This window comes from Pseudorca crassidens, chromosome 11 (genome assembly GCF_039906515.1).
Source record: "Pseudorca crassidens isolate mPseCra1 chromosome 11, mPseCra1.hap1, whole genome shotgun sequence".
Taxonomy (NCBI): domain Eukaryota; kingdom Metazoa; phylum Chordata; class Mammalia; order Artiodactyla; family Delphinidae; genus Pseudorca; species Pseudorca crassidens.
Window position 1 is genome coordinate 51,719,525 of NC_090306.1, and position 72,089 is coordinate 51,791,613.

The 72,089-nt window shown below is 35.3% G+C and overlaps 1 pseudogene; it reads left to right on the top strand.

Moving 5' to 3' along the window:
* The first annotated feature begins 45,776 nt into the window (after positions 1–45,776).
* LOC137202919 (adenylosuccinate synthetase isozyme 2-like) lies at positions 45,777–49,791 on the top strand (annotated as a pseudogene).
* The last annotated feature ends 22,298 nt before the right edge of the window (positions 49,792–72,089 follow it).

Here is a 72,089-nt window from a genome sequence, read left to right on the forward strand (position 1 = left end):
GTCATTTTAAATTATGCACCCATGGAGAGATGTTCTTTTAATGAAAGCTTTATAATTAAATACCTGAGAAAATGCTACTATATGGTATAACCAATGCTTAATATTTTGGTAAACAGAAACACCTCACAGGCTTCATGTGATTTAAAAACAATCAAATCAGGGAGAGCAATTAAATTTTCACATAGTGCTCTCCTCGTATGTTTCAGGATTCCATACTTACTACTTGTTCACTTGAAGTAAAGAATACACCTCTTCTAAGTTCATCAATATACTTATTTTTGGTAATAAAAACTGGAGCTAAGTGAAGTGCAACTAACAAAATATGACAATGTTTAAGGCCTTAATATATACTCTAAAGCTCTTTGTGTTTGCTACTTGTAAGTTAATAAATATTTTATAATCAGCTCTGTTGTATATTCAGTGAAGTCTATACTCCCATTTAGGGAAAATGTTCACTTTTTTCCTTTATTTCCTCAGATTCAGATATTCTTTGTTTTCTTTTCTTTTTTTTTTTTTTTTTATTGGCCTCAGATAAGTATCCTACAATGTCTTTTTGGTTTCTTTAGCAGATAGCCACATGGTTGTCAAATACTGGCTACCCAAACATCCCAACATAACCTGTTGATAATACATGGCCGAGCTTATCACTCACCGTGGTAAGGGAGAATGTCATCTCTAGAGAGCTGTGGCAGTGTCTGGGAGGGGTAGGAGAAAGACAAGGTGTGAATTTATTCAAAGTGGGAAGTTTGGCTTAAGGAAGGTCTTTCAATGGTAGGAAGAGAGTGGATTTGATTAGGATTGTGCAATCAATCCTGATCAACAATGGGATTGGTGGAAACTGCAAAGAGAGGATTTTGAAGTGAAATATTCAAATGATGTTAGGGCATGATGGTATCTGTTGATACTTTCCATTGATGGAGTTGATGGAGCATTCTGTAAGCTCCTGTAATGAACAATTAAGCCATTTCATGGACAAGAACCTCATGTAAAACTAAAGTAATGCTAATGAATACATAGCTGAATGGCAAAATCATGCATTCTCAGTGTCCATGCTGAGCAGTGGGGGGAAAATTATAAATGATGATGGCCCTATTGCTATCAGCACATGCATGCACACATACATACACGTATGCATATATAAATGAAGTGCCCAAATGAGTCATTCCTGTGTCTATCAATTATAGCTACTATAATCTCAAAAACAACTAAACAACATGGTCCATATACATTAATGATGAAGCTCTGTTTCCCCAGAAGATGCATTAGGTAAAATTTTGTTATGTTCATTTTTACTATAATTGTTTTGTTCCCTCTTAGCAATAGGAGACCTGTTAGCTTTTTAACCTCATGAGAGCACCCATTTCTATGCTGTTCTGAAAAGGATTGCTAAGTGAATCAAAGGTACCAGGAATTATTTTAATTTTTAATCCCACCCTGCCTTTTAGTTTTACATCCCCAGCTGCCTTTTGTATATGGAGTTGTCTTCAGTCTCTCTTCCCTATTACAATAGTTTTGATCCCTGTTTCAGTAGCACTGAATAAGGTCTTCCTTGCCTGTTTAACTCTGTCCTATGCAATTTTTCTTTGGCATATAAACATTTTTTTTGACATCTTGAAATTGAGGAGGACCCTGTGGGGCCCTCCTGGGTACAAATCCTTTCTCAGTTCCATTTGTTTGTAGGAAACAGGCTTCATTCAGCCTCCTTGACATTTCCCTGAGTTCCAAAGTGCAGATTCAAACCTGATAGCCATGAGCATGTAGCCCCCAAACCTACTAGAGCCTGAGGATTAACAATGTGATACCACCCTATTAGCTCACCATCAATAAATCTGAGAATTGTGCATGAGCTGTGACATACCGTGTGACTCCCCTCCTTCACCTGGCCCTTGAAAATGCTTTCCTGAAACCCACCCAGGAATTCAGGTGTTTTGAGGACTAGCCTACCTGGACTCCTTGCTTGGTGTCGTGCAAAAAAATGTTCCGCTTTCCTTCACCACAACGCAGTGTCAGTAGGTTGGCTTTATTGCATGTGGGCAAGTGGACTCAAGTTTGGTTAGGTAACATGTATAATATATTGTACATAATTTCATAGAATATACTGAAGGATACTGGATAAGTTTAGCAGATATACCTTTTAAATTTTAATTGGTTTTGCCAGGTTATTTTCCCAGAAAACGATACCATTTTACATTCATAGTTGCATTTTTTGAAAATAATATTTGTCCACATTAACACATTAATATTTAATCCACATTGGATTTTTATCACTGAAACAACAACAACAAACTGAAATTCCCTAAATGGTCACTTAAAATTAAATCTCAATTTTGCCAATTTACATTTTGCTGAATACTTATGAAAAGGATTTCTTTTTTTCTGTTATTTATATTAAAATATCATTTCAAAAGGTAAAAATCTTAATTCTCAGAGAAATCTTATCAGTTTCTAGAATTTCTGCACTTACAGACACTAACTCTATTTCTGTCATTAATTATGAAATTCAACTTTGACTTTTGTATGTCTTCTGAATTTTTGTCATAAAAATGTTTTTTATACATTCAAATACATTTATGTTTCTTTATAGTTTTAATGTCTTCTTTAAAACCATTTTGCTCACTTCAGTTATAATTTAATGTCCAACTTTTTAAAATTTACTTTATATTTCAAACTTTATTTCAACTGGGATTTAATTTTGAATTCCATGTGTGATAAAGCTCTGAATTTGCTATCTTTTAGGTGGAAAGTCAACTGTGCCAAGACTATTTACTGATTAAATCCCATTTAACTCTTTTTTGATTAGGTAGTCTTTCTTCTAATTCTCATTTAGTTATACTATTTCTTCCATTTATTTCTTTTTTCTTCTGGAATTTCTATAATATGCATGTTTTATCTCTGGAAATGTCTTTCAATCTTTTCCAGTATGATTGTCTACTTCAACTTTGCTCTGGGTTCTTAAACATTCCTTTCATTTTATCTTCTGGGAAAAAATTAGTTTTTCAACAACCATCATCAAGTTATTCACTATCTCTATTGAACATTGTATTACTCCAAAACCATACATTTTAGTTATTACCCTTTCAACAGTTTTATTTCTGTGGAAATGCACCTACTTAAACTATAATCTATAATTCTCTTCCTCTCTTTCTAATAGGTCTCTCCTTAAGTCAATCATTACTAGTAGGCTTCCCTAGCATTACTTTTTACCATCAATACTCAAGTCAATCTGTTAAGGCTCTTTCAAATAGCTTCAAACTAGCCAGTGATGATTAGTAAAGTTACTTCCTTTTAATACAACAAACAGACTAAAAATCACTGGACCCTTTGCTGTGCCTTGGGAAGAACCTTTTTTTGCCCTCAAAATCTCTCCATGTACTACAGTTAATTTCTTCCAACACTAAGGACCAGAAATAATTTAGTCCACCAGTACTGTCCTTGTATACATATCCTGATTCCTCACATATCCGTTATTATTAATTTGTTTTTATATTTTTAAACTGAAATGGGGTGAGTTTTTATCTAATATATGAAATACCAAGATTATTTCTGTTCATAAAGTGGTGAAATATATCCACATGATAAAATCACAATAAGGCCAAATGGGACCAAAATGGAATAATACTTAAAATTGTGCAAAATATATCCAAATACATTATCAAGTATAACCTCAGAATTATTCATGAAAGATCACTTATTATTCTCATTTTAAAGGTGAAGGAGAGGACACTCAGAGAAGCAGAGACCATACTTTTGTTCAAACAGCGATTAAGCAGAAAAATTAGGACACAAATTCAGATTTTATTTTTTTTACTCTAAATCCTATTAATTTACATTTTGTAATGCTGATAAGAGCTTGGGCTCCTGAAATTCACTTTATTATATAAATTGGAGGTAAACAAATAATTGTATCCTACTCTTTATTTTTCAGAGAAAGAAAGTGAGGCCCAAAGGTCTAAGATGATGTGAATAAGGCTCAAAAAACATTACTAAAACTGGGTGTTCACTAAATTAACCTACTCAATCGTAAAACTAAACCTAACTCTAAACTTAAACCTATCCTTGACTATTTCCCTAACCCTTAGCTAAAATTGCATCTTTACACAACAATCTTAAAAATCGTTCCCTAAAAGAATCAAGTTTTCTACATCAAATCAATTTTGGTGACATTCCTAATGGAAAACTGACTCAGCACTGAAGATTGCTTAAGCTATTTCAACTTAGGGTAAAAGTTAGTATTAAAATATTTAAGTATTTTGAAATAAAATATCCAAATAACATTAGAAATGAGTTTCCATTTTGTTTACCCAGATTTCAAATAAATCAATACTACACAACACAATTTTAAGCAAAAAAAACCCAATATGTAGTACCAAGCAGTATGTGCAAGTGATATCACCTAAAACTAATATTAATCAACTTTTTCTTTTTGTGAAAATAAAGCTGAGGGATATATATCTAGAGAATTTGCATTATAAATGTAGGTCCTAACCAAAAGCACAGAATTTGAATAAAGCACTATTTTTAAAACTTCAAAAAATCTGCATGCATTATAAACTATTTTTTTTACAGCTCTCATTTCCAAATGTGAAATAATAATACTTGGTTTTTATTCCAATGCCAGAAATAATGTGGCCCATGATACTGTCATCCAAAAAATAATTTGAGGCTCAGTCCAAAAACTTATTAATAGAAACCTGACCTTTATCAGAGTTGTTGTTGTCATTTTCCTCCCAAACTTTTAAATTGTGTTTCAGGCACTGATTACTTTAAAGTTAACCAATTACTTTTCCCTGAGTAGAGACTCATTTTGTTATTGGGACTAAGACTCAGCCTTTTAAATATTGACATCAATATTTCTTACAATAAAACTGAGCTGTATTTAAGTACTAATATCCCTCTTGTCGATAATTTTAATCTTAGCCCCAATTTTAATGCATAAGACTATAGCGGTAAAGGATACCAGTAGCACAAATCTATCTAGATTCTTCCACTTGATCATACATAACTGGAATATAACTGTAGCCATGGAAACTGAAAACAATATGATTTTAATTATCAAAGGCTTACAATGAAATATCACTCCTATCATCTTGGTTTATTTCCTAATACTTAGTTAGGTTGAAAAGAATAAAGAGACTTTGTTACTCCCTTAGTCCACCTAAAGGGAATCCCTTTGTGCCCAAACCAAATGGCATTAGATGAAACCAAGCAGAGAAAGTGGATGAACTGTGGCTGAGTCAGCAGCTACCTTTCACTGCTGCAAGAACTCTGTTTTGACCTTCTGCCTCCCAACTTCTGAATCTAATCATGGCTCTCAGACACTAAATCCATCTCCTGCAATTTTAAAGATGGAGAACCACATATATAATTGATAGCTTAACAACAAATGCAGGCCTCACAAACAGGTCCATGAGATGAAGGGACACTCCTGAGATTCAGTCAACAAGCAATCTATTGCATTCAGATGCCTCTGCTTGCTGATGTATTTCTGAGAACTCAGGGACTGTTTAAGATTCAAAATTTAATCTCTTTAAGTGATGAAATAAGAAAACAGAATACAGAGGGCTAAAAATTCTCTGAGTTATTCAGTGAAAGCTAAGAGTTATATTCAGAAGACAACTACTATAATTAAACATAGTATTATAGAAACTTGCAAATTTTAGATATGTGGATTTTTTAAAAAAACTGACAAACAGCTAATAAAATGGAAGTATGCCCAACTCATAAGCTTAGAACTTCAGCAGTCATCTCAACTAATAACAAAAGAAAAGGAGAATACAGAAACCTAAATATATTGAATTTGGACAAATAAAAACACTTTTCATAAATAATATCATTTTTAAAGTAAAAATAAATTTAGGAAAATTGGTCCTTGTATGTAGCACTTGGAAAAAAGTTATATTCTTAAAGAGATCATTATTCCTAATTAAATGAGAAAAAATGTCTAAGTATTGTATAATAAGCAAATGATTCAAATGGTAACCAATATCTTAAAATTGAGTAATTATTTTCTTTTTTTGCATGTGAATATATATAACTCTTCTATTAGTAAAGGTTTATTAAAATGCTACTTATAAACTATTCATGGTATATTACAAAACTGATCTTTAGGGACAGACATAGCTATAGATAACTGCTAGTCTTTCTGCTTTCTTCAAAACACTTCATTTTTATCACTGTATCTTAAGGTAAAGATTATCTATACTGTTCTGAAATTCTAGAATGCATTTATTACTTCTCAAATGAAGATACAGGGAAATGTTCAGCATAGAAAAAAGAGTTTTAGTTTGTTTACAGAAGTTAGTAAAAACCAAACCCATTATGAAACTTGAAATATCTGAATATTTCCTTAGTATCACTACTCTTTATCTTACTAAATCTCTTCTATTATTTAAATCCAGGGTTATGCAAACATATACTGAACCCACTTTCCAAAAACCCAGAACAATGAAGAGAAATTCAGATGTACAGCTAAGTACATTTTCTTCCAGAAATGCATTTATAAACAGCCTGCTGTGTTTACAAAATTAAATAAAGTGCTTCAGTACACAAGTTTGTTAGTCTTCACAACATTTAAAGGTGATAAGAAAAGTGAAAATTATTGGTTCAATAACATAACAACACACACATTGGTTAGAAAATAAAAACATAAATAAATAAAAACACTGATGCTATGTTTTTAGACTTTATTCTCTTTCAGATTCAAATAGAAATTTAGGTAATTTAGAGAGCATAGGTAACTGTTCTCAAGCTATGACCATGAATGAGATCTTGAAATGGAATAAATAGTATAGAGTGTTAGATGGTAGACTGCAGATATTTCTAGCTCAGGGATGGATAAAATGCAGGAACAATGATCTTCACCCTTTAAGGAAGTACACAGCACATGGCAATGGTCATTTATGAAAAAGTGCAAGTGTGGGGGACTCTGTGAGCCTCACTGATTACATTAGAAACTGGCTGTAACATCTCTCTCACTTTGAGACAGCAGTAGCCTTTAGGGGCATCCAGGCACTGTCAGACCAGAGTGTATAATCTGCAGAATAGATGTCAAAGTTCACCCAGTTGCAAAGACATCAACAGGAAATGGAAAGCAAGGACAGAGTTATGAAATAAGCCTGATTGTGTAAGGAGAGCAAATACAGGGTAGATAAATAAAATAGAAGCAAAAGTCTGCATCGGGTTGCCTCCCATCAGGAAACTTCCACAAGCCTCTTAGAGAGCCTCATCCACCAGAGGGCAGACAGCAGAAGCAAGAAGAACTACAATCCTGAGGTCTGTGGAACAAAAACCACATTCACAGAAAGACAGACAAGATGAAAAGGCAGAGGGCTATGTACCAGATGAAGGAACAAGATAAAACCCCAGAAAAACAATTAAATGAAGTGGAGATAGGTAACCTTCCAGAAAAGCAATTCAGAATAATGATAGTGAAGATGATCCAGGACCTCAGAAAAAGAATGGAGGCAAAGATCGAGAAGATGCAAGAAATGTTTAACAAAGACCTAGAAGAATTAAAGAACAAACAAACAGAGATGAATACTACAATAACTGAAATGAAAACTACACTAGAAGGAACCAATAGCAGAATAACTGAGGCAGAAGAACGGATAAGTGACCTGCAAGATAGAATGGTGGGATTCACTGCTGCAGAAGAAACTAAAAAAAAAAAGAATGAAAAGAAATGAAGACAGCCTAAGAGACCTCTGGGACAACGTTAAACGCAATGATATTCACATTATAAGGGGTCCCAGAAGGAGAAGAGAGAGAGAAAGGAACAGAGAAAATATTTGAAGAGATTATAACCGAAAACTTCCCTAACATGGGAAAGGAAATAGCCACCCAAGTCCAGGAAGCACAGAGAGTCCCATACAGGATGAACCCAAGGAGAAACACGCAGAGACACAGAGTAATCAAAACGGCAAAAATTAAAGACAAAGAGAAATTATTGAAAGCAGCAAGGGAAAAATGACAAATAACATACAAGGGAACTCCCATAAAGTTAACAGCTGATTTCTCAGCAGAAACTCTACAAGCCAGAAGGGAGTGGCATGATATACTTAGAGGGATGAAAGGGAAGAACCTACAACCAAGATTACTCTACCCAGCAAGGATCTCATTCAGATTCGATGGAGAAATCAAAAGCTTTACAGACAAGCAAAAGCTAAGAGAATTCAGCACCACAAAAATAGCTCCATAACAAATGCTAAAGGAACTTCTCTAAGTGGGAAACACAAGGGAAGAAAGGACCTATAAAAACAAACCCAAAACAATTAAGAAAATGGTCATAGGAACATACATATCGATAATTATCTTAAACGTGAATGGATTGAATGCTACAACCATAAGACACAGGCTTGCTGAATGGATACAAAAACAAGACCCATATATAGGCTGTCTACAAGAGACCCACTTCAGACCTAGGGACACATATAGACTGAAAGTGAGGGGATGGAAAAAGATATTCCATGCAAATGGAAACCAAAAGAAAGCTGGAGTAGCAATACTCATAGCAGATAAAATAGACTTTAAAATAAAGAATGTTACAAGAGACAAGGAAGGACACTACAGAATGATCGAAGAATAAATCCAAGAAGATATAACAATTATAAATATATATGCACCTAACTTAGGAGCACCTCAATACATAAGGCAACTGCTAACAGCTATAAAAGAGGAAATGGACAGTAACACAATAATAGTGGGGGGCTTTAACACCTCACTTACACCAATGGACATATCATCCAAACAGAGAATTAATAAGGAAACACAAGCTTTAAATGACACAATAGACCAGATACATTTAATTGATATTTATAAGACATTCCATCCAAAAACAGCAGATTACACTTTCTTCTCAAGTGCACACAGAACATTCTCCAGGATAGATCACCTCTTGGGTCACAAATCAAGCCTCAGTAAATTTAAGAAAATTGAAATCATATCAAGCATCTTTTCTGACCACAACGCTATGAGATTAGAAGTGAATTACAGGGAAAAAACCCATAAAAAACACAAACACATGGAGGCTCAAAAATATGGTACTAAATAACCAAGAGATCAATGAAGAAATCAAAGAGGAAATCAAAAAAAAAAAAAAACCTAGAGGCAAATGACAATGAAAACACAATGATCCAAAATCTATGGGATGCAGCAAAAGCAGTTCTAAGAGGGAAGTCTATAGCTATACAAGCCTACCTCAAGAAACAAGAAAAATCTCAAATAATCTAACCTTACACCTAAAGGAACTAGAGAAGGAAGAACAAACAAAACCCAAGGTTAGCAGAAGGAAAGAAAACATAAACATCAGAGCAGAAATAAACGAAATAGAAACAAAGAAAACAATAGCAAAGATCATTAAAACTAAAAGGTGGTTTTTGAGAAGATAAACAAAATTGATAAACCAATAACCAGACTCATCAAGAAAAAGAGGGAGAGGACTCAAATCAATAAAATTAGAAATGAAAAAGGAGAGGTTACAATAGACACCGCAGAAATACAAAGCATCCTAAGAGACTACTACAAGCAACTGTATGCCAATAAAATGGACAACCTGGAAGAAATGGACACATTCTTAGAAAGGTATAACCTTCCAAGACTGAACCAGGAAGAAATAGAAAATATGAACAGACCAATCCCAAGTAATGAAATTGAAACTGTGATTAAAAATCTTCCAACAAACAAAAGTCCAGGACCAGATGGCTTCACAGGTGAATTCTATCAAACATTTAGAGAAGAGCTAACACCCATCCTTCTCAAACTCTTCCAAAAAATTGCGGAGGTAGGAACACTCCCAAAATGATTCTAGGAGGCCACCATCACCCTGACACCAAAACCAGACAAAGACACTACAAGAAAAGAAAATTACAGACCAGTATCACTCATGAATATAGATGCAAAATCCTCAACAAAATACTAGCGAACAGAATCCAACAACACATTAAAAGGATCATAAACCATGATCAAGTGGGGTTTATCCCAGGGATGCAAGGATTCTTCAATATACGCAAATCAATCAACGTGATACACCATATTAACAAACTGAAGAATAAAAACAATATGATCATCTCAATAGATGCAGAAAAAGCTTCTGACAAACTTCAACACCCGTTTATGATAAAAACTCTCCAGAAAGTGGGCACAGAGGGAGCCTACCTCAACATAGTAAAGGCCATACACGACAAACCCACAGCAAACATCATTCTCAATGGTGAAAAACTGAAAGCACTTCCTCTAAGATCAGGAACAAGACAAGGATGTCCACTCTCACCACTATTATTCAACATAGTTTTGGAAGTCCTAGCCACAGCAATCAGAGGAGAAAAAGCAATAAAAGGAATACAAATTGGAAATGAAGAAGTAAAACTGTCACTGTTTGCAGATGACATGATACTATTCATAGAGGACCCTAAAGATGCCACCAGAAAACTGCTAGAGCTAATCAATGAATTTGGTAAAGTTTCAGGATACAAAATTAATGCACAGAAATCTCTTGCCTTCCTATACAGTAATGATGAAAAATCTGAAAGAGATATTAAGGAAACACTCCCATTTACCACTGCAACAAAAAAAATAAAATACCTAGGAATAAACCTACCGAGGGAGACAAAAGACCTGTATGCAGAAAACTATAAGACACTGATGAAAGAAATTAAAGATGATACCAACTGATGGAGAGATATACCATGTTCTTGGATTGGAAGAATGAATATTGTGAAAATGACTATACTACCCAAAGCAATCTACAGATTCAGTGCAATCCCTATCAAATTACTAACAGCATTTTTTATGGAACCAGAACAAAAAAATCTTAAAATTTGTATGGAGACACCAAAGACCCCGAATAGCCAAAGCAGTCTTGAGGGAAAAAAACGGATCTGGAGGAATCAAACTCTCTGACTTCAACCTATACCACAAAGCTACAGTAATCAAGACAATATGGTACTGGCACAAAAACAGAAACATAGATCAATGGAACAAGACAGAAAGCCCAAAGATAAACCCATGCACCTATGGTCAACTAATCTATGACAAAGGAGGTAAGGATACATAATGGAGAAAAGACAGTCTCTTCAATAAGTTGTGCTGGGAAAACTGGACAGCTACATGTAAAAGAATGAAATTAGAACACTCCCTAACACCATATATAAAAACAAACTCAAAATGGATTCGAGACCTAAACTGTAAGACCAGACACTATAAAACTCTTAGAGGAAAACATAGGAAGAACACTCTTTGACATAAATCACAGCAAGATCTGTTTTGATCCACCTCCTAGAGTAATGGAAATAAAAACAAAAATAAACAAATGGGACCTAATGAAACTTCAAAGCTTTTGCACAGCAAAGGAAACCATAAGCAAGACGAAAAGACAACCCTCAGAATGGGAGAAAATATTTGCAAACGAATCAATGGACAAAGCATTAATCTGCAAAATATATAAACAGATCATGCAGCTCAATATTAAAAAAAACGAACAACTCAATCCAAAAATAGGCAGAAGACCTAAATAGACATTTCTCCAAAGAAGACACACAGATGGCCAAGAAGCACATGAAAAGCTGCTCAACATCACTAATTATTAGAGAAATGCAGATCAAAACTACAATGAGGTATCACCTCACACCAGTTAGAATGGACATCGTCAGAAAATCTACAAACAACAAATGCTGGAAAGGGTGTGGAGAAAACGGAACCCTCTTGCACTGTTGGTGGGAATGTAAATTGATACAGCCACTATGGAGAACAGTATGGAGGTTCCTTAAAAAACTGAAAATAGAATTACCATATGATCCAGCAATCCCACTACTGGGCATATACCCAGAGAAAACCATAATTCAAAAAGACACATGCACCCCAGTGTTCACTGCAGCACTATTTACAATAGCCAGGTCATGGAAGCAACTTAAATGCCCACCGACAGATGAATGGATAAAGAAGTTGTGACACATATATACAATGGAATATTACTCAGCTATAAAAAGTAACTATATTGGGTCATTGTTGAGACGTGGATGGATCTAGAGACTGTCATACAGAGTGAAGTAAGTCAGAAAGAGAAAAACAAATATCGTATATTAACGTGTATTGTGGAACGTAGAAAAATGGTACAGATGAACTGGTTTGCAGGGCAGAAACTGAGACACAGATGCATAGAACAAATGTATGGACACCAAGGGGGGACAGTGGCAGTGGGGTGGGAGTGGGGGTGTGATGAACTGGGCGATTGGGATTGACATGTATACACTGATGTGTATAAAACTGATGACTAATAAGAATCTGCTGTGTAAAAAAATAAATAAAATAAAATTCAAAACAAAAAAAAAGTCTGCATTGGCCCAGCCAATATCCTTTTCTTTTTTGACTCTCAAGCTTCTGTTAAGTGGCAGAGTCTTAATGCACTGGTTCCTTCCACTTGGCTCAATACCATAAAAAGATTCACAGTGTAGTCGGATTAATGATGAATGTGAATAAAGGAACTCTAGAGCAGAAAGGCCTTCATTACATAAGTGGTGATATGCCAAGTACCAGTGTGCTGATGAAATCAAAGCTGTCATAGCACTAAAATATTCACTAAAAACTGGACCATTTATGAAATTAATCACTTCTCAATCATTTCTCCTCTTACTTAAATCAACATATAACATCACTTTCCAAATAATTTATGTGTAGGTCATTCTCTACCTGATTGGAGCAACTGTAGAAAACAGGAAAAAAAAAAAAAAAGTATACCAAGAGAAAACTGCTACAGAAGGAAGCTGCAAATGCCTGAAAAAGTTTGGGGATAAGTTGAAATTAGCTCAGAGGATCTGAGAGAACAGATTTATACCACACCAAGATTTTGGCAAATGAAGATCTAACGATGAGACCAGCTAAAAACTGAAGTAGAAAAAATGAATATAAATGAGGATATCTTTTCAAAAGAAGATGGTTTGACTATCAAAAAATTAAAGGAATTCATTGATAAAACTGTGAAATAATTTTGAAAAACTGATCAAATTGCCATTAAGCTGTAAAAATCAACTATACAAATTTACCATTCTATCCATGATACTATCATAAATTTTGTCAAATAAATACTACCACAAAATATTCTTAGTTTATTGTTTGTGTTAAAGATAAGTTTCTACTTATAATTTGACTTCATTTTTACTAAAGATAAATATTTTAATTTATACTTGAGGTTTTTTTAATGTAAATTCCCAATACTTCAAAAAAAATCCCCACTTGCTTATCTTCCTTTTCTACTTTTTTTTTTTTTTTGACTTCTGTTTTAGGTCACCTAGGATTCTCTTTGTGGCCCTTTATTCTGATAGCAATCACAGGCCAGTAAGGAACTTTCTGTATTTTTAAAAATTATTATTTCACTGGTAAGAACCCAATTACATTTGATGTAGTTTTGCTTACATGTATTTGGAATGGGAGCCTGAGACATTCATTTATATGTATTCACCTTTATAACTTTTATTTTTAAACTAACATCATATGTTAACTTACTAGAAATGCAGACTATCAGGGGTCACCCCAAACCTACAGATTTTCCCTTTTAAACATATCCTCAAATGATTCATGTGTGAACTAAATGTAAAGACACTCTAGATCAGCAGTTCTCAACCCAGCTTGCATGCAAGGCAAACCAGAATCCTTGTTAGTAGCTGGGCATTAGCAATTTTTATAAGCTATTCAGGCAGTTCTAACATATAGCCAGGGTGTGAGTCCCCTGTAGGCAAGCCCCTTGAGGGCAAGACCGTATGCTAGTTAATTTTATGACTTTCTCAAGGGCTCAGTAAAATGTCTTTGCGTATATTAGTGGGTCTTTGTCAGACCCAGAATGGCATTTCCTATACTCCAAAGACATGATTTGATATAACATGAATTACAAGTGGTTAACTGAATTTTGGGATTTCAATTCTGAGATGTCTTCCTCAGTTATGTTCTAAGGCAGAGGCTATAATGGAAATATAAACCCCAGTGACCATGAATAAAGCACACTGACCTTGAGTTAAAGCTGACAGTGGCCTTTTCTTTATGAAAATAATAGCTTTTGTCACTCACCTTATGAGGTGAAATCAAACAAATAAATAACCAAGGATTCTGCAAATATAAAATGCTTTTTATATAAGAACAAAATTACTGCCTCATCAATATTGTTCCCCAGAACAAAGTATACTCTGACCACAGAAGATAGAAACTAAAATCTATTACATCTGCAAGGGCCCAAAGCTAGGTTATCGTTGTCCTTAATTCATATGTGTTCCTCATTCTTTAGAATACTTTCAATATGCACAATAAATGTCACATATAGCTCTTTGTTTCCTTTCTCACCTTTTTGACTTTTTTTTTGACTCTTAACCTTTTTGACTAAGGTAAATGAAACATCAGTTTTAACCTAAGTTGAAATAAAATATTAATATTTGGTATTTTTTCAAAATCACATAAATAATACATTGATTTTAATTGGTTAAGTATTCTTGTGCAAAAGCGCTCAGGATAAAACTAGAGCTAAAAGATAGCTCTAGATTGTCACTATGCTCTATAATATACAAATTAATTCATATCATCTTTATATTAAACAAACAGCTATTTCTTTCTAAGTATTTATACCAATAGATAGCATGGACTTAGAACAAATTATTTGTAAAAATATCTTCTGTATTTTTTCCCACAAGTCTCTCCTCCCTAAAAATTTAGAAAACAGTTAATATAGTAATACCTAGGGCTGCCTCACTGACATGATTTATGCTTTGCAATCATAAAATACTGTACCTAGTCAACTGAATTTTAAGAAGCTAAATGCTAGTCAGAAAATTTTATCCCATTTACGAATAAGTTCACAGTGACAAAATATATTTCCCTTGTGAGTTCAGACACTGTCAGTGAGGAAAGGCTCTTAGTTGCTCCTGGTCTCGGCTTGAATCTCTAAAGAAAAAGGTACTTACTAAAACTATTATCTGAGTCACTTAAGATATATGGCCCTGACTACCAGTACTTTCTCTATTTTTCACTTCAAATATGAAAAATGAGAGCTATTCCTCTCCCAGAAAATCTAGGAATGTTTCTTAAAGGTGGGAAAAGTTGAAAGAGAAAAAAAAAATCTGTGACGACTCAATTTTTGTTGGGGGAGGGGGTTTATTTCTTCTGATTTTTACATATCTGTCCTCACCTAAAATATCCACTCAAAAACAAGTCAATTTTTTTCCATACTATTAATGCCATATGGAAACCGTGAAATTAGATGGAGATCAGAGAATGAACACTATTTCATTTATGTTTCTTTCCAGATAAACACTTTTCCAGTGGTTTATGGAAGAAAACTGATCTTCCATTGAGTAGACCCAAAGTGCCTTAAACAAAATGGATATTTAAGAATAAACCTCTTAGGGCTACAGTTTCATCATTCTGCTTTGTTTCTCTGAGAAGCTCAGGAGAGTTTTGTGATTTACTAGCTGGGAAGTAATTTATTTATTGCTGACAGCAAGGCCCTGAACAAGGAACCAGCATAAATAACAATGTGAAATGGTGCTAAATAAAAATTACTAGGATATTATGTCTTCCCTCATGATACCTGGGGGCTGACTACTCAAAAACTGATTTAAATTAGTGTTTTATATCAGATTATCATGCCAGGGACACTGAGTCTTCAGAGTATGCCTAAGGATTCCTGTATCACTTGACTTTCAAAAAAAAAAAAAAAAAATATGCATTACTGAGGTTAAAGCTGTGATAGCTGGAAGGTGGTAAACGACTAGGTTGGAAGATTGAAAACTATCAAGAATATTGACACAATTACAGCACAGTCCAGGTTTACCCTAAATAAAGTCTAAGCAGATGCAGATAATTGCATCAGGATAAGAAGAAACACAACCATGTTATTACAACCTTAGCCTTTACTCACTCAGCATAGCTTAAACAATACACTGCCTTTGCACTTCTGTGAGCAAGTTCTAATTCAAAACTCACCTGTATAACAAGGTCAAGGCTTGATTCCAGGATGACCCCGAAGTCATCTTGGCAGAAAGCTCTAAATCACAAGATAGAGACATAGAGACATCAAGTGGGAGAATATTTTTGATAAAAAGAAATGACATCAAAATAAAAGTAAATTGTTTGACATATGGGACTTCTTTTTAACTTTGTGTTATTTAGTGACACAGCCATAGGTTTTTCTTCTTGTTTTTCAAATATCCAGTGTAATGCCCTTAATTTTTCTCAGAGAATGGCTGTAATTCAAGAAGAAAATCACTCTACTGTTTCTCCTCATTACTTTTCACTAAAAGTACATAAATTATTATGTAAAAATGTGGAAGATTTTGTTCAGTCACTTCAGTTTCTCTCTAATGACATCAACAGCCATATTCATTGGTATTTTATATTCCTAAATTTTTCTCCATATGGCCTTTTTTTTTTTGCACGTTGTTAAGCAACTTTATTATCCAAATTTTGCAATATTTAAAATATATATTTGAATAGTTTATATACTAAAATGTCCTTATTCTTACATTATTTCATTTTGACACAAAGTATCTTGGTTTTATTTTTCCTACATTAAATTTTTTACTCTTTTGTATTTTTTTAACTTTATTGATGAATAATTGACAAATGTCATTGCATATATTTAAAATGTACAATGTGATTATATATATATATGATTTTATATGTGTATACACACACACAAACACACACACACACATATATAACTATCTCCCATAGGGCATTGTGAATTTAAGATTCGTGAACTTGAAAACAAGTAGGTAGAAAATACTTGCAATTGAATCCTGCTTTCATACATACATGTAAAATTAAATAAATCTAATTTTATTTCCAGTTCTTCATATACACATTGTGTCACCTTAAAACTACTCAACCTCACCAACCTCACTGTCCTTTATTTCCCTCAACTATTAAGTCACGAGTCTTTTTTTTAACCATATTATTAGATATTCTTCTAATATATGACTTTATGGCCACATAGAACCCAACTTTATACTTCTTGCCCTTTCATATTAAATTGATCCCTTATTGTTGGGCATGTAGTTGTTTTTTTTCTCCACTACTTAAAAATGTTACAATAAACGTTATTGGACTCGCATCTTTAAATGCATATTTTACAATTTTCTTAAGGTCAATTTCTAGAAGTAGCATTATAGGATCAATGGATATGGATATTGCTTTTTAAATAAGGCAAATTTTTCAAAAAATATGCATAAATTTAAATTTACGTGTTTTGGTCCTAATTGCTCGGCTATAGGCAGGATCTCAAAGATTCAATGAATTGGACCACTTTGTTATTCTAGGAATATTTTGATATATAAAGAATATATATATGCATATTACTTTCCTTCTTCCCTCTAGCCTTCCCTCATTCATAACTTTCCTTTTCTAGTTCTTTACACTTTTACTTTCATAATATTTTATAATAGTTACTGGATATCTACAATACTTAAAATTCTTAGAAGATTACAAAATGAATAACACCTGCCTTCAGATTGTTACTTGTCGGGTATATGAAAAAAATAGTGGTATGGACTGACTGTATTTCCCTAAAATTCATATGCTTAAATTCTAACCCCCAATATGATAGTATAAAGTGATGGGGCCTTTGAGAGGTAATTAGGTCAAGAGGGTAGAGTTCTCATGAATAGGACTAGTGGCCTTTAAAAAGTGATCCCATGGGCTTCCCTGGTGGCGCAGTGGTTGAGAGTCCGTCTGCCAATGCAGGGGACACGGGTTCGTGCCCCGGTCCGGGAGGATCCCACATGCCGCGGAGCGGCTGGGCCTGTGAGCCATGGCCACTGATCCTGCGCGTCCGGACCCTGTGCTCCGCAATGGGAGAGGCCACAGCAGTGAGAGGCATGCATACCGCAAAAAAAAAAAAAAAAAAGTGATCCCAGAGAGCTTGCTGGCTTTCTTTCTGCATGTGAGAATACAATGAGAAAAAGATCTACAACCCAGAAGCTGACTCTCATAAGAATCCCACCATGCTGGCACTCTGATCTTCAACTTCAGCCTTCACAACTCTGAGAAATAAATTTCTGTTGATTAGAAGCCATCCGATCTACAGTATTCTGTTATAGTAGCTTGAACTAAGACAAATAGATGATATAGATACATACCTACAAATAGGTATATTACAGGTAGAAAGTGCTAAATGCCTCATAAAAGGTTGCATCCATCCAATTATCCATCCTAAGAATGCTTGCTTTTTTTTTTTTTTTTTTTTTTCGGTACACAGGCCTCTCACTGTTGTGGCCTCTCCCGTTGCGGAGCACAGGCTCCGGACGCACAGGCTCAGCGGCCATGGCTCACGGGCCCAGCCGCTCCGCGGCATGTGGGATCCACCCGGACCGGGGCACGAACCTGCGTCCCCTGCATCGGCAGGCAGACTCTCAACCACTGCGCCACCAGGGAATCTCTTGCTTTATTTTTAATAGTAGGTTCAAGATAGCATGACAGTTTTAAATGAAAAGCCCAAGAATATATCCAGTATCAGTGTAAAATGATACTAGATTCCTGACAATTAGCTTCCACCAAAATTTAGCCAGGCTGTATTTGATGAACACGTTGTCTTTCTCATTCTTCACCTTGGCAGTCATTTTCAGTAACCCTGCAGTCTTTACAAGGACCATGGCCTCAATCAGAAACTCAGAATTCACTTTAAAAGGTCAATGAGACAGGGTCACTGTTTCAGGCCTATTTCATACTGATGATGTTATCAAATATAATTCCCTGTGGAGTTACAGAATGAAAGAATGGAGATACTTTTCTGAGTCACTATATACATTCAGGAAACACATATTTATGAGCTTAGACCAATACTACACAATTACATAAAACTAATAATCTTACATTCAGCATATTCAAATTAAATGTTTGAATCTATTAATATTTATGCATTAAGTTAATTATTTTCAAGCTAAACAAAATAATTTATTTTAATGGTTTGGACTCAGTTGCTCCCAATGTCTACATCATAGCTGCCAGTAATTTAGGCACTGAGGGCAAAAGTATTAGACTGTTTTAGGAGTTATCAGGTATATAATCATTAGGCCAAACTTCTAAGGTAAATACTTATTTTTAACAGTTGAGTAACTGAACTTCAGCAAATTTAAGTAATTTCTCCTAGTTCATGCAATTAGTAAATGTCAGACAATTAGGCCAAAACCAGCCATGTGACCAAGGCCAATGTCAACATGGAAAGGGACAACATAAGGGTTTCAATCTGGGAAGCTTGATTCCTTGAAGGACAGCAAAGTGAAAGTCTCCTATAACGATCAGTTTATCAAATTGAGTATTAATAAATACAGATAACTCCTTATTTATAGGTTTAAAAAGCACTTTACCAAAACATGTTTTTATCTGTTACAGAAAAGTACATTGTAATACCAAAATATTATATGTATGTTTGGAATTATAGAAACTCTAAACTTTTTAAGGTATTCTTGACTAATGTACTTATTTATTCATATTTATGATGCACTATTAGGTACTCTAAAAAGCACAAAAGTAAGTGATGAGACACACATATTTACTGTGCTCATGAATGTTCAAGGAACATTAAATAAGGACGTTGATAATTTTAAAATTAAATCATAATAAAGTTCTATTTTTAAAAGTTCAATATATACAGTAAAACAGCAAAACATGGAAGAAACATGGTTTATGACTTGAGAGATACTTTTACTAGCATCAAAAATTCTAAAACTAAATAGATACAACTTGTCTGTAAACAGCAAAATAGTCTATGTACAACTGCATTATGTGATTACGGTTATATATAAATGTAATGCATTGTTCTCATAATTCCTAGTGCTATTTTATACATTAAAGTGGTCATGCAAAAAGATTAGCTCTGGGGCTTCCCTGGTGGCGCAGTGGTTGAGAGTCCACCTGCCGATGCAGGGGACACGGGTTCGTGCCCTGGTCTGGGAAGATCCCACATGCCGCGGAGCAGCTGGGCCCGTGAGCCATGGCCGCTGAGCCTGCGCGTCCGGAGCCTGTGCTCCGCAATGGGAGAGGCCACAACAGTGAGAGGCCCGCGTACCGCAAAAAAAAAAAAAAAAAAAAAAAAAAAGATATGTCAGGGGAGATAATTTTTCTAAAACACCATTCTTTATATATTTTCAAAAATACAACTTAAATAATGGAAGAAGAATAGAGTATTAATAGTTTGCTAAGATTCTTCAAAGTGCCTGGGGAAAAAGAAGTTGAAATAAGTAGAATACAAGCAGCTGCTTGCTTCAAAAAGTGTGTCAGAAATAAAGAATAAGATTTTTATCATTGTGAATATTTTTCTATTTCTGCACTTCAAGGGAAGCTAAATGACGCTGACTTTATGTGTTGTATATGGACTCAAACACCATAAAAGCCACCTCACTGTAATAAAAGGGTCAAAGTATCACTGTTTTGGGTCATTAGGAAACATGAAACTATTGCCAACCATGCTTCTCTCTTTTTTCCTATGGAAAAAATGTTTTGCTTTGTATTGGTTCACCTAGAGAAAACTTTCATAGAGCTGGGCAGCATCCAATGATTTTAGATAAAAAATATATACTTCATACTTGATCCTGGAATATGACCACACTAATTCTTTATATTATTTACAAAAGTAAAGACAAACACAGGATCTACTTTCACAACAGTTCAAGTTCATTTCATACCATGGAAAGAAAGATACTGTGCTACGTTTGATAAAATCAATTGAATACGACTGAAGCAATGTGAATAATTATTTTCATATGTTGTCTCCATAAAAAGAAATGTCCTAAGGGCCAGGGGTTAAAACCAAAATCCATAGAAACATTTTATATCACACTAGATGACAATGAATCACATAAACTCCTGTGAGAAGATAGGGAGAGAAGTACCCGAGGCAGCAGATGCAATGTCTCAGCCACTGTGCAGGAAGCAGCAGGGAGAAGCAAGGTAACATCTGATGCACCTGAGAACAGGAGAACCCTAGAACAGGCAATAGGTATTTCTCAGTTTTAAAACATGATAGGTGGATTCAAGAACTACAGCTGAACCTGAGAAGGTGTCTCTCACCCATTATGTTAAGTGTGAAGACTTCGGGTGATTATAACAGGGCTGGACCAACCTAACCCTTAAAACCCCTTCAACGGAATTTCCAGGGCTCCTTCCAGGACCAGGCACAACACTGGGAAGAAACTTCTGGGAGTGGAATCAAAGCTCATCAATACAGGAGAAACAGAGACAAAGGAGGGCCAGAGAAGGAACTCAGGACATGATTAAAAATAAAAGAAACATTATTCCATAAATGAAAACTGAAATGGAAGCAACAGAGGAGTGAATAAATACAACCACACAAACAACAAAATGCAAATTCCTTGAGAGGACTAGAAGGTAGAAAGGAAAAAATATAAAAAATCAAAAATACAGAGATGAAAGAAAGAAAGTGAAATATTGAATATAGACAACATGGAGATAAAAGGAGACCCTAAAGAAGAGATTCAAAGCAAGGACCAGAGTTAATACTAAAAATCATAATAAAAAATAGACTTTCCTGAAATACTAAAGATTTGAAAGTGAATACTGAAAAAGCACACTCTGTATCTGAAAATAAAACTTTAGAAGGAACAAGACACTGTTAACAGAAAAACTCCTGGATATTAAAGGCAAAAAAAATCATTTCTATCTTTAGGCAAAAAGAGCAGATGATATACAAAGAATTATAAACAATGACCACACATAGCAATGAGCATTTGTAATTTTAGGATTGTGATTTGAAGTATTATTTCCCATTATATAAAGATGGGGCTTCTTGGAAAAATAATTATAGCTTGTACAAGGTAAGTTTAGAACTCTGACAGACTCAATAGTAAAAGTGAGAAAGTAGATTCTCTGTTTTGTTTCAGATAAGAACACTGCCTCAGAGCCAACTGCAATGTACCTTATTCATTATCAGTTTTCACTCAGATTTCAAAAGTGACAGATTTATAACATTTGTAAATATTCAAACCCTAGATCAGCACAGTTTAGTATATTTTCTTCACTTTTAGTGCCTTTTTATGTATGCATATATATTCTGAATATTCATACCATTTTGTCACTTGCATGCCATGCAAATATTACATTAAGTCTTAGGTATTCATTGAATATAAAGATTTTTAATTGTCACAATGAATCACATTACACACATGCATTTTTAAACTAATCTCTAACTGCATATTGCCCTATTATAAATTATACTTAGAAGAGTATTCTTATCTCTTGACTGTCTACATCAGGGAGTCTACTATGTGATTTTCCTGTCAAACACGTACTATATGATACAGTTATTTCAAATTGGGTTGTCTGTTCCACCATTAAATGGGACTGGTTAAAACTGAAGATAATCTTGGAGATAATACAATTAAAATATTCTCCAAAGAACCAATGTTACCTAAAAGTCTGATCATATACATAACCCATTATAAAATGGTTCCACCAGTATTTCAATAAGGTTAGAAAGAAAGGGCAGGGGTAGAACAGGGGAAGGGAGGGAAGGAAGGAAGAAAGAAGGGAGAGAACTGCTGCAAATAAAATTAAAAAGAAATAGGTGAAAGGTATAAATATAGGAAAATAGAAATAGCCAGGGGCTAGAGGGTGAGCCTGACTAGAGCTAGGTCCAAGCTCCACAGGAAAAAAGAATTCCTAATTTAGATGTTACCCATTCCTTGAAGCCATGTGAAACTTACTATATGTGGTAGTTTTCAATAAGCAAACATCAGACACTCATCTCATTCTACCTGCAGAAAGAGGGACTATGGCTCCATCATTTAGCAAAGACACATAGAAGAGGAGTGTCCTCTCCCAAGAATAACTACACTAACTAAACTGAGGGAAACTTCTAATTCTGGCAAATGTTAATTCTATAATCTACTAATAACTTTATTAATAAATGCTTAGTGAAGCAATTCTCAGAACTTTTGCTCTCAGGACCCTTGTTAGAGGAAGTCATCAAGAGGATGTGACTGCCAACTGACTGCAAGCTGGACCTGGGCAATTGGAGGCTCCTCACCCCCTCCCTTGTCTTTGGAATGTGCATTCCACCCACCATTCCCACACTAGGAGCTGTTTCAAGGACATAGCTTTGAGAAAGTAGGGTGTTATTGTGACCATCTGGACTGAATATGTGATTGAACCCTGGTCAGGCCTTTAAATAAACTTTAAGATTCTGGCCTGAGGTGCAGAGATCTACTTGTAGGACCTAAGACAGGCCTCATATGTAAGTTCCCTTGCTTGTTAAATCTGCCATCTACCAACCTGGAGTGGTCTGCCTCTTCCTTAAGTCTCTCCTTGCCCTCTGTGTACAGGGGCCAGTTTCAGACTTCACCCAGGGAACTCCTGAGGTTGTAAAATAACACCCCTTTAAACTGTTTAAAAATTATTGAGGACTATAAGGAGATGGTGTTCATGTGGGCTATATCTATTATATTCATCATATTAGAAATTAACACTGAGGGAAATATTTACTGATAAAATAATAAACTTATTACACATTTCCAAAAATGTTTTAAAAAATAATTATTTCTCAAAGAAAACCTTTAGTGAGAAGAATGGCATTGTAGTAAATATTTTCAAATATCTGTAATGACTGGCTTAATAGAAGACAGTAGCTTTCTCCTATCTGCTTCTACATTCAGTCTGTAGCTGTACATTGTCTTAGTTGAGGCAAAAACAGAAACCAGCCTCACAGATACTTAAGAGATGTGAAAACTGAGGAAACATGATATTTGATACCACAGGAAATTCAGCAATCTAAAACAGTGTGTACATTTTCCTCCATAAAATTGATCTGTCTTGCATTTTACGTGGATCTTTTATTCGTGCATGATTTTGGTAACACCAGGCATTGATTATTTTAGAAATATTGGTTCACTGAGTTATGCAGATCTTCTAAATGTCTGACACAGTTCACTATGCAGCAACAAAAAGCCATATTTTTAATATTACGGCCAACCTTATTTGTAAAGTATTTAAGTATCTGGAAGCTTGTAAGCACGCAGGGACAAGTACAAGTTTTCAAAATTTTAATTTTCACTTGAAGGCCCAAATTTTGTCATTGAAAAAAATACTGTCATTTTCCTTGAAGTTACAGACTCTGTTCATTGTTGAGAAAATGTATGCCAAATACTCAAGTCTGGTTAACCATAGGTTGCCTGTTAGTTTCTTTTTTCAAGTAAAAACAATTTTTTGTGAAAAAAGCAGCTATATCAGCTAGTAGCACAATTGCACAAGTGCTTTTCCTTGAGTAGTCATCATACTTCGTTACATAGTATTACACATATTTCTTTCTGTCACACAAAATATTAAAAAGGCATGTACATAAACACTGAGATTTAATAAAATTAATTTTTCTTATTAAATATTCAAGGACAATCTTAAGTGAAACTGAGTTTTTAATTTCTTTACAGCAGGTTTATGGTGATGAAGAATATAATATTAGTACATTTGAGGGCTACTGCCTTGTTCTGAGCTACTTTACCAGTAGTTTTCTCCACCATTGTTATTACACCATCAATGAAATTATCACACAGTGAAAAAGGCACAGAGAAAAGGTAACAATGTCATAATATTACTATAAAAATAATTTTAACATTGCAGATCCTCTGAAAGTGTTACAGGAACCACCACGCCCTTAGGGGACTAACACCATAATGAAATAAAACTCTAAACATACAGTATCGCCAGCAGACAATCAAATATGACATGCCCACAGGTGTCTTTAAGGAATGCTACTCTGATAATTTTTTTTATACACCTAAGAAGTTTCTGAAAAATATATTATTATCAGAACAGGAATGAGGTAAGAGCAGCTAACTATGCCTTTGCTTTGCCGTACTGTAAAAAGGTAGTATAAGACTGTTTCTAAGGGTTTGGGTGCTGTATTCAGATTTTTTTCTTCAATTGCATCAGGGCTGTAATACAAATAAACCTGGTGTCTGACAATAGACATTTAACAAATATTTATTAAATAATAAATGAGTTTATCAATAACTATTCATGTTTACTGCATATTAATATTTATGAGTATCAATTAATGAAGATGCATACACATGACTTGAGTCTTGGTTATGTAACTCTCCAACTATGTGACTTAGGGGAACTTCCTTAGTCTGTTTATTTCTCAGTATCAATATATGTAAAATATGCATTCTATGAGTACCATCACCATAGACGTATGGTAAAGTTTATGCCAGATGCTCATCTCAGTACCTAATGGATGGGAATGTCTCAAATAATAGTTCAATACATTCAATCTACTGTCAATCAAACTCTTGAATCATTTCATTGTATTAACTTGCTTTTCTTATTTCCTAAATGTTATCACCAAGAAGAATTTTAAATCTTTGAGATATTTGCTACTAATATATATATGTGTCATAGTTCAATTTAAAAAAAACTGAAAGGAAGGAAAGAAGGAAGGAGAGAGGGAGTGAGGGAAGAAAGGAAGGAAAGAGGGAGGGAGGGAGGCAGGGAGGGAACGAGGGAAGGACCACTCTAAGGTCAAACAGCAGAGAGAACTTAATATAAAGATTTAGGTATAAAAAATGATGGAACTAAAAGAGTAAATGGGCTGAGAGGTAGCCCAGAAACCTGTAACTACAGAAACCAGATCTCAACATTTCTGATGGGAGGAAAATGAAAGAGAGGAGATGGCCTTAAGAGAAACCACTCACCAGTGACACTACTGGAGCTATACTCTGTTGTGGGAACCATCTTGTGATGTGTGCAGTATGTAAAATATTTGCAGTATGTAAAATACCAAAAATAAACTTGTTTTGATAAAGCATTTTTGCCCAGCTTTGCCAAATTGTAAACAAGTTCTTATTAAGAAATGTTACACATATATTTATGTGAAACTTGTTTTTGAACATGTTTTTGAGGATTATATTCTGAAAAAAGAAAATATGTCTTTACCACCCCCCTCCAAAAAAAACCCATCAATGTAAACATCCTGTGTGTTTGAGAGAAAGTCTATTGAGGCATCCATGTCTGCTAATACCCTTGCCTAATATACTCCCAACCCTCGAATAATAATTTCAGTATGAAAGCCCAGTTTGTCTCTGAGCACTGATCTCCCCACATATCTCAGGAAAACACTGATCCATTCTGTTTATGGACCACACAGTATGCTGTGAGGCAACTGCAACTTTCTTGGGCAGACAGGAAGATATCTTGCTGTCAAAGGTCAGAAACATACCAACTATGAGCCAGTGGTGGCTGAGATGGGGAGAGAGAGACTCACTGACTCCAATTAAGTAGTGTATACTTGTCACCCCTCCTCGGATCCACTACATCACTTCCTACTTAGCCTGTTGATGGAAATAAATGACAATATTGCATTAACTAAATATGTATGGGTCATCATGAATTTTTCTTCACATTGCCTACCTTTTGACATCCCAGATCTTGGTTTTGCTATAGACTGAATGCCTATGTCACCCCAAAAGTCATATGTTGAAGCCTAATCCTCCATATGATGGTATTTGGAGGTGAGACCTGTGGCAGGTGATGAGTTGGTGCCCTTATAAAAGGGACCACAGAGAGCTCCTTCACCCGTTCAGCCATGTGAGGACATGGGGAAAAGACAGCCATCTATGAACCAGGAAGCAAACCCTCACGGGACACAGAATCAGCCAGTGCCTTGATCTTCCCAGCCTCTAGAACTGTAAGGAATAAATCTATGTTGTTTTAAGCCACCTGGTCTATGGTATTTTGTCGGAGCAGACCAAACAAACTAAGACAAGTTTCTACATTGACCTAGTGATAATATTCAGAATAAGAATATTCTGCCACGTACCTGATGAAAGTACGAGTGCTTCTGCCAGAATCGCCAAAGCCACTGGAAGCCCACAGCTAGCCGGCACTTCTAGCATAGCCCTAAACACTGCTGGATTCCTAAGCCTCCCGCTGCTAGGCTTAGTAGGCCAGTCCTATCAGAACTGTTGTTAAAACAGAAAAATAATAGGAAAATAATTTTTCTCTCCACAATTTCAATTTCTTGCCAGTGACTCCCAGTGGCAGAACGTAAATGGGAGTCTAGGAAAAATGGACTATGCAGAATTCCAGCCCCTGCAGCACAGAGTTGAACCCAGCATGGCAGAAATGGAACCGATAGGAAGTAGACAAATAAGGGGAAAAACAAAGTAAAGATAAGTACAGCATCTATGTACGGTATACCGTATGATTCAGCAATATCTGTGACAGGCTCATATCCCCAGAAATTCTAATCCTTTCACTGCAAATTCTAGTCCTTTCACTGAATTATTGAGTTATCTGAAGACCAGAAAACTGGAATAATAATAATAATAAAAAAGCCAAGATACTGACAAGAGACCCAACTTTGTCGATATTTATTTATTTGTCACATATTTATGAAGCACTTTGTAAATGCCAGGCACTGTGCTCTATGTTCCTATGCCAGACATAGTGATGAATAGAATAGGCTACTTGTCTTCTAAGAGTCAGAAAGTGAGGCGAAACGTGTTCACAAACAGATATAATCTAGAGCAGTATACCAGAAATCCATGTAAGTAGTGCCAAGTGTTTTATGAATACAATAGGTACAATTTTGATGAGTAGATATGAGCAGGAAAATGTACAGTTTGAGCAAAGAGCAGAGCGGGGAAAGTTCAAGGCTTATTTGACAAATAGCCACTGTATCAGTTTATTTTTGCTCCAAATAGCTAAAGTCTACAGTCAGTTAGCTGCTTTATCTTTAGAAATAGTGTATGTTTTTTCCAGGAACACCAAAATAAGTCTACAATTAATGTACTATAATTAGGAGATAATTCCCATCTTCTCCCTATTATCATTATTTCCCCTTGAGTATAAAGTTATTGTAACTGAAACTGAAAATATTTTAATGTTTTCCTAATTATAAAAAAGTACATATTTTCTAATATATGATTTGTCTAATTTTTTCTAATGTTTCCAATCAAAACAGGCTCATTGTAGACAATGTGGGAAATACCCTATGGGATGTCTTGGTTTTCTCTAATTTATCACTAATTTATTGTAATTATTATAAATATGTGATAAAAACACTTTTATTAATAATTAAGGGCATCTCTGCCCTTAATTAAAAGTTCCTTAAAGTTCCACATGGAGAAACTGCATTATAAAGAAAAACATGTTTAAGGTTTATGTTGTATATTCCAAATTAATTTACACTCTTAACCAGTGACGATGGTTCTTTTGTGCTAGACTTGATTTTCATTATTTTACTGAAAATATTTACATATATCTTTGTAAGTAATATTTCATCTTAACTTTATCAGAATTTGGTATACTTGTGATATTGGAGATTTTTGTATTACTTTTGCCCTGGAACAATCTATATGGCAGGAAATGAAGGTTTGAAAGCAATGAAGAGACCAGTAAAACCATCCAGAACTGGAGATATTTTTCAGGGATAATTTTCTTTTCTTTGGATTTTGATTTTGACAGAGACTTTTCTATTTCTCTTTTTTCTCCAGTTTTACTGAGGTATGACTGACAAATAAAAATTGTATATATTTACATTGTGCAAGCTAATGTTTCGATACATGTATACATCATGAAATAATTACCACAATCAAGCTAATTAACATATCCATTACCTCACATAGTTACACTTTCTCTCTCTTTTTTTTTTTTTGGCAAGAACACTTGGAATCTACTCTCTTAGCAAATCTCAAGTATTAATACATTATTATTAACTATAGTCATGTTGTGCATTAGGTCTCCAGAACTTATTCATCTTATGACTGAAAATTTGTACCTTCTGACTAATACATCCCCACTCTCCAGGCCCTGATAACCCCATTCTACTCTGTTATTATAAGTTTGACTTTATTTTATGTGTGCGTGGTTTCACATATAATTAAATCATGCAGTATTTGTCTTTCTGTGTCTGGCTTATTTCACCCAAGCTAATGTATTCCAGGTTCCTCTGTATTGTCACAAATGGCAGGATTCCCTTCTTTCTCAATGGCTGAACAGTTTTCTATTGTATTTCCATATATATCACACCTCCTTTATCCATTCACCCGTCCATTGACATACTACTGTGAATAATGCTGCAATAAACATGGGACAGCAGATATCTCTTTCAGATACCGATTTTATTTCCTTCAGATATATACCCAGATGTGAGATAGCTGGATCAAATGGTAGTTGTATTTTTAATTTTTAAAAGAATCTCCAAACTGTTTTTACATAATGGCTGTCCAATTTACATTCCCACCAATGGTGTACAAGGTTCTAGGCTCCCTCTTCTCTACATCCTCACAAACTCTAGTTATCTTTTGACTTTTTGATGATAGCCATTCTAATGTGAGTGAGGAGATATCTTACTGTGGTTTGGATTTGCATTTCCCTAATGATTAGCGATGTTAAGCATTTTTTCATGTGCCTGTTGGCCATTTTAATTGGGTTATTTGTATTTTTTTTTTCTGAGTTGTACACATTTCTTATCTTGGATACTGACCTCTTATCAGATTTGCAAATATTTTCTCCCATTCCATAGGTTTCCTTTTCATTTTGTTGATTGTTTGCTGTGCAGAAAATTTTTAGTTTAATGTAGTCCTACTTATTTGCTTTAATTTTATTTTTGACTGAAAAATGAAATAAATTAAAGCTATTCATCTATATTTTTCTTTGTGTACTGTTTTAGCAACCTCTCCAAGTTTTGAGATGTACTGTTGACATGGTTGCTCTTCCCTAAACAATCTATGATTATTGCCTTAATTTCCTTTTTGACTCCAAATCTTTGTGCTTACAGTTGCTTTGTTTTAATTTATGTATGGTGAGATTCAGTCATCTCTCAATTAGCCTGAGTAATGAGATACTGTGTGGATTAAAATTGGTTTCAAATTCTTTGGTATTTTACACATGTATAAATAGGATTTAATCTACTTTCTTTTTTAAAAAAATTTTTATACACTTTAAAGGTTACATTTATAGTAATTACAGAATGTTGACTATATTCCCCATGTTGTAAAATACATCCTTGAGCCTATCTTATACTCAATAGTTTGCGCCTTCCACTCATCCACTCCTATATTGTCCCTCCCCTGCTCACTGGTAACCACTATTTTGTTCTCTGTATCTGTGGGTTTGCTTCTTTTTTGTTGTATTAATTAGTTTGTCACATTTTTTAGATTCCACATATAAGTGATATCTTATAGTATTTGTCATTCTCTGACTTATTTCACTTAACATATAGTCCTCCAAGTCCATCCATGTTGCTGCAAATGGCAAATTTTCATTCTTTTTATGGCTGAGTAGTATTCCATTTTATATATACACCACATCTTCTTTACCCATTCATCTGTTGATGGACACTTAGGTTGCTTCCATATCTTGGCAATTATAAATAATGCTGCTATGAACATTGGGGTGCGTGGGGTTTTTTTTAAATGACCTTTTTGACTTCTGCGTGGTTGAAATGATGCTGGATGACTTCCAAGGCCAGTTTAAAAAAAGTCTTATTGCTTCTGCCTTAGTCTCTTAGAAGGCTGGTTCTCTGAATGCCTCATCTGGGGATGTCCCCACTTCAAACCAAGATATTGGGCTGCAAGAAGCCCAAGCCACCTAATGAAGTCATGTGTAGCTGCTCTGATTGACAGTCCAGATGAGCCTAGCACTGACAGAAAGCATAAACTGCCAATCATATCAATGAGCCATTTTGGACACCTAGCTGAGGTATGTTATACTCTGCTGACACTTAATTACAACTGCATAAAAGACCTCCAAGTGGTGACCACCCAGCCAAGACCTTTTAATCCATTTTAATCCACTAATTTGCAACACAAAAATAGGTAACTAGAGCAGCTTTTTTTTCCCAAAAAAACATATATGGTGAGTATATATCTTAGTGTTTGCTTCAGAACATCTTCATTTATTTACCTTTATGTATGTATGCATATATTTTCTTTTTCATTATGACTAAGAAAGAATTACAATTAGACTTGGCATGGAATTATTGTTGACAATATTTTTTCTCAGAATTTTGTAGCCATTACGCCTTTCTCTGAAGGCATTTAATGTCATTGAATATGTTGATCTCAACCTAATTTCTGCACTTTAACATGTGAGCTTTTATTTTTCAACTTTTCAAAAGTCCTGAATTCCTATGGGATTAAACTTTATTCATAAAATTTTAAAATATCACTTATGTGTTTCTTTTAATTAATTATTTTTCCTGCTTTATTTTGGTTCATTTCAATTTTCAACTGTGGAATTTTATTCTAATACAATTCTAATTTTTTCTTCTGCTCTTATTGTTATGGTTATTTCAAAAATATGAAATTTTCCTTCTACTTTACAATTTAGGTAACTAACTTACCTCAGTACCATTTTTCCTTTTGCTCCTTCATTTTGCATTCTGCGAGAATATTACAAATTATCTTACATATTACCGATTAAATATCCTGCAGTGCTTAGTTTGCTTTGTACTGTTTCGAATAATGATTTAAATTTTCGTATTCATTACTTATTTCTTCTAATTTTTGCATCCCCCGTGTCTTGCAAACACCCATATTGTCAAAAGAGGTCAATGAAAAATTATAATTCCCAGGGTACTGAGCTGAAAATTCTACAGCCACTTTAGAAAGAAGCTCTGATGTAGGATGCATTCCATTTCAGCACAGGATAGTGTATCAGGTCAGGGTTTCCATTAGGAAGGAATGAATTAAGAGACATCTCTCAAACCCTCTCTCTACAGAACCCAACCATTCTTCCTCAGATATTCATTGGATATTTGGATAGCAAAATCTCTCTTGGTATTTTATAGGTTTGTGTCCACTGATGTAGAAGACATGTATCTCTTTCTAACTCTATAATAAGTATTTTAAGAACATTATAATTTTTTAAAAGTTGACACAATTTTTCTGTGGAAAATAAAGCCCCTATCCCTTTATGATTTGATCTGATTGGTTTCATTGTAGTTGTTTATTTTTTTTATAAATTAATTTATTTAATTTATTTATTTTTTGGCTGTGTTGGGTCTTCATTGCTGCACACGGGCTTTCTCTAGTTGTAGCAAGCAGGGGCTACTCTTTGTTGCAGTGCGCAGGCTTCTCACTGTGGTGGTTTCTCTTGTTGCAGAGCACGGGCTCTAGGCATGTGGGCTTCAGTAGTTGTGGCGTGCAGTCTCAGTAGTTGTGGCTCGTGGGCTCTAGAGTACAGGCTCAGTAGTTGTGGCACATGGGCTTAGTTGCTCCGCGGCATGTGGGATCTTCCTGGACCAGGGCTCGAACCCATGTCCCCTGCATTGGCAGGAGGATTCTTAACCCCTGCACCACCAGGAAAGTCCCTGTAGCTGTTTCTTTAAACCTAACACTTTTTGGCATATTTTTGCCATGTGCTCAACAGAACCTTGAAAAAAGAAATCACTTAAATAATAGAAGCTAGGTCAATTTTTTTTTCTTTCATGCTTTAGGAGAAGAGCAAAATAAAAGATGGGAAGGAACTGTGGCTTTACTGCATATAGAAATGGAAAGCATCCCTGTATGATTCATTTCCAAACTCTCAGGAGCTACATATAAGCATATTATAATATGCTCAGCTATTATTAGAACTCTAGTTATCTTAAAGTTTCTATTTCCTAGGACAGTTTCTATTTCTAACATTTTGCCCACATTATCCTCTTATATTCACACATATATGACTGATCAAATTTCCAGGTGTTTTATCACACACTCACACACACAATGGACCCTGCAATACTTCCACACAAATTTTCAAGGAATTACTCCAAAACTGATGAACCAAGATATCAAAGCTACACAGATTTTGTTTATATTGGTTACCTTTTGGATTTGGAAATTTGAGAGTAGAAAATAATAAGATCTAGGCATGTGCATGGACTATAATATAATTTTCATTTACTCACTTTATTTTCCCTCTTAAAATTATTGGAATATTAAGCAATAATGATAGTTATCTGTGGAAGCCTGCAGACTTCAGACTAACATTTATGTGTTAAAGGAGAAGTAGATAAGTCATTTTCTGAGAAAGCTGCTATTACCACAAAGTTGATTATTTCATTGCATTCTAGACATACCTTTTAAATATTAGCCCTCAATGTCTTAAATCTGAGCCTACAATGAGCTCAGAGGTGACTGCAGCAATTCTTCTGTGGTCCTTATATGGATAATTTTCTCTAACTATATACCTTTGACACTCATTTGTACTATCACGCTCTAGAAGGTGACCTGATTTGGAAAGACACTATAATCCACCTCAGTAGGACGCTGAACAAGCAGTGCCAGAGGACGTTAAAATTAGAGTCAAATAAAACTCCTCTGCCTAGCTGGTTTAGTTATAATTGCCTAATGACTGAGGGATGTACTTTTAAAATTAGCCTTTAATTCTCTAAACTGGGAGTAAAAAAAGAGAACACATGTGATCTTCCCACAACCTCCTTACCAACAGTTTCTACTAAAATCACACGAAAGCCAACCAAAAAAAAAAAAAAAACCAAACGAATAACAACAAACAAACAACAATAACCACATTTTGTTTATTCTATGTAGAATATCACACATCACCCACAAATCTCAGTCTGTGTTTCCCCACATTTACAAAGCATGAGACATCCTGTTGGGTACAAGAATATAGATTTTCTAGGGGCATGTCAAAAGTTAAAGCAGCTGAAAAACATTTTTTAACAACTGACTTCACTTATCAAACAGCAGAACCCGAAAAAGGTCTCTGGCACCTGAAATTATTTAATGCTTTTATGGCAGTGATAAAAATCACTTCAGGTGTTGCTGCAGCCACAGCTTTGAAACCAATAGAGTTCCGAAGTGGAGAAGATCCATCAAAAATAAATCAAACCTTGTTTCACTGGTGCTAAAGGAAGTGTGTGTAACGGAAAGTTATTAAGACCAAAGCCACCTGCAGGCTTTGGCCTCAGCACAGGGCCCTCTTGCCTGCGTATTCCCCAGTCAATCACTAACCCCCTCATCTCTTCTTGGTATTGTCAGGAGACTGATAGGCTGTAGATTACAGAAGGTAAGTGCTTTAAGGCTTTGGAAGCTTTCCTAGCATGCCATTTTGCCACCGCATTGAACATTCTCTCTCTCACACATACACACGCACACACAAGCACACACACACACACACACGCACAGAGCGTTATTTCAAATCATTTCAACGTACTTATAAGATCTGCCCCAACCATCATATCGTTTTTCCATCATCAGGAAGCCAGTAATGTTTATCTAACATCTACTAATTTTTGGCCCCTTTAATGTAAGTGATCTCATTTAACAGTCACAAAATCATAGGTATAACCCTGCAAGAAGTGTATACTTAATCTCATATTGCAGACCAAATACCAAGGCTCATAGAACTTAAGTGTTTTACAAAGTTTACAAAACTAACAGATGATGGAGCTGGATTACTATTCAGAATCTTCAATTTCATCTTCTGTGTTACTTCCATTCTAGTTCCCTATCTCTAAAGCAATGTTTCAAAAACCTGTTATATATGTTTAAAAAATTTTTAAACCTGTTACATATATTTAAAATTACCTTCAAATAGATTTATTTATGTTTTCTGAAAAGTGAGTGTTGGCATATTCATTTTTAAAATATACTATATAAAATTAGGCATACTGCATGCCATAGCTTTTAAATACCATAAAAACAAAGAAAATAAGAATATATGCAAAGAAAAATACAAAATTGAGCTCAAGATAACGTGACTAAGATATCACTTTAACTCACATTGCTCACGATGTGAACATGAAGTTGACTGCTAGCAGCACAGATTATTTGGGGTTCTCCATGCCTTAATCTATGTTTGACTGTGTGATGCCTCTGTTTTCCACCTTTCATCTCTCTTTGAACTACATAAAACCTGTTTTTCTATGTTATGCTCTTCTGCGCCGCTTGGCCTTTAATGAATCTTTGTACATCTGCCTCTTTTCGTTTCATATTAGTCCCGATAACTGAAGTAGTTCTACTTGGTTCCAATATGATTCTACCTACAGACAATGATGTAATATTTATTTACAGCATAGTCATCCAGATGATAAAAAATGTATATGTTTTGAAATTATACCTAAAATGAAAGAACAAAAGTAGAAAACAAATCTTGAGGTAAATCAGGGACTGCATATGCCCCCAGACTCCTATTTGAGAAAATACTACCATAAAGGAATGAGAAATTTAACACAAGTGAAATTTTTTGATAACTGATTCTTACTGATTTTATGCAAATAATTATTTTACAACTGAATTAGAAGTATCAGTATAAGTAATTTATTTGATGATCTAGGTTTATGACTGTGAACATCACATCCAAATGCCTTATTAACAGACACCAGGTTATTCACCACCCACACTCAACCTAGCTTTACACATCAACTTCCACAAATACTCCAGTTTAGACTGCCTTCTAGGCAGTGATTTTCAGTGCTGACTTCACATTCACATCACCTAGGGAGCTTAAAAAAATAAACATACTTAGGGCCCGACAGCTGAGATCCCGCATCCCACTTTAGTTAGTCACTAGTAGGACTGGGCATAGATTTCTTTTAAATGAACCCCTGGAAATTAAAATGTACAGCCAGAATTGAGAACTGTTCCAGTTAATCAGAGAAACTTTCTGTTTTTAAAATACATCATAGAATTTTTTGAATCCCTGCATTTTCTTTTTTTTTTTTTTTTTTTAATTTGCGTATACCCAGTCCTACAGGCTAGCTCACATATCCTGAGATATTCAGATCAAATATCAGTGCCTTGTGATACCTTCCAAGAACAATACAGACCACACTGATTACTCTCTTTTTTCTTATCTCATGGTACTTTAAATAATAAAGAACATATTATAGTACACTAACCTCTAACGTATAACTCTAATCCTGTAAGCCCATGACCATAAAACCATAAGCTTATGTATTTTAAGGTAATATATATTAGACATTTGATTTGCCAGGGATTTTTTCAATGCATGAAGAAAGTAAGGAGGAAATAAAGAGTGAATCAACCAGTTTAAAGATATGTTATGGAAAAACCCAAACGAACTTTTTGGCCACCCCAATATATAAAAAACTTTTATATATAACTTTAATCGAGTGTTGTTCTCAGGTTCTACCTGGATGCATATAGTTATTTGTGCCTGTGTCTGCATTGAATAGGCAGTAGGTACTTTATCACTGTCTCTATGTACCCTTGTTATCCATTATCTCTTCTCACTAGATCAGCTTTGCACAGGCTCTGCCTCTAGTCTCTAGGTTGTTTTCTTTAATACCATGTACAAGCTCACAAAATTTATTAAACTAGCAAATACTTCCATTGTATCAGACTAAATGTCTTTTGAAATAAAAGTATATGTCATCTTTGGTAACAATTTTTTAATATTACAAATTTTGTAACCAATTTATATTTTCTCTTGCATTCTGTATAACTGAGATGACTAGAAGCCCAGACAGTGGATAAGAGATCTGTCTTTGCTACTATCGCCTCAAATTGCCCTGGCTACCGATGGAAGAAAAGGGTCTTAATACAGAGTTGAATGTGTAATGCCCAGACTTAGGAAGAAGACAAATAAACTAATAATTTCACTCAATGTTACTTCATCATTCATGCCTTTCTACTACTCTGTTTAAACTAGCAGCATCCCCGTGCATGAAACACACCAGTCTCTCTCCATCTTCACCTCATCCCTTCTCTCTGTCTCTCTCTGTGTGTCCTCTACTCTTCTTCTAAGGACACACATCACTGGCTTTAGGGCCAACTTTAATCCAGTGTGATCTTATCTTTACTTAATTACATCTGCAAAGGCCCTATTTTCCAAATAAGGTCACATCTCAAGGTTCCAGATAGATGTGAATTTTGGGGAGACACTGTTCATTTATGTATTGACTGTCTTATCACACTAGATACAATAATGAGGACAGGGACTTTTTTGGTCTTTGTTCATTGTCAGTGTCTCCAGTGCTTACAACAGCACCTGACGCAAAGTATTCAGTAAACTGATGTTGTTGTAGAAGACCAAGTACTTTAATACTACAGCCCCCAAATCATTCAGGACTTGAATTCTGTGTGTGAGTATCATAAAATCAGAATTCATACACATAGGACCAAGTATGTCAGGATAAAACTTAAAATTATCAGCCTTTTCCTGATTACATATTACTGGCCAATGTTGGTGGATGATTATCTTGTCATATATAATTATTCATAGAGTCTTTACTGTAACTCATTATATCTATTATTTTTTACTTTATTTTGACTTGTTTTTCTTTTTTAATTTACAAAAACCTCTCATATCCCTTCTTTTCCTAGACTCAGCCAGGGACAAGATCGATCCAAAGAGTAAAAGTGAAGGTGAACTTCACCCACAAAAACAGACCATGTAAATTTTTGCATTTCTGAGCCACAGAGGGAAATACTGAGACACAGATTATTGTGTCTCCCCTCATGGTACTGATCTGAAAAGTTATTATAAATATAGGAAATTTTTCCACTGTTATCTCCATGAATATAATTTTAATCAATGTGGTTATCAACTACATGTTGATACCTGAATATTTAAATAGGATAAATAAGTAAGAGATTTTTCAAACACAGGTGATATTTCTCAACCATTTACTGAACACTAAAGAGATGAATTTCAGGTCTATATTAAGTGGGATGGTTTCATACTCTTTTTCCTGTCCTGCCAATGATTCAATTAATTTTTAAATATCCAATCCATGGCAATTTATACCACCAATGAGAAAGGTTTTAAATTGGATATGTGGGAGACTAACAATTAACATGGGCCAATATCCAATAATTCATCCAAATACCACACAGAAAATTTAATATTTCAAAATATGGTGTAATAATATATATATACATTATAAAATATCACAGCATGGTTAAAAAAAATAGACTATGAAGTATTTCACATGACATCATTTATAAGCTATACTAAATATAAGATCACATAAAAAGAATCAAAATTTTACTTGTCAGGAGACAGTATTTTAGGTTTTGTACAGAAAACAACTAGACTAAGTATCCATATATGAGATTTTTCAGATAAATAAAATATTTGCCACCAGACCTGTCAGCAGGGACATCGTATTAGTTATCTAATGTTGCATAACAAATCATCTCAAAATTTATCAGATTAAATAAAGAATCATTTATCTCAAAATTTCCCAGGGTCAGGAATCTGGGAGAGGCTTACGTGAACTGGTTCTGGTTCAGGGTCTTGCATGAAATTGCCATAAAGCTGTTGGACGGGATGGCAGTCATATGAATGCTCCACTGGGACCAGAAGACAGTTTTCCCAGCTCACTCACATTGCTGTTGTCAGACCTTAGTTCCTTATTAGCTACTGGCTACAGACATTAGTTCCTTGACTTGTGGACGTAACCTTATGCAAACCGAATATCCTACGACGGGGCAACTGGCTTCCTCCAGAGCAAGGTATGTGAGAGAGACACAGAGAGAGAAACAATGCAACCAAGAAAGAAGGCAGTGTATATTATAACCTAATCTTGGAAGTGATGCACTAATTCTTCTTCCATATTCTGTTGATCACACAGATCAATCCTGGTATTATGTGAGATGGGAATACACATCTGTGAACACCATGAGGTGGGGAATATCTGGGGCCATCCTGGAGGCTAGTTACCACAGACATTATCTACATGTTGGGCAGGACAATTATTTACTGAGCAAGAATATCCTGTGCAGTCAAGGATGTTTAGCATTCCTATTCACCTCATCTCTGTGCCCCACTGCGTGGAATGAAAGGAGAGACATTGTGAAAATAAGAAATTCCACCTGACATTTCCAAAATCCCTCCACTGAAAAGCAATATCTGAAACAGGGGAATCTCTTATCTTCAGAAGCAGCTTCTTAAAAAGGAGTGCCTCTGAAACTATCAAAAATCCAAGAAAACTTAATGCGAATTAGCCGGTAGATCCTTATTTAAAGGCAAGCCACCCAGCTCGAGCACTCCATGTCAAGGTGCATCAGAGTGTTCACAAAGGAGATTCGCTGTGACAGGAGGACTGGCTAATTATGTGCATAGCTCACTGAACTTTTTTTCCACATTGTCACTCTCTTTATTTTATTTTTTTAACATCTTTATTGGAGTATAATTGCTTTAAAGTGGTGTGTTAGTTTCTCCTTTATAACAAAGTGAATCAGCTATACATATAAATATATCCCCATATCTCCTCCCAATTGCGTCTCCCTCCCACCTGCCCTATCCCACACCCCTAGGTGGTCACAAAGCACTGAGCTGATCTCCCTGTGCTATGGGGCTGCTTCACACTAGCTATCTATTTTACATTTGGTAGTATATAAAAGTCCATGCCACTCTCTCACTTCTTCCCAGCTTACCCTTCCCCCTCCCCATGTCCTCAAGTCCATTCTCTCTGTCTGCATCTTTATTCCTGTCCTGCCCCTATCTTCTTCAGAATCTTTTTTTTTTCCTTAGGTTCCATATATATGTGTTAGCATACGGTATTTGTTTTTCTCTTACTGACTTACTTCACTCTGTATGACAGACCCTAGGTCCATCCACCTCACTACAAATAACTCAATTTCGTTTCTTTTTACGGCTGACTAATATTTCATTGTATCTATGTACCACATCTTCTTTACCCGTTCTTCTGTCTATGGACACTTAGGTTGCTTCCATGTCCTGGCTACTGTAAATAGAGCTGCAATGAACATTGTGGTGCATGACTCTTTTTAAATTACGGTTGTCACAGGGTATGTGCCCAGCAGTGGGATTGCTGGGTCGTATGGTAGTTCTATTTTTAACTTTTTAAGGAACCTCCATACTGTTCTCCATAGTGGCTGTACCAATTTACATTCCCACCAACAGTGCAAGAGGGTTCCCTTTTCTCCAGACCCTCTCCAGCATTTATTGTTTGTAGATTTTTTGATGATGGCCATTCTGACTGGTGTGAGGTGATATCTCATTGTAGTTTCGATTAGCATTTCTCTAATGATTAATGATGTTGAGCATTCTTTCACGAGTTTGTTGGCAATCTGTATATCTTCTTTGGAGAAATATCTATTTAGATCTTCTGCCCATTTTTAGATTGCGTTGTTTCTTTTTATGATATTGAGCTCCCTGCGCTGCTTGTGAATTTTGGAGATTAATCCTTTGTTAGTCGCTTCATTTGCAAACATTTTCCCCCATTCTGAGGACTGTCTTTTCACCTTGTTTTTGGTTTTCTTTGCTGTGCAAAAGCTTTTAAGTTTCAATAGGTCCCATTTGTTTATTTTTGTTTTTATTTCCATTTCTCTAGGAGGTGGGTCCAAAAGGATCTTGCTGAGATTTATGGCATAGAGTGTTCTATGTTTTCCTCTTAAGAGTTTTACAGTGTCTGGTCTTATATTTAGGTCTTTAGTCCATTTTGAGTTTGTTTTCGTGTATGGTGTTCAGGAGTGTTCTAATTTCATTCTTTAACATGTAGCTGTCCAGTTTTCCCAGCACCAATTATTGAAGAGGCTGTCTTTTCTCCACTGTATATTATTGCCTCCTTTATCAACAATAAGGTGACCATATGTGCCTGGGTTTATCTCTGGGCTATCCTGTTCCATTGATCTGTATTTCTGTTTTTGTGCCAAAACCACACTGTCTTGATTACTGTAGCTTTGTAGTATAGTCTGAAGTCAGGGGGCCTGATTCCTCCAGCTCCATTTTTCTTTCACAAGATTGCTTTGGCTATTCAGGGTCTTTTGTGTTTCCATACAAATTGTGAAATTTTTTCTTCTAGTTCTGTGAAAAAATGCCATTGGTAGCTTGATAGGGATTACACTGACTCTGTAGTGTAACAGAGAATCAACATTGTAACAAGTGTAACAAGAATCAACATTTCACAATGTTGATTCTTCCAATCCAAGAACATGGTATATCTCTCCATCTGTTTGTATCATCTTTAATTTCTTTCATTAGTGTCTTATAATTTTCTGCACACAGTTCTTCTGTCTCTTTAAGTAGGTTTATTCCTAGGTATTTTATACTTTATGTTGCAATGGTGAATGGGTGTGTTTCCTTAACTTCTCTTTCAGATTTTTCATCATTAGTGTACATGAATTCAAGAGATTTTTGTGCATTAATTTTGTATCTTGCTACTTAACCAACTTCGTTGATTAGCTCTAGTAGTTTTCTGGTAGAGTCTTTAGAATTCTCTGTGTATAGTATCATGTCATCTGCAGACAGTGACAGCTTTACCTCTTCCTTTCTGATTCGGATTCCTTTTATTTTTTTTCTTCTCTGATTGCTGTGGCTAAAACTTCCAAAACTATGTTGAATAATAGTAGTGAGAGTGGGACACCTTATCGTGTACCTGATCTTAGTGGAAATGGTTTCAGTTTTTCACCATTGAGAATAATGTTAGCTCTGGGTTTGTCATATATGTTCTTTATTATTTTCAGGTAAGTTCCCTCTAAGCCTACTTTCTGGAGGGTTTTTATCATAAAATGGTGTTGAATTTTGTCCAAAGCTTTTATTGCATCTATTGAAATGATCATATTGTTTTTATCCTTCAATCTGTTAATATGGTGCATCACATTGATTGATTTTCATATACTGAAGTATCCTTGCATTCCTGGGATAAACTACATTTGATCATGGTGTATGATACTTTTAATGTGCTGTTGGATTCTGTTTGCTAGCATTTTATTGAAGACTTTTGCACCTATGTTCATCAGTGATATTGGCCTGTAGTTTTCTTTCCTTGTGACAACTTTGTCTGGTTTTGGTATCAGGGTGATGGGGGCCTTGTAGAATGAGTTTGGGAGTTTTCCTCCCTCTGCTATATTTTGGAAGAGCTTGAGAAGGATAGGTGTTAGCTCTTCTCTAAATGTTTGACAGAATTCGCCTGTGAAGCCATCTGGTCCTGGGCTTTTGTTTGTTGTAAGATTTTTAATCACAGCTTCAATTTCAGTGCTTGTGATTGGTCTGTTCATATTTTCTATTTCTTCCTGGTTCAGTCTTGGAAGTTTGTGCTATTCTAAGAATTTGTCCATTTCTTCCAGGTTGTCCATTTTATTGGCATAGAGTTGCTTGTAGTAATCTCTCATGACCCTTTGTATTTCTGCAGTGTCAGTTGTTACTTCTTTTTCATTTCTAATTCTATTGATTTGAGTCTTCTCCCTTTTTTTCTTGATGAGTCTGGCTAATGGTTTATCAATTTTGTTTATCTTCTCAAAGAACCAGCTTTTAGTTTCTTTGATCTTTGCTATCGTTTCCTTCATTTCTTTTTCATTTATTTCTGATCTGATCTTTATGATTTCTTTCCTTCTGCTCACTTTGGGGGTTTTCTGTTCTTCCTTCTCTAATTGCTTTAGGTGCAAAGTTAGGTTGTTTATTTGAGATGTTTCCTGTTTCTTAAGGTAGGATTGTATTGGTATAAACTTCCCTCTTAGAACTGCTTTTGCTGCATCCCATAGGTTTTGGGTCTTCGTGTTTTCATTGTTATTTGTTTCTAGGTATTTTTTGATTTCCTCTTTGATTTCTTTATTTATCTCTTGGTTATTAAATAGTGTATTGTTTAATCTCCATGTGTTTTTAATTTTTTACAGATCTTTTCCTGTAATTGATATCTAGTCTTATAGCATTGTGGTCAGAAAAGATACTTAATATGATTTCAATTTTCTTAAATTTACCAAGTCTTGATTTATGACCCAATATATGATCTCTTTTGGAGGATGTTCTATGAGCACTTGAGAAAAAAGTGTATTCTGTTGGTTTTGGATGGAATGCCCTATAAATATCAATTAAGTCCATCTTGTTTAATGTGTCACTTAAAGCTTGTGTTTCCTTACTTATTTTCATTTTGGATGATCTGTCCGTTGGTGAAGCTTGGGTGTTAAAGTCCCCTATTATGACTGTGTTACTGTCGATTTCCCTTTTTATGCTGTTAGCATTTGCCTTATGTATTGATGTGCTCCTATGTTGGGTGCATAAATATTTACAATTGTTATATCTTCTTTGTGGACTGATCACTTCATCATTATGTAGTGTCCTTCTCTGTCTTCTTGTAATAGTCTTTATTTTAAAGTCTATTTTGTCTGATAGGAGAATTGCTATTCCAGCTTTCTTTTGATTTCCATTTGCATGGAATATCTTTTTCCATCCCCTCACTTTCAGTCACTTTGTGTCCCTAGGTCTGAGGTGGGTCTCTCGTAGACAGCATATATACGGGTCTAGTTTTTGTATCCATTCAGCCAGTCTATGTCTTCTGGTTGGAGCATTTAATCCATTTATATTTAAGGTAGTTATCGATATGTGTGTTCCTATTACTATTTTCTTAATTGTTTTGGGTTTGTTATTGTAGGTCTTTTCCTTCTCTTATGCTTCCTGCCTAGAGAAGTTCCTTTAGCATTTGTTGTAAAGCTGCTTTGGTGGTGAATTCTCTTTGCTTTGCCTTGTCTGTAAAGGTTTTAATTTCTCTGTCTAATCTGAATGAGATCCTTGCTGGGCAGAGTAATCCTGGTTGTAGGGTTTTCCCTTTCATCACTTTAAATATGTCCTGCCTCTCCCTTGTGGCTTGCAGAGTTTCTGCTGAAAGATCAGCTATTAACCTTATGGGGATTCCCTTGTATGTTATTTGTTGTTTTTCCCTTGCTGCTTTTAGTATTTTTTCTTTGTATTTAATTTTTGATAGTTTGATTAATATGTGTCTTGGCGTGTTTCTCCTTGGACTTATCATTTATTGGACTCTGAGCTTCCTCGACTTGATTAACTATTTGTTTTACCATATTAGGGAAGTTTTCAACTATAATCTCTTCAAATATTTTTTCACTCTCTTTTTTTTCTCTTCTTCTTCTGGGACCCCTACAATTCGAACGTTGATGCATTTAATGTTGTCCCAGAAGTCTCTGAGAATGTCCTCTATTCTTTTCTTTCTTTTTTCTTTATTCTACTCTGCAGTACTTATTTCCACTATTTTATCTTCCAGGTTACTTATCTGTTCTTCTGCCTGTTATTCTGCTATTGATCCCATCTAGAGTATTTTTAATTTCATTTATTGTATTGTCCATGATTGTTTGTTTGCTCTTTAGTTCTTCTAGGTCCTTGTTAAACATTTCTTGTATTTTCTCCATTCTATTTCCAAGATTTTGGATCATCTTTACTACCATTACTCTGAATTCTTTTTCAGGTAGACTGCCTATTTTCACTTCATTTGTTCAGTCTGGTGGGTTTTTACCTTATTCCTTCAGCTGCTGTGTGTTTCTCTGTCTTCTTATTTTGCTTAACTTATTGTGTCTGGGGTCTCCTTTTTGCAGTGTGTAGGTTCGTAATTCCCGTTGTTGTTGGTGTCTGCCCCTAGTGGCTAAGGTTGTTTCAGGGGGTTGTGTAGGCTTCCTGGTGGAGGGGACTAGTGCCTGTGTTCGGGTGGATGAGGCTGGATCTTGTCTTTCTGGTGGCCAGGACCAAACGGTAGTATGTTTTGGCGTGTCTGTGACCTTATTATGATTTTAGGCAGCCTCCCTGCTAATGGGTGGGGTTGTGTTCCTGTCTTTCTAGTTGTTTGGCATAGGGTGTGCAGCACTGTAGCTTGCTGGTTGTTGAGTGGAGCTGGGTCTTAGCGTTGAGATGGAGATCTCTGGGAGAGCTTTTGCCATTTGATATTACGTGAAGCCGGGAGGTCTCTGGGGGATCAACATCCTGAACTCGGCTCTCCCACCTCAGAGGCACAGGGCTGACACCTGACCAGAGCACCAAGACCCTGTCAGCCACATGGCCAGGTACGTGTGGAGTCTCTTGTCCTTTGGGAAGTCTGAGGTCTTCTGTTCAGTAGGTGTTCTGTAGGAGTTGTTCCACATGTAGGTGTACTTCTGATGTATTTGTGGGGAGGAAGGTGATCTCCACATCTTACTTTTCTGCCATCTTGAAGGTCTCCTCACTGAATTTTTAATAGAATACCCTACACATGAAGGATTGAAAGGTATAGTCCTATCTAACAATGTTTGTGTCTACTTTTCCATTGTTCTTCATCAAACAGCATTAGTGTGGAGACCTTCAGTTCCACCTACTGTAACGAAGCTCCATTTATTAAATCACAAAGTCCTTAGCTTGTTCAAATTCTATTTACAAATGTCTTTACCACTGCAGTGTCTACCAACTTCAAAGTATTCTTCATTTTTAAAACAAATAAAAGTTCAAAGGTTAAATTTGTTTTCCTGCCAGAATGATGAAACAGAAAATCAACTATTTCATATTTACTGTACAAGTAACATATTCTTGTTCCTCATCATATGTTTGCTTGTCAGAATGCCAAAGAGCACGATTAATTTTTTCCCCTTTCCTTTATTTATTCATTCATTCAGAACTGAATGAATTTATTGAAAACACTATTTTTGAAAACATATGTTGGTATCAACTAGATTATAGGGATGAATCTGATCTGGGTTCTTCCTTTAGATGGTCCACACTCTTATAAAGAATGTCCATAATCTGTAGTCATTATAGGGGAATTCATTATTTATTTATTTATTTTCAGTAAAAAGTTCATCACTCAGGTAGAATGTAGATAAAAATTGTTCCCAGATACTATAACACCCTTAAAGTCCAAACAGACATACAACTGACATTTTCTTGGAGTTTCATATATTCCAGTATGTTACATGAAGAAACCAACAATTCATTAATATTCGATGAATAAGACCTATGAGGCCAAATTAAATGTTGTCTTGCTTTCAGCAGATGTTCTTTATGGCATCAGGTTGATTTAAAATTATGTTATTTAAAACAGACCTTTGAGAGCAGCCCAGTTCATGCACTCCCAGCCGCCCGTGTACCCTCCGGGCTCTCCTTGTGTCTGTGGAGCCATGGCATTCGCCAAGACCAACCTGGTGGCATCCTCCTTGCCCAACAGCAACTGCAGGTGTCCAAGGGCGCGGTCCGGAAGGAAGCGGGTGACGGTGGTGCTTGGTGTGCAGTAGGGTGACAAGGGAAAGGTGGTCGATCTGCTGGTGTAGGCTGCCGACATCATGTGCCGCTGCCAGGGAGAAAATAATGCTGGCCATACAGTTGTAGATTCTGTGGAGTATAATTTTCTTTTTTTTTTTTTTTGTGGTACGCAGGCCTCTCGCTGTTGTGGTCTCTCCTGTTGCGGAGCACAGGCTCCAGACGCGCAGACTCAGCGGCCATGGCTCACGGGCCTAGCCGCTCCGCAGCACGTGGGATCTTCCCGGACCGGGGCACGAACCCGTGTCCCCTGCATCGGCAGGTGGACTCTCAACCACTGCACCACCAGGGAAGCCCTGGAGTATAATTTTCATCTTTGACCTAGTGGTAAATCCGAATGTTACTGCATTCATTGCAAATGGTGTGGTAATTCATCTACCTGGATTGTTTGAGGAAGCAGAAAAAAAATGTTCAAAAAGGAAAAGGTCTGGAAGGCTGGGGAAAAAGTCTTATTATATCTGATAGAGCTCATGTTGTATTTGATTTTCACCAAGCAGCTGATGGCATCCAGGAACAACAGAGACAAGAACAAGCAGGAAAAATTCTGGGTACCACAGAAAAGGACACTGGCCCAGTTTATTCTTCCAAAGCTGCTCGGAGTGGACTCAGGATGTGCGATCTTGTTTCTGACTTTGGTGGCTTCTCTGAGAGGTTCAAAGTTTTGGCTAACCAGTACAAATCTATATAACTCACTCTGGAAACAGATATTGAAGGTGAATTACAAAAACTCAAGGGTTATATGGAAAGGATCAAACCAATGGTGAGAGACAGAGTTTATTTCCTCTATGAGGCTCTACATGGGCCACCAATGACCTGCATGCAGGTCTTTCGTCTCCTTAGGTAGGTTTATTCCTAGGTATTTTTTTCTTTTCATTGCAATGGTAAATGGGAGTGTTTCCTTAATTTCACTTTCAGATTTTTCATCACTAGTGTATAGGAATGCAAGAGATTGTGCATTAATTTTGTATCCTTCTACTTTACCGAATTCATTGATTAGCTCTAATAGTTTTCTGGTAGCATCTTTGGGATTCTCTATGTATAGTATCATGTCATCTGCAAACAGTGACAGCTTTACTTCTTCTTTTCTGATTTGGATTCCTTTTATTTCTTTTTCTTCTCTGATTGCTGTGGCTAAAACTTCGAAAACAATGTTGAATAACAGTAGTGAGAGTGGGCAGCCTTGTCTTGTTCCTGATCTTAGTGGAAATGGTTTCAGTTTTTCACCATTGAGGACAATGTTGGCTGTGGGTTTGTCAGATACGGCCTTTATTATTTTGAGGTAAGTTCTCCTATGCCTACTTTCTGGAGGGTTTTTATCATAAATGGGTGTTGAATTTTGTCAAAAGCTTTTTCTGCACCTACTGAGATGATCATATGGTTTTTTATATGGTGTATCACATTGATTGATTTAAGTATATTGGAGAATCCTTGCATACTTGGGATAAACCCCACTTGATCATGGTGTATGATCCTTTTAATGTGCTGTTGGAGTCTATTTGCTAGTATTTTGTTGAGGATTTTTGCATCTATGTTCATCAGTGATATTGGCCTGTAGTTTTCTTTCTTTGTGACATCTTTGTCTGGTTTTGGTATCAGGGTGACGGTGGCCTTGTAGAATGAGTTTGGGAGTGTTCCTCCCTCTGCTATATTTTGGAAGATTTTGAGAAGGACAGATGTTAGCTCTTCTCTAAATGTTGATAGTTTTTATAATGAATGGATGTTGAAGTTTGCCAAATGCTTTTTCTACATCTATTGAGATGAGTATATCATTTATATCTTTCATTTCATTAATGTAGTATATCACTGAATTATTTGCATATGCTAAAACATCCCTGCACTCCTGGAATAAGTTCCACCTGATCATGGCATATGATTCTTTTAATGTACTTTTGAATTTGGTTTGCTAATATTGTTAATGACTTTTACATGTATGTTTATTGTGGCTATTAGCCTAGATTTTCTTTTTCTGTAGTGTCCTTAACTTGGTTTGGTATTAATGTAGTACTGGCCTCATAAAATGAGTTTGAAGAGTTCCCTCCTCTTCAATTTATTGAAGGAGTTTGAGAAGACTTGGTATTGATTCTTCTTCAATGTTTGGTAGAGTTCACCAGCGAAGCTATCTGATCCTGTACTTTTATTAGGAAAAAGCTTCTTCAGAGCAAAAGAAATTATCAACATAATGAAAAGGCAGCCTATAAAATCACAGAACACATTTACATACCATATATCTGATAAGGGGTTGCTTTCCAAAATATATAAAGTACTCATACAAGTCAAAGGCAAGAAAAGACAAGCTGATTAAAAATCAGGCAGAGGAACTTAAGAGACATTTTTCAAAGAAGACATACAAATGGTGAACAAGTATATGAAAAGGTGCTCAACATCACTAATCATCAGGGAAATGCAAATTAAAACCAGGAGGTATCACCTCACAACTCTTAGAATGACTATCATAAAAAAGATAAACGACAAGAGATAGCAACTAGGTGATGATGAGGAGTAAAGGTATCCTGTGCCTTGTATTTCTATCTATAATTACAGATATCTGTATATGTCATATCTAGTTTTCCCAGCACCACTTATTGAAGAGGCTATCTTTTCTCCATTGTATATTCTTGTAAGATTTTTGTAAATTCTTTATGGCAAGATTATATTAGCCACAGGTGTGTTTTCATTATAGTTTCATTTTAGAACTATATTAGGGACTTACTGTGTGTTTGTTTAAACTCTATTGATCACAGCATTTAAAAAATAATCTCTGTGTGGTTTCAGATAATGGAATCAATAAGAGAAAGAAAGGCCATTTCTTTCATTCCTTGACTACACATGTCTCTTCAAAGAGAATTTTCATGGTCACCTGGTAAAAGGGATTTCACTGTAAAATTGCATCAGCATAATAAGAAACATTTGTTATTAGTATTTCTGATCCTTTGTGAGTAGGAGGCTGCAGAGTTTGAGAAAGAATAGTCCACAAGATTACCCTCATTTCTGACACCAGTTGTAAGTTCAAGGGTCTCCCAAAACCTCAAGTTCAATAATTTGCTAGAAGGACTCACAGAACTCATTGAAAGCTGCTCTACTTGCAGTTACAGTTTATTGAAAGGAAAGGAAACAGATTAAAATCAGCCAAGAGAAGGGATGTATGGGGCAGATTCTAGGAAAGTTTCAATTGTGGAGCTTCCTGTTGTTCTCCTACCATGGAGTCATAAACAGCATTACGTTCCCAACACTGATTTGTAACAACGTGCATGGAGGATTTGTAAGCAGGGAAGTTCTCCTGAGCCTTGCTGTCCAGAGTCTTCATTGCGGCTTGATCATATAAACCTGGTTGGCTGGCCATGTGGCTCACTTCAGTCTCTAACCCCTTTGAAAGCTGAGCCAATACCATGTGACCTAACACCTCCAATACATCCTAATTCACGTTGTTACATCTGGTCGACTCAAGGCTCCCAGACAGACAAGGACAATTTTTTCAGGGGTTAGAGATTACCTCCCAGGAGCCAAGCATAAAGCCTGGACCCCTCTGTTTGGGTAAGGTTAAATTATTACAAGGAGGGCACGATAATACAGCTTTGTTTTTAGCATTTACTGGATACAATTCTTGTTAGAGTACATTATCATGATGGTATACCCAACAAGTTGACAGTAAAGCAGAATTATTTTCTCTTGTGTACTCAATTAAAAGTTAATTATTGCAAATCTGTGCTTTAAAAGTTTAAGAACACATTGTTTGACTTAAGAATACCACTCACAGCCAAAAAAAGAGCAGTGGTGGATGAATTAAGAGTCAATCAGTCGAAGTTATACTGGCAATATGACTACGAGCCCCAAAAAAAGGAGGATCGAGGGAAACTTTGAATTGAGTGCTAATTGGATCTTTTTTTTGTTTTTTTTTACATCCTGTGAAAAGGAAAAATTCTGCAAACTGTTTGAGACATCCATTCCAATATTTAGCAACAATCAAACTGTATTAACTTTCAGGTAGTTCAGCTGTCATGTAAGGTATATTCTTATCTAGACTTCATAGAAACTGTAAAATCTTCTTTTAGTATTGTCCATATAATTCTCACTAGTATTATCATTATTCCTCAAATTCTTAAAGTCAATTTAAAAATTCTCAACTCCTTTAACTTTTCATATTCAAGATAAATAAATTATAGAAAACTTACAGCTTCAAAAATCCAGTGTTTCATTGTTTCTCAAAGCAAATATTCTTTGCAGGGGGAAAAAAAAAAAACAAATGGGGGTGGGTGGCTTTGGTCTCTAAGAGAAAAAAAGAAAAAAATCACTACATAAATTTTGTCTAATCATTGACATTTTGGATTTAAATTACTAACTCTCCACAGGAATTTTAAGTAATGTGGGAAGAATGGCTAAAATTAGATCATATAGGAATATTTCAGTTATGCTGTTCTAGGGAACTAAATTCACATTTAAACTCAATTTTCATTACAAATGATTTTTTTATTCTATGTTATTCTTGGGGAAATTTTTGTACTCTCACTCTTTAACCTATTAATCTGTCCTAATATGATTATTTTGGGCCACTCTGAGCTGCTGAAATAATTTATTATTATGTAGGCATGTGTGTACGTACTACTCACCATTGTAACAAACATTTTAATGTCCTTGGACAATTACAGGGTAGCTAGACACTAAGGGTGGAAGCGTATGGATTTCCATCCCCACCCTGGGTATTCTGTGGATATAATTAACTTGGAAACCTGTTAGATGCACCCTTGAGTATTTATGCAGTCAAGCAGGCAGTTATACCATCACACAGAAATACTGATACCATGATATTATGAGTCTTAAATTTACAAACTTGTCTGGACTCATATTTTAAGCTCACTTTTAGAAAAATAGTCATTTTTAGAACCATGGTCTAACCATGGTTGGAACCGTGGTCATTCATCAGAGAGACCTAAGATTTATTTAACTTGAGCCTACACAGAAACTGTGGGAGATTTCAGATAAAGAAGGCATGTGCATTGAATCAGTAAGACTGCTCCTCAGGTAGTGATCAGGCAAGATTTCTACAATGCACACTGATGAAGCACATTGTAAAGCAGTTCAGGTACAGTCAGGTGCAAGGAACCATGTTAGTTATCTTCAAATTTATAAGGAGTGATTCTTTCATTAACTTGTGCCTCAAAGTATAGAATGGAAGACTAAAGAAGGGTCTTATTCTTTGTTCATGCTTGAAGATGTTTCTGTTGTATCTGGGCATAATTTGTTATGTAATGGTTCAGAGCAGGAACCAGAGCTGAACAGTTTAGACTTGAAACACATTCCTTGCTAATTAACTTTGTGATATTTGTACATTACTTAACAGATCTGGGTTTCAGTTCCCTCACCTATAAAATTTGAATAATTATTGTAATTTACCTCATAGAGTTATGGTAAAACTTGAGTTAAAATATGCAATACTATTCAAATAATGCCTGAAAAAAAGTAACACGGAATATATTCAATGATTGTTAGCTATTATTATTGTTGTTATCATTACTGGGACTCACTTCTATGTGGATTTGATCTAGATAGTGCTGCCTAAATAACGTAGAGATGATGAAACCCAAAGACATGGTCAGATTTTTTCATTATTTGGCTTGACCAAAAGGGTATTTATAAATAATTATGTACCATACTGATGGCTCATTTTTCAAAAGTGCTGTGATGTATTCCTAAAATCCTCCATTTATGGTTTATTTCCCATTCCCAGCCCCATTATTTTTTAGTGAGATACAACTGACATATAACTGTGTACGTTTAAGGTTCACAATGTGCTGATTAGATACCTTTATATATTGCAGTATGATGACCACCACAGCTTTAGCTAACACTGCCAACATTTTACATAATTCTCATTTCTTTTTTGTGGTGAGAACATTTAATCTACTGTTTTAGCAAACACTAAATTTTGTATATTTTCTATATATATATATATAAAATACAGCGTTTTTGACTATAATCTCTATGCTGTGCGTTAGCTCTCCAGAACTAATTCATCTTCAGTTGCAAGTTTGTACTCTTTAACAATCGCTCTCCAATTCCCTCAGCTCTATTATTAAGGCACCAATTTACAAACAGTTTTTCCAAAGTCTAAGAACCTAAGCTTTAAAGTGAACAAACAGGCAAACAAATAAAATAACCATTCATGACTGGCTCTTTCAGTTGCTCTCTATATGATCTGGGTCAAATTATTTAATCTTTCTGAGCCTTGTTTATTATTTTCATATATAATGACCCATTACCATGTACCTTGGATTCCTCACCTGTACATTCAAACATCTGTTACTTGATGTTATTGTTAAGACTGACATGCATTACATTCACAATAACTCTGTGAGATACTATTTTTATTTGTAATTTACAAGTGAGGAAATTTAGGCCTAATGAAGTTAGATAAATTTTTGAAGGTTATACAAACAGAAAAGGTGGAGGTGAGCTGAGGGTTTGTGTCTTAGAGTAGCAGACAAACATACATAACTCTAATTCAAGATTTTTAAACTGAAGCTCCTACAGATTTGTATATTTAGACGAAAGAATACTTGCCAAAGTATTACTGTATGCTGCTCAGAATTAAAATAATGTCAGATATTTTATTGAAACTGTAAAGAGGCTTCCTGCTTTGAGGCTGTCATGTTGTGAGGAAGCCCCAAACTCGCCCAACTAAGAGAACTTATGAAGAAACCCTGATACTACATGAAAAGTGAGTGAGAGGAAGAGCGCGAGAGAAAGGGACAGAACGATGTCCAGCCAGCCTAAGTACTTCCGCTCTTAGCTGTCCCAGCTGTAGCTGATATTTGCCCACAACCATAAAAGAAATCCAAACTAGAACTACCCGACCAAACTCTTCCTATATCTCTACTCACAGAAACCACGAGAGACACTAAAATGACTGTTTCAAGCTACCAACTGTGGTGGGGCCATATTACAATGCAATGAATAGATAACTGGAATTTCATGTTTGCCAGGAAATAACATAACTTAGGACCTATTTGTAATAACCAATAAGAGATTTTATTGTATCATTTGCCCAGAAGAATGGGCCTGACTGTTCTTTGTTTTTTGGGTTTTTCTATTTTCCTGGCCACTTGGAGTTTATTTTCCACTCGGTGCAAGGCACACAGTTAGGGGGTGTCAATAAGGCTTGCTTGTGGCTTAAATAGTAAAGAGTGGGGTTCCCTCAACTTCCCGTTTGGTGTTCTGATGTCTTGATATAAAAGAACCCAACTGCTTCTACTTGCTGCAGCCTCCCTGATCTAAGGGTTGAGGTGGGAGGGCTGGGAAGGGCAGGGAAGGGCTCTGACCAGCCTATTGCCTCTGGAAACCTGGTGCATGGTAGTGGCCACACAGGACAGGGCTGGTGGTGGCTTTGCCCACCTAGCTACCAGGCTGCTTCCTCATGGCTTTCTGAACTAAGTCATAGGAGATCACGACGCTAGAGTCCTGGGGAGATTCTGAGTTCTATGGGAAGTCCAACACCAAGACCACGAACGGGAGCGTGGACTACCTAAAACAGAAGCTTGCCTTCCAGGTACCAGTGGCCTGGGGAATCTCATGCAGCATGGCAAGGACACTTGGAGGTAAGACTAGGAATTAAATCTAGTTTTCTTAAAATCTAACAACATTGAGTGCAGGCTCACTGAATTGTCTAGGTTGCTATTATAAACAAAGCTAAGGCAATTTGGTCATTTATAAATATTATGTTCTTTTTGGGGAAACCTTTTTGATGGGCAGCATAAGTATTTGGATCACTGGTTATCACCAGAGGCTTTGTAAAGAATGACTGTGGATATTAAAATTTATTTTTCATTGATGAAACTGGAGAAGATTAACACTTATGCACTGACTAAACACATTGTACAGCACTGTCATTTGCCTATGAATAAGGCCTAAAGATACCTGTATCCAACTGTGCACATCTAACCCAATAACACCCTAGGTGGGATTCTGAAGAGGTCTTGCCTAGAGCTGCTTTTTGGACAATCTGTTCCACTGGACTCCAAATGGAAAATAAATACTTAAATCTTACCATCAGAATAAGCCTCTAGTGAAACTTTAATAGAAGGTCCTCTTGGAGCTCTTTGGAAGGGGAGAGGAGAAATTGGGGACGTCATCAAACTCATAAAACAATGACTTTTTTGGTATGTGCTTAATATGCTCCCTATCAAATAGATACAAGGTGTAAAAACTACGGTTGTCTTCCCTTATAACTGCATTACTAGATAACAATGAAGTGAAGACCCAACACATACTAAACCAAAAGTTAAATCTAAAGATTTATTTAAATTAAAAATACCAGCACTAAAAATTGGAGGTATCTTTTATATTTGCGGTGTGATTATGGACTCATATCAGGTTATTGATTCAATATATCTCCATTTGTTGTGATCATTATTCTTATTTTGATAATGATTACAACCTGACTACTATGAGACCTTTCAACCTGGCTCCTCGCTTTCTTGACACAACCACATTAAAATTCCTTGCTTTCTGTTAAAATGAGATATGCCAGCATTACCTGTATCCTTCCTGCCCCAAACATGAAATCAACCATTTCCTCAAGGAGAAAGTCATGGTCCGTTTCAGTGGCAAATGATAATGTGGGCAACAAAGGCACTATAACAGGTTTACACTGGTATGATGACATGTTTACTAAGTGATTTTACTATGTGGAGCTTGAAAGGTTCACATTATTTTAAACTCAGGAGTGAATTGTTCTTGGATTAGAAGAATCAATATTGTCAAAATGACTGCCCTACCCATGACAAGCTACAGATTCAATGCAATCCCTATGAAGTTACTAACGACATTTTTCACAGAACTAGAACAAAAAATTTTTTAATTTGTATGGAAACAAAAAGGACTCTAATAGCCAAAGCAGTCTTGAGAAAAATAACAAAAACAGAAAACAAACAGACCAAAAAAACAGAGTTGAAGGAATCAGGCTCCCTGGCTTTGGACTATATTACAAAGCTACGGTAATCAAAACAGTATGGTACTGGCACAAAAACAAATATAGATCAATGGAACAGGATACACCCAGGATAAGCGCAGAAATAAACCCATGCACCTATGATCAATTAATCAATGACAGAGGAGGCAAGAATATACGATGAAGAAAAGACAGTTGCTGCAATAAGTGATGCTGGGAAAACTGGACAGCTACATGTAAAAGAATGAAATTAGAACATTCCCTAACACTATACACAAAAATAAACTCAAAATGGATTAAAGACCTAAATGTAAGGCCAGACACTATAAACCTCTTAGAGGAAAACATAGGCAGAACACTCTTTGACATAAATCACAGCAAGATCTTTTTCAATCCACCTCCTAGAGTAATGAAAATAAAAACAAAAATAAACAAATGGGATCTAATGAAACTTAAAAAGCTTTTGCACAGTAAAGGAAACCATAAACAAAATAAAAAGACAACCCTCAGAATGGGTGAAAATATTTGCAAATGATACAACCAGCAAGGGATTAATCTCCAAAATATGCAAACAGCTCATGCAGCTCAATATCAAGAAAAAAATCAACCCAATCAAAAAATGGGCGGAAGATCTAAACAGACATTTCTGACACTATTAGGCAAAACAAGAATTGATTTAACGTCCTGAAAAGGCTACTACTGTGTCATTAAACTAGACTTGATTGAATATATTAATCAAGCCATGTATTTCAAAACTTTTAGATTTCTGTTTTCCATCATAGGACATCACAACATGGAAGCATGGTATATTTAGAGTTTAAAAATAAGTAAAGGGCAACAAAATTGTGCAGAGTCATCAGCACTAAAATGGGAGGAGTTGAGGAAACTGAAAGTCTTATTAACAGCAACCAAAAATAAGCAGTAGCATTTTACTATATTTTACTATATTTACATCTGGTTCCTTCCTTCTGTCCATCAGTTCCATGTCCTCCATTTTCCCCCTTTTTTCTTCTCTTCTCTCAGAAGGAAATACAAATGTTTCTCAGGAATAGAGTTCTCATTTTCTCACAAAGACAACTCGGGAAAGAAGAAAAAGTTTCAGATTCCTATTCTCAGCATCTCATCTGCTACTTCAAAGTATTTATTTAAACATTTTTCCAAACAAAGGCCTGTTTTTTTGGGGGAAGGGATTTCTGGTTGCCTACATTATGTCATTGATCTTTTTCTACAACCTTTTTCTTTCTACAATTTTATGATGCTATTTATTAGAAGAGGAAGCAAAATAGTGTTAATTTTCCAAGTTTTCACAGCTGACTGAAACATAAAAATGAAACTATATGAAGTATTTCTAACATTTCATATTACCCTGAAATTTTCTTGTCTTTATTATTCTTCATTTTAGAAGAGTGCTCCTTTTATAAAGTAGAACAAATGATTAAATATGTGCTTGACATAATATAAAAATAATAACTATCGTTTATCAAATACTTAGTGTATGTCAAATACTGTGTAAAGCACTTTACATCTATTACCTCATTTAATTTGACAACTCCTTAAGATATATAGTATTATTATTCTCCTTTGACATTTCCATTTATCCTCCATGTGGAAGAGTCTGAGTCTTACAGAGATGGAATAACCTGCCAGAGACTGTTTCCAATACACTGTCATGCTATGATATTTCAAATGCCTTTTGTCTGCGAGTAAAACTGTGATCATAATCCAATACCAATATGCCACAGTTTGGCCTTGTTTGACTGACATAAAAAGCTGGGTTGGTGTGCAAACTCCCAGATATAAAGAAATTTTCTTAAATTTATTTTGAATTTTACTTACCTACTAACACATTAGATTTACAAGAAATATTTATTTAATAAATGAAAGAATAAATGTGTTTAATAAATGTTTCAAGCATCTAAATGGTCTCATATATTCAAACCATGGCATTGCATAATATGTTCAGCTTTACTTTTCTAATTGGAAAAATAAAGAAGAAAGAGATCATTTAAAATTTTTTTGTGCCTCATTTTGTTTCCATGTACCTTTTTTCCCCCTAGGGGCTACAGAATATAGAAATTGGTCTTTTGTGAATGTCTAAACTAGGGGAAGCACAAACTATCACTCACTATAAAAAGAAATAATAAATTTCGATCAGACATAGTAATTAATGCATTCTAGCCAGCCAACATGCATCTCTGTTCACTTGTAAAATATCATAATACTACCTAAATGAAGTAGCGAAATTTTGAGTTTAAACATTTCATATATTTTACTAAATTTCTATAATCAAGTGAGGTAGATGGGGGCCAGTATGATTTTTCTTCACCTTACAGATATAGAGAAGCTAAGGGTCATCAAATTATCAGTGATTTGTTTACCTACAATTCAAATGCACCATCCTTCTTTTATTCTTCCTCCATTCCTTTTTCTCCTCCTCCTCTCCCTCCTCTTTCTTTTCTTTTTTATTAAAAGTTACTAGACCAGGAATGGGATATTACTGTCACTCTAGACATCACTGGTCAAATCTGGCATATGATATAGCTTCCTTTCATCTTTGTACTGAACCATAAGCAATGCAAGGATCAGGCTCATGTCCCATTCACTACAGTGTCTTCTGTGTTTTGCACAGTACATAGTGTGAAACAGCTATACGTACAGAGACCATTTAGTTGAAGGAAAGAATCAATTGTGCCTATTTGAAAAGTATCCCTAATATTATCCAATAATAGTGGAGCTGTATGTAATTAGTGTGCATCTTTACTGAAATATAGGGTGATTTTTTTTGGTAAATTCAGTCATTTCTCTTTCCAACTACATATATATATAATATTTCATTATTATATATCATATGTATTTCAATATATATATTTCAATTATATTAACCACTCCTATAAATGTTATAAGAAGAAACTAATCATGGTTTTTTGTGTGTGTATAAGATGTACCACTGTTGGAGGATCTGTGGATGCAAGTTTTAAATAGTTGAAACTAAGGTAGTTGTAAATGAATGGCCTCGGGTGTCCTCCTTTGATTGAGCTTTACATCATTCAGAGTAGCTTTAGACCGCCTCATATACTCTTTTCTAAGTACTTTTCTGCCAGTTTTACAGCAATATAAATTTCCAGATAACAAAATCTGTTAGATGCTATGAAAACCAAACAAAGCAATGGTACTGATGTTGGGTGAAATGAACATTTTTCTTCGAAACTGAGCATGGTATGACTTCTAATAATTCACCATGGACAGCATGGGCTCAGCAATATTAAAATGGTTCAAGAAGCTGAGAAATATCTCTTGGTTCTAGCTGTCAAAGTATAATCAACCCAAACTCACTTTAATACTTTTTCAAAGTTTGTAGAGGCGACTTTCAGTAATAACGTTTAAACACTGTAACTTAATACTGAAGATTTCAAAATACTTTGGAAATACTGAGATTTTCTTTTCCTCTCAAAATAAATACAGCAGTGAATCTATAATTAAATTCTAAATAGGACAAATTAAGTGACATGCTTTGTGGTGCCCCAGAAGCTTGTAACTTCTTTCACATGTATCTGCTCCAAGCTGCTTCAGTGAATAGAGCTCCAGGTAGTACAGCTGACCTTCCTCGCTCAAGATACATCAAACTCTCAATCCAACCTCTTCCAAAAAGAGGCAGGAGTATTTATAAGAATATTTAGTCATTTTACCCCCAAATACACCATATCCATGATCAGTGATCAGATTCTCTTCAGGACAACTTTGCCAATATGTCTGGATGGACTGTAGCTATATACAGAGTGCTGAACGTATATTTATTTTTAAAAATGTGTTTACTAAAACATAATAAATATATTAACAAATGAAAATCACCAATAGGTCAATTTGGATCATTTTCTATTTGATCCCAGCCTTTGTGCCAGGACTTTTTTGCCTGAAAAATACTGACTCTACTCTTTGTGGAATGAAAAATCCCCTTAGAATTCAACTAAATTTTAACTTCTGTAAAAATTACATTGACCTTGCCTTGGAATGGAGAGCTCGTATGTATCCCAAGCTACCACGACAAATTTATTACTGGCAAAGATACAATTCAATTAATTTTTTTCTTTTGACCTCTAATTAATTTAGTGCTAATTAAAGAAAGCCACTCTCTGCCTGTCAAATTAAGACAAGGTGCTACCATGCAATTCAGATTATACTGCTGATAATGAGCATTTTAGACTTCAGTAAGAAATGGAGATTTAAAATAGTGACCTTCTGTATTAAGTACGTTAATATTGCTGGGGGTTAGGAGGAGGCTAATTACTGGAGATTACAACAAAATAATTTGAGAAGGAGCATTTCTTTTAATTAGAACAATACTGAGTATATAGAAGGAGATCCAAGCAGCACTGAAAATATTTTCTTAGCTACATAGGTTAAGAGTTCTTGAGAAAGTAGATCTTAAAAGTTCTCATCACACACACAAATTTTTTTCTAACTACGTATGGTGACAAATGTTAACTAGACTTACTGTGGTGATCGTTTTGCAAAATGTACAATTATCAAAACATTATGTTGTACAACTAAAACTAACATAATGTTATATGTCAATTAGACCTCAATTAAAAAAAAGAGTTATTGTTTGTGTGACATATGGGGGAACATATAAAAATGTCTGTTTAAATAGTTATGTATATAAATATTCAAATATTCAACACATATAAAACATATGCATAAAGATATCTATAGATGTTATAATACACATAATACTTATAATATCTACTTAAAATTAAAGATGGAAACCATATTATTCTCAGCAAATCCTTTCCAATTTCATTAAGTTTCTTTTAAAAAAAACATGGAAATTGTTATACTGAGATTTAAAAGTAGAAGTAGCAGTAGCAATGACTAAAATGGCTTGAGCAGTTAGTTACTAGTTTACAGGCATTATGTTAAGTACTATATTTATAATGGCTATATATGCCATATATGTGTTACATAGCATAACTGCATGCTAAGTTTTATATATGTGTGTGTGTGAATACATCAGGTCCCAGCTACTGGGTTAGCTGGAGGCTGATTTAGCATGGTCTCAATCACATGTCTATTGGATAGTGCTGTTAGTTGCTACTGGCCTTTCATCTGAGTTGACAGAGTTGATTGGGCCACATATATTCAACAAGTTTGTCTGGGCTTATTCATATGAGGGCACTTGCAATATTCACAGGAGCAGGAAGAAGGCAAGCTCCAAAGCATATGTACTTTTCAAGTCCCTTCTTGCAATATGACTGCTGTTAGCCTATTAGTCCAAGCAAGTTCTTAGACAATTCATAAGTCAATGTAAACTTTGGATAAATATCTATTCATTCCTTTGTCCATTTTTAAATCAGGTTATTTGTCTTCTTGTTATTGAGATGTATAAATTTCTTATATATTTTGAATAATAACTCCTTATCAGATATGTGGTTTGCAAATAGTTTCTCTCGTTCCACAGGTTGTGTTTATATCCTATTGATTGTTCCCTTTCCTGTGCAGAAGATTTTAGTTTTTCAGACTTGAGTATGATGTTACCTTTGGACTTGTCGTAGATAGCCTTTATTATATTGAGGTATTTTCCTTTTGTACCCAATTCATTGAGCATTTTTATTACAAAATTCTGTTGAATTCTGTCAAGTGCTTTTTATGCATCTATTGAAATGATCACATGACAGTTCTCCTTCAACTGTTAATATGGTGTATCACATGTTGAACCATCCCGCCTCCCCAATTTTTTGAGGGAGAATACTGGTATTAATTTTCTGTTAGATGTCTGGTAGAACTCACCAGTGAAGCCACCTGGTCCAGGCCTTGTCTTAGCTGGGAAGTTTAATAAAAAGGTGCAAAACAACACAAATCATCAGGCAAAGGATGATCAAAACTACAATGAGCTATCACCTTAGGTTAGGATGGCTATCATCATGTTAGGATGGCTATTATCAAAAAGATCAAAAGATAACAAATGTTGGCCAGGATGTGGAGAAATTGAAACCCTTGTACAGTACTGGGGGGAATGTAAAATGGTGCAGCTGATATTAAAGACAGCATAATACACCATGATCAAGTGGGGTTTTTCCCAGGAATGCAAGGATTCTTCAACATATGCATATCAATCAATGTGATACACTATAACAAACTGAAGGAGAAAAACCATAGGATAATTTCAATAGATGCAGAAAAAGCTTTTGACAAAATTCAAGACCATTTATGATAAAAAACTCTCCAGAAAAGTGGGCACATAGGGAACTTACCTCAACATAATAAAGGCCATATATGACAAACCGACAGCCAACATCATTCTCAATGGTGAAAAACTGAAACCATTTCCTCTAAGATCAGGTAAAAGACAAGGTTTCCCGATCACACCACTATTATTCAACATAATTTTGGAAGTTTTAGCCTTGGAAATCAGAGAAGAAAAAGAAATAAAAGGAATCCAAATCGGAAAAGAAGTAAAGCTGTCACTGTTTGCAGATGACATGATACATAGAGAATGACATGATACATAGAGAATCCTAAAGATGCTACCAGAAAACTACTAGAGCTAAACAATGAATCTGATAAAGTAGCAGGATAAAAAATTAATGCACGGAAATCTCTTGCATTCCTATACACTAATGATGAAAAATCTGAAAGAGAAATTAAGCAAACACTCCCATTTACCACTGCAACAAAAAAAATAAAATACCTAGGAATACACCTACCTAAGAAGATGAAAGACCTGTATGCAGAAAACTATAAGACAGTGATGAAAGGAATTAAAGATGATACAAATAGATGGAGAGATATACCATGTTCTCGGACTGGAAGAATCAACATTGTGAAAATGACACTACTACCCAATGCAATCTACAGATACAATGCAATCCCTATCAAGCTACCAATGGCATTTTCACAGAATTAGAACAAAAAATTTAACAAACTGTATGGAAACACAAAAGACCCCGAATAGCCAAAGCAATCTTGAGGAAGAAAAACGAAACTGGAGCAACCAGGCTCCCTGACTTCAGACTATACTACAAAGCTACAGTAATCAAGACAGTATGGCACTGGCACAAAAACAGAAATATAGATCAATGGAACAGAATAGAAAGCCCAGAGATAAACCCAGGCACATAGTCACCTTTTCTTTGATAAAGGAGGCAAGAATATACAATGGAGAAAAGACAGCCTCTTCAATAAGTGGTGCTGGGAAAACTGGACACCTACGTGTAAAAGAATAAAATTACAACAATTCCTAACACCATACACAAAAATAAACTCAAAATGGATTAAAGACCTAAATGTAAGGCCAGACACTATAAAACTCTTCGAGGAAAACATAGGCAGAACACTCTATGACATAAATCACAGCAAGATCCTTTTTGACCCACCTCTTAGAGAAATGGAAATAAAAACAAAAATAAAAAAATTCAATCTAACGAAACTTAAGAGCTTTTGCACAGCAAAGGAAACCATAAAAACAACAAAAAGACAACCCTCAGAATGGGAGAAAATACATGCAAACAAAGCAACTGACAAAGGATTAACCCCCCAAATATACAAACAGCTCATGAAGCTCAATATCAAAAAAACAAATAACCCAATCCAAAAATGGTTGGAAGACCTAAATAGACATTTCTCCAAAGAAGATATACAGATTGCCAACAAACATATGAAAGTATGCTCAACATCACTAATCATTAGAGAAATGCAAATCAAAACTATAGTGAGGTATCACGTCACACCAGTCAGTATGGCCATCATCAAAAAATCTACAAACAATAAATGCTGGAGAGGGTGTGGAGAAAAGGGAACCCTCTTGCACTGTTGGTGGGAATGTCAATTGATACAGCCACTATGGAGAACCGTATGGAGGTTCCTTAAAAAACTAAAAATAGAACTACCATATGACCTAGCAATTGCACTACTGGGCATATACCCTGAGACAACCATAATTCAAAAATAGTCATGTTCCACAATGTTCATTGCAGCACTATTTACAATAACCAGAACATGGAAGCAACCTAAGTGTCTGCTGACAGATGAATGGATAAAGAAGATGTGGCACATATATACAATGGAATATTACTCAGCCATAAACAGAAATGAAATTGAACTATTTGTAGTGAGGTGAATGGACCTAGGGTCTGTCACACAGAGGGAAGTAAGTCAGAAAGAGAAAAACAAATACCATATGCTAACACATATATGTGGTATCCAAAAAAAAAAAAAAAGAGGTTTTGAAAAACCTAGAGGCAGGACAGGAATAAAGATGTCGATGTAGACGTAGACATAGAGAATGGTCTGGAGGACAAGGGGAGGGGGAAGGGTAAGCTGGGACGAAGTGAGAGAGTGGCATGGACATATATACACTACCAAATGTAGAATGGATGACTGGTGGGAAGCAGCTGCATAGTACAGGGAGATCAACTCGGTGCTCTGTGACCACCTAGAGGGGTGGGATAGGGAAGGTGGGAGGGAGACACAAGAGGGAGGGCATATGGGGATACGTGTATACATATGGCTGATTCACTTTGTTATACAGCAGAAGCTAATGCATCATTGTAGAGCAATTATACGCCAATAAAGATGTTGGAAAAAAATATCATTATGAAGAGACAGCCACCATCATCCATTTAAAAAGTATAAGACAAGCTCTTTCACAATCAGACATTTTACATCTTTCCTTTTAATCCTTGAAATTATATTTCCATTTCATTTCCCCCACAGAATTTTATTGTGATGTAATACATTGATATTTTTATACTTGACAGTCTTTCATTGATCAGCCTATTATATATCACAGCAACAAAACATGTATGCAAATTTGTTTAAAATTTGTTTCCTATAACCATAAATAATAATTATTAAATATTTTTAAAAAATGCTTCTGATGAACCTAGGGGCCGGACAGGAATAAAGACGCAGATGTAGAGAATAGACTTGAGGACACAGGGAGAGGGAAGGGTAACCTGGGACGAAGTGAGAGAGTGGCACTGACATATATACACTACCAAATGTAAAATCAATAGCTAGTGGGAAGCAGCCGCATAGCACAGGGAGATCAGCTTGGTGCTTTGTGACCACGTAGAGGGGTGGGATAGGGAGGGTGGGAGGGAGACACAAGAGGGAGGGGATATGGGGATACAGGTATACCTATAGCTGATTCACTTTGTTATACAGCAGAAACTAACACAACACTGTAAAGCAATTATACTCCAATAAAGATGTTAAAATAAAATAAAGTGCCAGACCTGAAGATTCTCAATAAATAAACAAACAAATAAATACAGCATGGAGATTCCTCAGAAAATTAGAATTAGAAATACCAAATGATCCAGAAAATCTACTTCTATCTATAAATCCAGAGGAAATGAAAACAGGACCTCAAAGACTTTTCCACTCTCATGTTCACTACAGCATTATTCACAATAGACAGGGTGCAGAAACAACCCAAATGTCTATTAATAGATGAAAGGATAAAGTATATGTGGTATCTACGTACAATCAAATATTATTTAGCCTTAAAAAGAAGGAAATACTGTCATTTGGGACAGCATGCATGTATATATTCACATGTTTACTCATTCTTCCATAGTTATTTTTCCAGACACTTTGTTAGGTATTAGGAATTTAAAGATGAATAAGGCAAGGTGCTTGCCCTGGAGAATTTTATGCTTTAGTGGGGAATTGGATGAGAAAGTAAATACTTAACAATACATTACAGCAATCTATGACACAATGGTACATTATATAATAGAGTCTTACATGAATTGTCTAGATGTTTCTAAAGGATTCAAATCTGTCATTTGGAATTTGTGCCTTAAAATGTATGAGAGTTTACCAGAGACACGTAAATTTAGATGAAACACATATCCTTAAACGCAAAGATTCTATACTTTTAGGATTTAGGAATATTGAAGTCTATTTCAATGTGTTTTCCCCCTATCTGATCCTATATATAGTTTACTTAAAAAAAAAATCTGCTCTTAATTCATTTATTCACCCAAAGATTATTAGTAGGAAACAAATTAGATCATAAAATATTTCAAGACTACATTAAGCTATTGTAATTGTTATCTTAAAAATTCAATTCAAATTCCACTAAAGCTTTCTGCTTGGAAGAGTTGTTGATTCTTGAAGTGTGTGAATATTCAAAATTTTTCTAATTATGTATACATTTTGCCAATAAATTTAAAATGGAAACATTTCCGGACATCTGATGTTAAGTCTTCTCCAGGTAACAAAAGTATCTTTTCAACAGTTTCTAGTAGTAACTTTTTATTTGAAACATTTTCCTTTTTTATAATAAGTGAGTAATACCTTAAAATCAACAATGCTTTTAATTTAATTTCCCATAAGATAACTAGCTAACTTGGTGTGAAAATTTTAGTGTTCATTTTTTATACTATTACAAAATATTGAAAATATTATATTACACTTTAAAGATTATACTTATTTTTTGTAATGAATACATCATGGAACCTGACCACAGAGACTGTGGTTGGAGACCTGAATTCCATCCACACCCTTCAGTAATGACGCATCAAGTCTTCTCTTCCAGCTAGTGAGTGGGGAGAGAAGACAGAGAGGAGCAAGCTGGAGAAAACGATTTTCAAATTTTTGCCTTAAGTCCTGAGCAGAACCACACCTGAACAACATATGAACCAAACATAAACATATGAACGAAACTACATGAGAAGTCTGAGAAGTGAACTACAGTATGGAATTCTGCTCAAGTTTCAGACTGGCCTCTGGATAGCAAGCATATAGAACGACTCAACTAAACAACACCATTAACCAACAGAATCTACTGAATATTTATAGAATACTCTATACAACCACAGCAGAATACACATTGTCTTCAAGCTCCAATGGGACACTCACCAAGCCTGCTTATATAATATCTTGGGTCATAATAAAATTTTTAAAATATTTTAAAGAATTGAAATCATACAGAATGTATATGTTTTCTCACCATAATGGAAATAAACTGTAAAATCAATAATAGAAAGATAACAGGAAAATCTCCAAATGCTTAGAAATTAAACAACATACATATAAATAATCCACATTAAAGAGGAAGTCTCGAAGAAAATTAAAGTATAATGAACAGAATGAAAGTAAAACAACATATGTCATATGCAACTAAAGCAGCACTAAATTCTTTCATTAGAAAATAAAACACTCTCAAATTAGTAACCTAAGATTTGACCATAAGAAGCCAGAAAAGAGGAACAAAATAAACCCAAAGTAAACAGAACCAGAAGGAAAAATATAACTGGAGAAACTGCTTTTCAAGCAGTTTCCTTGAAAAGACAAAATTAGAGAAGTTACTTATAATACATATGTCCAACAAATGGCACGTACCCAGAATATATAACAAATTCTTACACATCAGTAAGAAAAATACTGAAAAACTAGGAAGAAAATTGCAAAAGACTTGAACAATTACTTCAGCAAAGAGTATACAAATGGCTACTAAACAATGAAACAGTGCTCAATTTTTTTTTTTTTTTTTTGCGGTACGCGGTATGCAGGCCTCTCACTGTTGTGGCCTCCCCCATTGCGGAGCACAGGCTCCGGACGCGCAGGCTCAGCGGCCATGGCTCACGGGCCCAGCCACTCCGCGGCATGTGGGATCTTCCCGGACCAGGGCACGAACCCGTGTCCCCCGCATCGGCAGGCGGACTCCCAACCACTGCGCCACCAGGGAAGCCCAACAGTGCTCAATTTTATTATTCACCAAGGCAAAGTTAGATACAACAATGATGAGGTACCACTACACACTTTTCAGGATGACAACAAAGAAAACTGCAGATTTTGATGAGCAACTGGTACTCTCACACATTGTGATGAACTATAAATTGGCACAACTACTTTATAAAACTCTTTGGCATTATTTATGCAAGCCAAAGAGACATTACTTATGACACAGAAATTCTAGGTACATATTCAACAGAAATGATGTATATTCATCTGAATTATTTACTAGAATGTTCATAGCACTGTCTCTCTCGCTTTTTTTTTTTTAGCAGCCCTCTTTATTTCCATCCCAAACTGGTAACTATCAGAGAGTCCATAAATCAACTGAATTAATATTTTGTGGAATATTTACATAATGACTTTCAAATAGTGATGACTGGAATTAATTAAAACTATAGGCAACAACATGAATGGATTTCACAAACATAATGTTGGGTGAAAGAAACCAGACACAAATATTGCTTACTCTGTTTCCATTTATATAAAGTATCAAGACAAAAGTAATTTATGTTATTACAAGGAAAGATGATGATTACCCTTGGGTTAAGATGGGGCAAAGGTTAGTGATGTGAAGGATGCACAATGAGGACTATTATGGGATAATGCTATTTTTCTTCATCTGGTTGCCAGTACATGTGTTTGTTCAGTTTTTATACATTCATCATCAATCTGTACAGGTTTGATATGTATGTTTTTCTGTGTGCATACTGTATTTTCATTAAACTTAACAAAATATTAGGAAACAGATTCTGAAATCCCAGTAAAAGGTAACACGTCAAAATAAAGTGTGCTCCTAAAGGAATTTACGATTGGTTCAATATTTGCAAATGTATTAACATTAGTTCCCCATTACAGTAGATCCAAAAAGAAATGTTAGAAAACCATCCTGATACAGAGCGAAAATACTTCAACAAAATTCAACACTATCATATTAAAAAAAAAAAACCTGTAAACAACTAGGAAGTCATGTATATTTATAGAACATGATGACATATATGAAACTCACCCCAAAAGGTGGCAGCTTATTTCATGAGGAAATATAGCATTCTTACTATTAATAAACGCCATCTCTGAAGATGGTGCTTAATGTGAAAGGCAGCTAAGCTTACTTTTCGAGCCCCAAACTACACAGACTGAAACAGCAAGTTTGAGATAGCACCAGAGCCAGGCACACTTTCTGAAAGGGTTAGTCCTTGAACAACCTAAAACCTCAGAGAAACAGAGCTCCTGTTCTCCATGAATGAATCATTCCCAAAGCAAGAATGGAACTGAACTGAGAACACCACTTATTTTTTCATTAAATTCACACGTAAATGATGAGAGATGCATTAAGAAATGTGTCAGAGTGACACATCTCATTCCTCCTTTACAAGAAGGGATAAGAATCAATATAAAAATGCTTACAATGTAAAATGAAGCAAAACAAATGGTAATTTTTTAATCATGATGATAATAAATATATCATGTATCACATGTATGTGCAAATATTTGACAAGTTAAATTTTCTTATTCTTATGTTAGCACATAGTGCATTACTTGCTACAGATCAGGCATTCAGTTTAAAAAAAAACTTTGAAGGAATAATAAAGAGGTTTTATTACAAGGATAGATAATAAGAATCTAGAATCTCCTTAGAACCTCATCTCAAGTTGCTCTATATTTATTTATCTTTTAAGATTAAATTTTCACGCCTTTAATATCTCCCTGTAAGGCAATTACAAAATTTGAGGAAATGAGTTCACATTTGCAGATTTCCTTAGCAACCCCTCATCAAGCATGAAGAAACTGGAAAAGTAGGGAGCAGTGTATTCAAGTGATATTCAATTAAATGGAATGAATAATCACCTAGATCACATTTAATAAGTGGAAGGAGAAGGAAAAAGACACAAAATAAGTTCAAGGGAGAAAAAGATGGAGAAATGCAAAAGCAAAAACAAAATTATTCACAACATGTTTCTCCTTGTCTAATTTTCCTTTAAATTTTGAAATTTAATGATAAATTTCTAATTCGATAAAGTGATTATAATAATTAACTGAGGCATAACTGAATTCTATTGTACTTTACGAATTAGGAATAATGCTGAATAGAACTGGATCTCATGTCCATTTCTTTTTCTACTTGCAATGTGTTTTGCTACCATTTTATGGTGTTTGAGCTCCCAAATAGGTATAAGGATCCTCAACACTTTCCAGTGACTCTTTTCCAGGTGTATGTAGTCAGCTACTTCCCCAGGTTAATTCAACAAATGTTTATGGGTTGCTTTTATGTGTGATGCACTGGGCTATCTTCTGGGACACAAACAAAATATTTTTGTGGCCTGAAGAAAGGAATGATTTTACAAAGGAAATAGAAAAATAGAGTACTAAACACGTAAGCATCCACACCTTTTCTGACCACATGCTCTTTACTAACATTCTCATGCAAATAGCATGTTTTCTTTTTCCATAAAGTTAGACCACCCAGGAAGAACAGGGACTATAACAACCTATTAAAATATATTTATGAATATGCTTAACAATTTAAGTTATTAGAATATGTGCTAATTAGTTTGCATGTACGTCCCATTCTAAAACATAACTTGCCCAAGGCAACAGGCACTTTTTTTATTCTTATGCCCTAGCATAGCAGAATATGGTTCATAACAAATGTGCAATAAGTTTTTGCTACCCTTGGGGCATATCTATTCAATATTAATGGCATTAAAACATGAGAAGCAAGTGTAAAGGATGAAAGGAGAGAATATGATGATCTGTTTACCTTTTCATATATTTGTTTTGTTTTTTTCTTTGTTTTGTTTTGTTTTTTGTGGGTTTTTTGCAGTACGCGGGCCTCTCACTGCTGTGGCCTCTCCTGTTGAGGAGCACAGGCTCCGGACGCGCAGGCTCAGCAGCCATGGCTCACGGGCCTAGCCGCTCCGCGGCATGTGGAATCCTCCCGGACCGGGGCACGAAACCGTGTCCCCTGCATCGGCAGGCGGACTCTCAACCACTGCGCCGCCAAGGAAGCCCTACCTTTTCATATTTTTATCTAAAATTTGTTTATTGAAGAAATACTTATTGAGCACCTAACTAACATTTAAGGGAGAGGAATACAATAATGGTTAGTGAGGCTGAAAATAAATAATCAAGAAGATAGAAAGAAAACATTGTATGATGTAATAGGAGTCAATGGAGAACTTTAATTGATATAAAATGTAGTTACCTCATTTGTGGCAGAGGGATATGATTCCAGAAGCCTGGAGCAAGGAATGGCCATTACCTGTATTAATCAAAATCTCTTGCTATTGTTATTTTTGTTGTTAATGACAGTAATTACTCATGGTTCAAAACTGAAAACAGCTACTTTAGGGAATTTGATTAATTCTAGTTGAAGAGTCAGAAATTATTTAAAATGAGCACAGTAAAATTGGCAATGGATTAAAATTATTTGAAAATGACAATGAAAACTTTTTGAAAACTCCATGAGTCTTCCAATCTTCTTGATAAAGAAATGTTTTCTTTCAAAAACATATGTGCCTCCTACCATTTTTTCCTCATTTTAAACTAAAATTGTCTTACAAAGATTACTTTGGTCTGAGTATTTGTGTAGTAAAAAAATAAAGCGAAACAAACACACACCAGAGTGATGTTTCTCTGCATTCCATGGATTTTTTTCCAAGTTAGTTCTGCTGGAGATACTTCAGAACCCATTTCGAATCATGTTCACAGAATCTAGCAAGTACACATTTATGTAAAATCTGTGTACATGTAATGTAACAGTCATAAGCTAAGGAAGTTAATACTTGGTTTGCTTCAGGGTCACAAAGTAGATATATAAATAGATTTAATTATAAACCTATGTAGATATTTATAAAGAGGTTTAATTTAGGTTGCTAAGCACACATTGCTACAAGTTAGCAAAACCTAAATTTTAAATACACTGATAATTGTATAAAATATTTAACTGAATCAGGTAGTTTAAGTCAAACAAATGGGAGTTATTGACTCTATCTCAGATAAAAGCGAAGATAAGGCAGACATAGGTATAGGTGTAAGAATAGATATACATATATAAGTATGGTATAGATACAGACAAAAAGAAAAATCCCACTGTAAAGTTAATTCACAGATAGACAACTAATAAGGAAATTTAGATTTCCAATAATATATTTAGTCACACTAAAATTTATACACATGACCATTCACTTTGAATCACATATGAACCATACAAAAACTCCACGGGGCAAGTCTTAATTATCTATTTTATAGACAAGGAAACTGCAGTATACTAATTTAAAATTTTTTCTTAGGTTTCTCCACCTAGTTTCAAACTCAGAAAATCCATTTTCTGACTTTTTCATATTACATTATAACTTCAGATTGCTTGTGTTACCATCTGAATCAACCTTTTTAAACATTTCACCATAAAATATACTTACAATTTATATTTTTACACTGTGGTCTCTATCTTTTCTCAATCAATTTCTCTCACCCAGAAATCCTATATCCATTACGGTTTTATTTCCTAATTGTGATTTTTTTCCAGAGAGATAGGAATAGAGAATATGAGACACCCATGTACCCAGAATCTGACTCCATCAAATCTTAACAAGATTCTATATGTGTTTAAGAAATTATTTTCCTTTTTAAAAATTAAAGCAATGTAAACACAGTTGAGACCAACTATCTTCCCTGATACATTTTCTGTTCTCTCTCTAAAGGTAGCCGGCTTCTGATGTCTATGTTTATCCATTCTCATGTATGTTTTCATATATTTACTAAGTATGCATGAATCTATGTGTACTATTATGCAGAGTTGGCAATTTATCTGAATGCTACCATGACGTTCATACTACCCTGCAGCTTTCTTTTTTAAAATTTAGAATTCTGATTTTGAAACTTATCCTTTTGGTATATGTAGTTATCATTCATTCCATTTGTGACAATACAATAATTTATCCATTCTTATGTTGAAGGCCATTTAATTTCTTTCCAATTCTTTCCTTTAAAGCAAACAATGTGGCAATGAATGCAGATATATTCACTCTCTTGTGCACATATGCAAACTCTAAGTCATCAGTCTTAGTACTGTATTTTATTTTTTTGGAGATGTTAGGGGTAGGAGTTTATTAATTAATTTATTTATTTTTGCTGTGTTGGGTCCTCGTTTCTGTGCGAGGGCTTTCTCTAGTTGTGGCAAGCGGGGGCCACTCTTCATCGCGGTGCATGGGACTCTCACTATCACGGCCTCTCTCGGTGCGGAGCACAGGCTCCAGACACGCAGGCTCAGGAGTTGTGGCTCACGGGCCTAGCTGCTCCGCGGCACATGGGATCCTCCCAGACCAGGGCTCGAACCCGTGTCACCTGCATACGCAGGCAGATTCTCAACCACTGAACCACCAAGGAAGCCCTTAGTACTGTATTTTAGAGGCACATGAATTTTCCCAAGGATAGTTTAAGGGAATCGGTTTCCAGATAACCAAATTCCCCA